This window comes from Diadema antillarum, unplaced genomic scaffold (genome assembly GCF_040938485.1).
Source record: "Diadema antillarum isolate AM-2024a unplaced genomic scaffold, OU_Dant_1.0 seq00000235_RagTag, whole genome shotgun sequence".
In the NCBI taxonomy this organism is placed as follows: Eukaryota; Metazoa; Echinodermata; class Echinoidea; order Diadematoida; family Diadematidae; genus Diadema; species Diadema antillarum.
The window spans coordinates 10,311-82,399 of NW_027271284.1; the positions used below are offsets into that span (position 1 = coordinate 10,311).

Here is a 72,089-nt window from a genome sequence, read left to right on the forward strand (position 1 = left end):
ATGGAGATGAATTATATGTACCTCTCTTTGGCGGTAAAGTTCTTGGCGCCATGATGAAGACGGTGAAAAGAAAAACCTGTGAAGTTTCATCATGAATAAAAGTGCAGAGTATCTTTGTGTGGAGGAAGTGAAGGATGTTACACTATCTCTGTTTGTACATCACCCAGTAAATAAGTATTAGTTAATATATTGTACAAATGTGTATATTTGTTTGTGCTTTTATTTTTTATTTCTTTATAGGGAGTCATAATTATATCATGAAAGTGTGTAAAGTCCATAAAAAAAAGATTTGAAGAGATGTCTACCTACTTCATGATTCGAAATTATGATATTTTTTTTTCTATCGAAATGATAGCAGTGATGAGCCAGTACTTGATTTATTTTTTTCTTAAACAGAAGTATCTTTCATGTATTTGTTTGCAAATGACTTCTAAGGCATGAAATAGGGGAGGAAAGAAATCATGAATATTCCCCATCTCCTGATCATTGTCTATGATTGGTAAAGCAGTGTTGGTACAATGAACCTGCCCCTGATATATATTTACGTGAGGGGATGTGAGTAGGGTATAGGAGATGCAGTGAAAATAATCCAGTCAAATTAAGTTGCCTTACTGTGAGGAAAATAAGTTAGAGGACCCAATACTCCGTCGAGTATTAGTGAGGATGAAGTGAGATATTTGTGAAACAAAATGATATGCAGGAAGCGTTGATGTAAAATTGCTTGTGCACTGTGTGCAGACTTCTTGAGGGAGGGGTTAAAAGAAATAAGAGCAGATACAATTGTGCGTTTTAATGGCAGTTGCACTGTATATGCATCTGCAATAAATATAGAACAAAAGGAAATTGGTGAAGTCTGGTTTTTTTTTTTTTTTGGGGGGGAGGGGGATGGTGGGGTTTGAGGGAGGGGAGAGGAGATTGGGAAGAGCAAGGTGAAAGCATGAGTCTGTCAAAAGCATATGTCAAGATGTTGGTATTGATGTTTAATGGAGACTTGGCACAAGTTTCCATGTTGTAAAATGATTGTACAAAGACTTCTTATTCTCATTAAATATGTACATGTTACTCTCCAAATGCTAGAGTCCAGCAGTGTTCTGTGTTCTGTGAAAGCTCCAAGTGTCGTGAAGGGTTGCCTGACGTGTGTTGTTTGCGCCACTCAAGACCGGTGTCATACAATGTATCTGGTGATGGGCAGGTTTCCCCCGAGCCTGGATGAATGTGTTTGGGAAAGCTGTGTGGATTGTAGGAAGTGAAAGCTGTAACTGGTGTTGTGCAGTCCACAGTCCTGGACTAGAGAGGGCAGTATGAAACAATGAAAGTAATGTCTACAGTGACTGCAAACACAAGGGGAACTGGGTGGGACGAGTGGGGAGAGAATTTGTGTCCTTAGTTTTATTACATGTCTATCTCTGTGTGTATGTTTGCATTGGTGTGGGCAAGTTTATAGGTTTATTGCAACATTACACACAGTTTGTACTCAGTTCATTAATAACCTACCACACACTTTATTCACTCTTTATGATAAGGCTCCTTTTCCAGCAAGTCTAGAAAGCTCCCTGGTTACATGTATATGTATATTAAAAAGGAAGAAGAATTAGGTAATTCTGCAAATAACAGAACAAGCTGGTTGAAGTGAAGCAGGCATTAAATGAATTTTTAGATGGCAGAAAAAAAAAACACCCACAGCTTTTTGTTTTTATGATTGCAATATTGTCTTTGAAAACGAGTCCAATACAGAACTTAGCTCATATCCCCATGTTGTTGTTTTCATTTTTATCTCCCTGCTTGTAGGCAACCCCTGGAGGTGTCTCTCAAATCAAGCTCGCGCAGACCCAGGCCGGCGTCGAGTAGATCGCCTCATAAATCTTGAATCAAAATCAAAAAGAAAAAGCAGAGGAGAAAGAAAGAAAAAAAAAAAGACTGTACATCAATATTTATGTTCATTATCCTTTCTGGGGACCCATCAAAAAACAACCAAACAAACAAACAGAAAAGATTCTGTTGTAAGAGAGTATCAAAAACATTTTCTTTTTTTTTTCTCGGGGTTAGGGGTGAAGGGGATGTAAATTCTGCAAGCCTCCATTTGGGCTCACGATGGAATTTCTGGAGCAAATCTTCCACCCAGGAATTCATCTCTTTGACCGTGATTCGGAACCAGATACAGAAAATGACTTTGATTTTAACCATCTACTGTCAAAGTGGAAATTTTCAAGCATTTCGTGCAACCAGAAACCAGCACAAAAATAAAAGCATGCGAATAGGTTTGCCTGCTATATGTACCACTATGTAATGTCTTGATCCATGGAATTAAATACCCTACACTCTATTTACCGAACTCTTTATCTTACTCGGTAGAGCACAAAAAAATTTCTCGCGTAAAAATACTCACTTTTACAGTAGTTGAGGGACTGGGTACACGCTTATTCTTGCAGTTAGGTAATAGACTTTAAAGAATGTTGACAATTAATTTTTACTGTCTACACTTAGTCCTGCTGAAATGTAGACATTCTTGCAAACTAGACCAGGAGACCAGGAACTAGGGGGAAAAAAAAGAAACAGAAATATAGACTTCGATTTTTAAACCTCTATACCAAGAAACAAGTATTGCTGTAGGCATTCATAACACATAGATCTAACCTGGGAAAAACAAAGATGTGACTGTGAGGACTTTGGAGAAAGTAGATTTGAGCAAATTTTCCCAGCAAACACCACACATAGAGATTTTCTTTGGTTTGTCCTGCACACACTGCATATTTTTTGCTTGTTTTCAAAGTTGATTTGAAACCCTTGATTTGAACTTTTTTGTGGAAAATCTCTCTCTCTCTGTCTCTCTGTCTCTTCATTCTCTTCTGGTCTGCTGTTGCCAAAGAAGAGAACAAACAAACAAACAAACATACATTCACCATGCTTTTAGATGTGGAGAATGTAAGGACGGAACCTTTGGAAAATATGGGTGTTAGTTTTTGTTTTTTTCTCCATTTCTTTTAAGCAGTCCCCACAAATGTTGGGTGGATGTAGCCCCCCTTCCCACTCCCCCCCCCCCTCGCTCTGAAGGGTCCCTTCCTACATACAAGGAACAAACCCTGAAATGGATAGTGTGGCAGATGAAAGAAATTGAATGGAGATGCCTGCATGCATATTATAGGTTTGTATAAAGTGAATATTGTGATAAGGTTAAAGTCCGCTTCATGCTACAATATGTGACCTTGCATCACAAAACCCAACAAAAAGTCACCAGACATGTTTTTTTTTTGTTTGTTTGTTTTTTATTCAAGGGCACACACTGAAAGAGCAGACTCTAAGCTTTAAAGTGATGTATAACTCAATGCAAACATATTTTCCTACATATCTGCATGGCAGAAAGAAGGTACACACTCTGAAAAAGTGTTTACTTGGAAATAGGCTTTGAAGTTAGCCAATTCAAGTGCTTAATCTCAGCCAAATTGTGCTCTGTGCAATGAATGGGACAAAAGACATGATGTAAAACCCCATAGCAACCACAATGAAGGGATTATCAGATTGTGCTGACATTTTGCACACTCCATAAGCACATTCTGTTCATGATCTATACTAACTTTCAAAGTAGTAGCATCATCTTTTCAACAGATATCAAGAGTTGAAAGTGAAGAGAGTGAAAGGGGTTTTTAAGAAATGGAAAGGGGCCTCTATAAAGACAAACGTACTTACACTATTCTACAAAAAAGAGTGTTTTACTAAAACTGTAAAAAACCTAATTTTTCATTCATTTTGTGATTCCAGTCCTTAAGATTATGTAGAAAAAGAATTGCTCTTTCAGATGATGTAAAAAAAAAAAAAATAGAGGTCGACTTGGTTGACCCATTTCACATAGTTTGAGTCCTCACATAAAACTGTTTTGTGCGACTTATTGTTGGTTTTGTGATGCACAGTCACACATACCAGTTTGGACAACTTCATCGCATCACAAAGTTGTGTTTTCACAAATACAGACATTTATGGCCATTGACTTTTGACTACCATATTTCAGTCATTGCCCTATACAATTGTACTGTTAATACTAAATGTTCATATGACCTACGGATTGTCAATTTTTGGTTCGTTTTGTTTTTAAGGCTGTTCCAAACACTACCTGTACACACTTTTGTGCTGCCTGCTGCCTCTAAATTGCAAGACGTACACATCACTTTCCATTTTTTGTCTTGTGATGGTTAAGTTATGTCTACATCAGAAATGGTCCAAGAAATTTTCTCCAGATAGAAAATTTGGTAGGAATACAAACCTTGAAATCAAGCAGCCAGACTCCGATGATTAGTGCAAAGGGAAATGATGAAAAGAATGCAATGACTTGAATTTCAGAAAGTCTTCATTGTGAATCTGTTATGAACATTTGAACAAGACCATATTTGTTGTACCCTAATGCCATATTAATCTCCTCTTTTGTTCTGCACACAAAAAGATTAGAAAAGGGATCTCTTCGTTTATTTTTTTTTAGCGCAGAGATTTATTGCCTCCTCTTGGAGGATGTTGGGGGATCAAAAGAGATTTATACCCTGGAACCAGAGTGAATGGACTGCATTGAAAAACTGTGACCTTTTGACTGCTTGATGGCATTTACTAAGATGGGTAACCAAATCGCTGATCTCATTGCATTGATGTTCTTGTACAAAGGGATCAATATGAGCCATGGAATTTGAAGTGTGTGGTGAGAAGGCAACTTTTCAAAACCCTCCTAGGCGCTTCTTTTGGAACAAGAAGGCGAGATGGCAAATTATTGAAACTCATTGAGGGACAAAGGTGTTTTCTTTTCTCAAATGAGGTGCCCAGGAGCGGTTCTGACAAGTCCCCTGCTTTGCCGCCTTGTCCGAAACCAGTTTGAACAGGTTCATTATGCACAAATCACCTTTCATAGTGGCATATTGTGAGTAGTTGACACTAATGTTCCATCTCCTTGGGGTATGAACACACTTTCTTTTGTCATGTGTTGTGAAGACAGACAGAGGACAGACATGTTGTGAATGTGGCAACTAATCCTGTATGTGATATGAAATGAATTAAGAAATCAATCCCCTGCAAGTAATCTCACAATATTCAACCATTTAGGGTCTAAATTGTGACAAAGCTCTACAAAAATGATGCCTGCAAGTGCAGGCGTGCATGCTTGTGTGTGTGTGTTTGTAAGTCTGTGTGCAGTATGTATGCAAAAGAAATAATTTTTTTTTTTTTTAAAGACAGAGGGAGACATACTAACAGACAGACAGACAGACAACGAGATGGTGAGTGAGAAAGGGGATAAAATTATTCCTTGATGATTCTAGATAATGTTAGGTCATAATTTTCATGACTTCAGCAGCATGGAAAGGAAATATTATGCAAGCAAATCAGTCAGTAAAAAAACAAATAAAAAATCCTATCAGAGCCCCGATACAATGTGATTTGGCAAGCTGACAGCACACCCTATGTATGTCAACCACAAGGAAAAGACGGAGGAACTGATGGCTGTACACGTGAGGGAGAGTTAAGGCATCAAAACCCAGTCACATGATGTTTGATAAAGTCATAACACCAGTGCATGGTTGAAATTAATGTGTAAACATCGAAGATAGTGTAAACACACTGTAACCAATCACTGTTGGCACTAATGATGTGCAATATCCTTTAAGTGCCATGAAACAAAAGTTTTGCTTGCTCATGCATTTATGGTTTGTAGTGTCATTGTGTCAGATTATCAACATAAATTTCCAAGTATATGTATATTTGTTCTTACTGGTATTGCAACAATCGGCATGGTAATCTCAAATCTACAAACCATAAATGCATGAACCACTGATATTTATTTTACGTACATCAATTGTTCTTAACCCAGGCAGACTTTTAGAAAAAGTCTCACATGTTTTGTGGATGTCATGGAATATTTCACATGACTTTCAAATTTTATTCTTGCATACATTTCAACCTTAAAAAGAAAAAATTAGAATCAAATAAGAAAAATAATCCAGGCATGCAGAGTAGAGGCAAGGTAAGTTAAAAACTGCTCTAACAAACAGGGACATAAAATGAAAATGTAGAATGAAAGTTTACAGAGCAAATGGAGCTTGCAGGAGTACTACAACTGTAAAATGATCTCCCAACAGAGGCAAAACACTGCACACGACCCGCAGGAACTCTTACAATATTGTATAACGTAACCATGCTCGCTACTTTGTGCTATTGTGTACCAGTCGTAGACACTACACTAAAACATCCATGGTTCTCATGGTTCTCATGGTTCTCATCGAAGCATTTGAAAATCCAAACCCAGCTGTTCGGATATCATTTCATGGACAAAGGTAAACAATAAGCAAAAATCTTGGCTGAACTTATCCTTTAGCTCTCAGAGTCACCTTGTATTGACACTCAATATCTCACAGTGTTGACAAAGGCACTTTGTGTCAAGTGGCAATAAAGTGAAATTGTGCACCCTTGCATTTTTGTTTAATTTAAAAAACATTCACAACTATCGTGTAATCTCACAAAACTGTCATGCACAACTGTGTTGATGTCACGCGTCAAAAGAGTGGTGGAATGTTTAGTCTTAAGGTGGTGTGACGGTGTACACTTACAGGAGCATTTCTAGCAACACAACATACCTGAAAGAACACAAACATTACAATCGGTCTTCTCTATTACTGGCAATAACATGTACTTTGATGGTCTGTAATGCTCTTAAAGTCAAACTGTATGTTTTAAACAAAGAAATACCATGATGGAATGTTGAGAAAGGAGATACCAGACCTGTGGCCTGAGTTTAAATGTGCTGCAATGAAAGTTTGATGAGCACCAGCTCTCTTAGGGAAAAGTGCACAGATTTATTGGACCACTGTTGAGTAATGATGAAGCATCATCGGTTGTGATACTATGTTTAGCTCAATAAGTCAAACATGGCATGGCTATCCCATGATTCTTCAACCAAGATGTGATGATATTAAGTCATGTGATATGAGAGAAGTAGATTTTCAAATACACTGAGGCTATTCCGTGGCTATCTTATCAAAACTTTTGTTCGTCCCAAAGAGAATGCGCTAAATAGCAAGAAAGGATTAAATTCTGTAGCCACTCAATACCTGGAATTGAGTGGCTGAGATTGTCTCAGTAAACATAGATCATATACAAATATTTATGTTTAAGATATATTGCAAGAAACATCAAGATACATGGATATTAGTGCGACCTGTTCATTTTCTGTAGGAAGAGTATCCATTTATTACATTTATGTGTATACTGGCTGAAAGGAATGGTATAGTATTGGTCTAATTGAGGATTGGGCTTTTAGCTTTCTGTGAGATACCAAGATTGCCACTTATGAAATAGTACAGAGCATACCATTCTGAGAGGAACTCAAAGTTTATTTGATGAAAATTGGTTTTTGGAATGGCTGAGACATCCAAAAAACAAAGTCAAAAAGGGATCCTAATTAAAGGTAGGTCTCAGCTTTTATTGGGATTGCGCTGTTACAGATATTTCAGCCATTTCACAACCAATTTTCATCAAATAAGCATTGAATCCCTCTTAGAGTTATCTGCTCTTGCATATTTCAGAAAAGGTTTCTCATTATCTCACACACACACACACACACACACACACAAAAAAAAAAAAATGTTGGAAATCTGAAGTTAGGCCTCAACCAAAATTAAATTTTCTCTTTAATTATCATGTAAGTGTATCCAATAGTGAATAATGTGTGATTGGTAGTGGGAAGGGCATTGGCCATGCGTGCATTGGGTGTGGTCCATGTTCACTTCGTTTGTAATGTTGAGGTAAACAGAACAAAATGATTATGATAATAGGAGAAAATAAGCATCACTGATTTCTCTTTAGTGTGAATTCAAATAGATTTCTTAGGCAGATCAATCATCAAGTGCATGTTTAACATGATGTGTTTCATCTATAGCACAGTTGTCTGCCTCTTGATGGTATTTAGTTAGTTTCCTGGTTTTAACCGAATGATAGAAAGGAACAAATTTTCACAAATTTCCCCATGTGGATATCATTTAGGAAAATCTGTTATTATATTACGAGTGATAGATAGTTTTATCAAAGCAAGCTGGAGAGTCAATAGTCCAAAACTTACAACACGTCTGACATGTACATAAAGTTTTTCTCTTTCAGAAGTGACGGCATTCTATTGATTGTTCTGTATGGATTGCTCTTATAGATTTATTTTCATTTCTAAATTTTTTCTTGCAGTGTTTTTCAGAGATGAAATGATTTTTTGATCGCCAACAAATAGTCTCCTAATTATAAACAAGTTCGTTTGGCTGCATTAAAATCAGTATCCATAGACACCCATAGCCAATGAGGCACTTACCTTTGTACAGGCACCCGCAATGAGAAAATACGCTATTTTCTTCATTCTTCTGTAAATATGGAGGTATATATTTTTCCTTGCTATTATAAAGATTCTGGTAAAGGCTTTGTGTACATTCAGGAGAATGAGAAAATTGGTTTACGTCACCATGGTTGTTGAGAATCCATTGTCATGGTAAAATTTATATTCTGTGTACCACAACTTGTATCCGTCAGGATTCTGCATTCATACAGTGTACCATCATTAAAATACCAAAGGAATTTGCTTTTGCTCACCGCCCATTTTTTTTTTTTTTTTGCATTTGTTGTAATGAAGGAACTAGTGTCTGCTTTGATTATGAACAATTCTGAGAGAATCATTTGCATGTGAACAGTGTGTGAGGAAAATTTTTAAGCAGATTGACCTTGTTTTAATCGTTGCATAGTGCAAAAAAAATATTTCATTTTAAGCACCTGCAAATCATTGTCAGTTGGACTTTGATAATTAGAGTGAAGTCAGTTGATCAGAATGATGGACGTTTCATCAAAATTTGACGCAAGTAAAAAAAAAAAAGTTACAAAATGTTACATTTTCAGATTTTCAATGACATGACTCAAATAGGAAGAGATGCATGATCATCACCTCAGGACTCTCAAATTTGTTTGTACCAAAAGTGTTGTTAGAACCATGTCTTTGATCTACTATATGCATTGCAACTGCAACCTCTTTTCCCCCTTTATAGAAGTCATTTGCTGCGTTATTACAAGGCTACAGTAAGTCAATGTGAAGGACAAATCGTATCATTGATTTCGATGCAATGTAGTGAAGATGTAATGATATGCAGTTCAATGGGAGGTCTATGAGGTGATGATGTCATCCCATTCGAGTAGTTGCGACTGAATTATGTCGCTGATTTGAGAAAACATGGGGAAACTAAAATTCCACGACATTCTCATAACATGTTAAGATCCGATGTAGATAACACCTCTGTCACTCTCTGCATGTTTGATATATTCATATTGTGGTGCGCGTGAATCAGCGAGAAATTTGTTAAAACATTGTGTCGGTATAAACACTTAAGGTAAAGACATGAAGTAGAATAATGTTGAATTTGATTACGAAAGACGCAACAGATTTAGATGTTCAACTCGTACGCTACCTGCGCGCGGCCGCGGAAACGCGGAGTGAGCATCGTGCGCGCGTCATCGTATCGTGCAGTTTCGGACGTATGTTTTCCGCCGTAATACAGAACTGTATCCACTTTTCATCCACAAATTGAATAGATAATGAAATCTGTCATAATGCAGCCCCTAGATCATCGCTTCTCGACCGGATGACCGCGGCCCACTTGTGGGCCGCGATGCTGGCCAAAAAAAAAAAAAAAAAAGAAAAAGAAAAGAAAAGAGAAGTAATGATATTAAATCTAACTGAGCCTCATAAGAATTTTTAGGCGCCTAAGTGGGACTCGGGCTGAGAAGCACGATCCTAGATAATATTACCAGAATTGTTCAACCACTTACAGTTATCCCTTCCTTCCCTTATGAATTCAATGAACTCGATAAGTTTAAAGGGAAATCCAGTCAAAATATAAGTTAGTCTGATAAAAAAGAGTAAAATGTTACGAGTTCAACGGTAACAAATTTGACTGAAATCGGGTGAAAAATAAGGAAGTTACGACATTTTGAAGTTTTGCTAATATCTGCAAAACAGTTCTTGTACAGTGGACATGCATATGCAAATGAGTGAGCTACCCATGTCATAACCTCACAATTTTCCAGTTGACTGTATACAAAACAAAAAAAAAATGATGAAAATTCGATGTTTCTGTCGTTGAAGTCTGAATATGATGACATTCCCGGTTGAATAACTTTAGAATAGTGATCACTTAGATATACGATGGTTAGACTTGGGCATGATTGCGTTTGAATGAGAAACTTGAAATTTCAACATTTTATGTACAAACTATATGGTAAGTTGCGAGAGGATGACATGCTCACATTTCCATCTGCATATTCATATTGACCGTTCAAGAACTGTTTCCTGAAAAAGTAGCGAAACTTCAAAATGTCATAACTTCCTTGTTTTTCATCCGACTTCGATCAATATTATACCATTGAACTTGTAATATTTTACTCGTTCATATCAGACTAACTTATATTTGGACTGGATTTCCCCTTTAAGAAAGAACTGTAACACTTCTACTTGTAGTGAAAATGCGGAACAACTTCAGATTCGTGATGGGCTACACAGCCCCCAGAAAAAGATAAAGAAAAAAGACTGAGGGATGGATGGATGGATAGGCAAATAGATGGAAGATATTTATTGATGCTATAAACAACAAGTGCATTTGCTTGCAACAAACAAAATATATGGACACTTTAACACGCGTTTATACATGATAGATATAGGGGTGCAATATAGAAAGCTAACAATTCCGGCGGTGCCGATAATAATATTATGATGCGTTTAAACTTAACGTATCGAGTGCCAAGCACAGTGTCAAAATTGGCAAAATAACGCTAGTATAAAGTGGTGGCAACTTCTTGACCCCTGTAATTACATTATGTTAACACAGTCATATATTTCGAGTGAAAGGTACACATCGTAAACATTACTGACAAGACGAAAAAGAAGCAGAGAATATGGGCAGGCAAGTATATCGCCGTTACCTGATATCCGTCTTAGCCTTACTTTCCCTAGTGCCATCACGTGGATATATAACAACAATGCAACGAATTTTGAAACGTCTCCCAACTCTATACCAGACGCCAGAGAAGTTGTATCGCACTGCGACGAACGGTAAGCCTTCCGGAAGCCCGTAAACATGGACACTCGGGAATACACCGTATCGAAAGAGTAAGTTGACTTGGTTTTCGTGACTGACACAGTGTATTGTATATGATGCTGATATTTTCTCACTATGAAGCATGGGCCTCAACTCGCGAGAAATTTGCTGATTCTGGCAAAGACCTGTCTTCGAGAAACCATTAGTCGCGATGGGACCCTCAGTGTGCTTAAAACGTCTTATCTTTTCACCTGCCGCACCAACTATAAAACCGTACTCGGAAGTCTTAACACTGGGATTTCATTGTGGAGATTTTCAAAAAAAATTGGCATCCAAATACTGTGTCCCGTATTATGAGATCACTGTGAGCGATAAACGCACTTCACAATATGATTGTCTATACCGTGGTCATTCATTTTCCCCTTTTCATAATTTTGCCCGTTCGTGTAATTTCATAGCTCATTTGATTAATGAATCACCTTGAAAATACAAAAATGTAACTGTGTAGTGGATGAATATGGCGCAATGTGAGAATGTTCAATAAAGTTGAATAATGCTACATTTCTATCATTTAATTATAAACTGCAAGTTTACGTCTCTCGCCTGCCATAATGAAAATTGACAAAATTGATTTTGACAGCTTGAAAGATATTACAACCACTCCCATTTCGTTTCATGATACTTTACTACGTAATCTAATTACGTTCATTATGTATATCTATATCCACATGATTGTACCGTATTGTAGTGAGAGTTCCCTTCCCAAATGTACGCGGTGCCTCATTGTGGGAAGCATACTAATTATAGTGAAAGAAATTAGACTTGAGGCGGACGCCTCGAGAGCAATGTCCGCCTCAAGTCAAATTTCTTTCACTATGAATAAATAAATAAATATATATATATATATATATATATATATATATATATGCGTTCATATAGTGTATATAAGTGTGTAAGTGTGTGTGTGTGTGTGTGTGTGTGTGTGTGTGTGTGTGTGTGTGTTAGTGTCCCATGTACATGCATACACATACATATTGCATGTATAATGGTATTAATGATACTCAATAAATACGGAGTAACTAGGCCTATACATACCGGTACTTTCACACAGCGATGACACGTAACATTGTCTATTGCTATCAATAAGAATTTTTCTTACCATTTCAGGGCCAGAACTAATCGGATTATGGAATCACGTGATCTGCTCATTTGCATTTCAATGTCGGTGGTTTCTCGAAGAAAAATAATCGCATAATTAATCACCGTTAAAGGGTAACTCTGTGGGTGAATATAAACACACATGCAGTACACAATATTGCGTATTACTGCGTGCTAAGTATTTGTAAATCAGTGCTTTAACTGCAAGGGCTACACCGTGAAAATAAAACGGAATGAATGAATCAATAGAATAAATATCAATGCAACGTTAAATGGGAGAGCACTCCTCAGGTTTCACAAAGTTCTATGATAACTTTGACTGCATGGAAGCATGAAGTAAATTCCGCTCTTTCTTTGTGCAGTGCAAGCCTACGTATCATTTTTTCCCTTTGGACTGAAGTCACATTCTACATGTTCTATTCTAGAAAAGGCTCGATGTCATTTTAAAGAACTGTGAGAGATTTTTTCCCCCGAATATTCTTTGCAACTACACACTAACATAGATAAAAAGAGGGAACATTTTGTTAATATTTTTAATGTTGAATATATAAGATTTTCTCAGTCATTTATTGATAATACAAGCTTCTAAGGAGAAGTCTTCTCACATTTTGTTTAAGGGTAAATGCACACTATGTTCAGGTTAACTTCGGTAAATACTTCGGGAGTAAGATCAAACCCAAAGAATGGGAATAACTTCTTTGAAATGGAGCCTGGAACGAGAATGTTACAGATTTGAAGTGTCACGCGTAGGCCTATTCATAAAACAGTGGTATTGCTTTCGACTGAATACAATGAATAAAGCAAATCCACTAAAGTCTTACTATGCACTGTTTTGTATAAAAACACGTGGAATCTTAAAGGGGAAATCCAGTCCAAGTATAAGCTAGTCTGATAAAGAATAAAAACGGTAAAAATTTGACTGAAATCGGATGAAAAATAAGGAAGTTATGACATTTTGAAGTTTTGCTGTTTCTCATGCAAAACAGTTCTTGTACAGTGGATATGAATATGCAAATGAGTGAGCTAAACATGTCATAACCTCACAATTTTCCATTGATTGTGTACAAAGAAATGATGAAAATTCAATCTTTCTGTCACTAAAGTCTGAAACATGATATAATTCATGGTTTAATAACTTCAGAATAGTGATCAGTCAGATATACCAGGACTTGAGCCTCGGGCATAATTGCGTTTGAATGAAAAACTGGGAATGTCAAAATCTTATGTACAAACTATATTGCAAGTTGTGAGGTTATCACACGCTCACTTTGCTATTTGCATTTTCATATTGACCGTTCAAGAACTGTTTCCTGAAAAATTAGCAAAACTTCAAAATGTCATAACTTCCTTATTTTTTACCCGATTTCGTTCTAGATTTTACCATGGAACTCTAATATTTTACTCTTTCTTATCATACTAACTTATATTTAGACTGGATTTCCCCTTTGAATTCCACAAACTTTTTTTTTTTCGCATTTGGTCTGATGATGTCAGCATCTCGCAAGACTCACACCTGTTTAGATGCCAAAAATATATTGCAAACCATTTTTTTCATCATCAATTTAATATAGGCTATTACTTCCCCTTTGATGGTTATAATCGATTAGCCAATGGAATAATGTGGTGTTAATAGTTTTATTCTTCTTTCTGATGTCATAAACAAAATAATAATGTACTATAAACACACGTCGCTAGCAGACCTTTAAGGTAGTGTACTCTCATCTGTGTTGCTTATTATGTGATCGTGATCGAATTCACTGCTTTGCGGAAACGTGTGGAACTTTCAAATCCATAATAATTCTTCCCCTTTTGCTTCATTTCATTTTCATTTCATTCATGTCCACTTTAGAACATCATTGAGTTTACAAAGTTTGCATCATACAAAGAATACATGATATTAATTATGATAATGACGGGATCATGAGAATCGAAAAAAGAGACTTACTGAAAGTGATCCTTTGACAAAAATATACTCCATTGGATGTAGTAGATTATAATACACTCAGCAAGAAAAGAAAGTAAACACTTTCTGCTGTGCATATTTTTCATAGAAGATTTTGATAAAAATCTTTGCGTCGTATACCATAATTAAAGATTATTTAATAGGCTGTCAACCTGGTAGGCTAATACAAAGGGAAACTTTATGTATGAGTGAACATACTCACTCGTTTTTGTCTTCCAGGGCACAAAAGTAAAATTGCAAAATTTCACATGTAGTGATCCATTTTGCAAATGCCCTTCAAGATAGCAAAGGTAACAAAAGACATATTCAACACAATGAGAGACATGAGTGAATAACAAAAAATAAGTGTTCGTTCCCATGTATCTCTTTATATCCTCAAACAAGGACAAAGAAAGAAACTACAGAAGGAAAATAAGAATTTTTTCGTCAGCTCAAATTAAAACGTAAAAGGGGGTAAGATGCAAAGGTGGTAAAATAGACACTTTTTTATTTCATTCTTTAATTTAGGGATTTAAGAATTCATGAGACAAATTCAAGAACCAGTTATCATTTTCAATGTGCTATAGATTTGAAATAACATTTTAAATTTCTATCATTTTGTTAATATTGCCGCTTTTCTAATGTCATTTGAATTTGAATTTCACAAAAGATTCTTTATTTCTTCATTTTTTTTGCGTTTCTTTATCTTTGGGGGCTGTAAAGACATTATATAGATCAACGGGTAAATTTCCATAATGATTTGTGTTTCCCATCGTGTTGGATTTCTTTTGTTCTCATTGTTGTATTGAAGATCACATACGCATGACTGAGAAATTGTCCATTTCTGCAATTTTCCCTTATGTGCCTTGAAAGAGAAAAACGAATGAGTTCACTCATGCATAAAGTCTGCATATTTATCGCCCTACCAAGTTGATAGCCAATTAAATTACCTTTAACATGGTATATGAGCTTGAAAAAGTGTTTACTTTCTTTTTTTGCCGAGTGTAAAAATTTTAGATATATTGAAATAAACAGTATTATTAATACAATACACAAGAAACACTGAATTCATATCAAAAGACAAAGAAGAGAAAAGGAGGAAACTATATTTCGGGCCATTCAGAAAGTCGTAACTTAACTGCCTCAAAAGGGTGTTGTATAATAATATATGATAAATATAGTATTTTGAATTGTACGGTCTTACAAGAATTTTTCAAATTATTTCATAAAACTGGACCTTTGTAAAATAATGGACGACATGCATAAAAGATGTGCGATTTTAGTGGGAGATGTGTTTTCTGGGCATTTCTTGTTACATAGTCGTGAATGGAACTATTTAGCAAGGTTTGGGTGAAATTTATCATTATGTTCTTGACACTTTCACTGCTCTGTTGCAATTTGATTTTCTCCAACGACAAGAGTATGAACGTGGGTGGAATGTCAAAATAGCGCACCACATTCTCGCCTCCCTCCCCCTCCCCGAAAAAATCATTACAATACAAAAGGTGATCATGTTTGTAACACTCAACTGATTTTTGTTATTTTATCACAACGCGCCAGCGCACTATAATTGTTGAATACGTGTATGGTTTCTCAAATTAAGCGCTCGTTTAAATGAAAATGAAAATGAAGTCTTTAAGACCGATGATGTCACACTCTTCTCTTTCTCTTCCGATCAGAGAGGAAATAAGGCTCAAAGAGTCGAAGAATTCACTGTCAATGTTATAGCTTTTGTTTTCTCGTTCTACCTCTCTTATGACTGCGGAATGACAACATATAAGTATGGAATCGAGGCGCAGATATAACGACTGCTCTGTCTTTTTAAACTCTTTCGTTGTCATGACACAGCAATCGCATGGCTGCCTTCTGCTGACGCGCTTTGCCCCAATCACTACAACTAAACGTATTGGGCCTCCGACAACCTTGGCCAGCCGGTCGGTGCACTGAAGCGTTGTGTATGATATCAGTACAAACCCTGCCAATAACGCAGAACAAGCATTGTTATTGAATCTATATATGACGTAGAAGGAGAATAAAACTGCCACCAGTGTAACGTCAGCATCCTGTTGGGCGTTGTCGCAGAATCCGAAACAGAAATGAAAATACGTGTACGTTGGAATTCATGATTACCTTGTAAGTTGTACAATATTCAGGAGTCGAGGTCTCAGTGGTTCAGTTTTGCGTGTATCTTCCAAACTTCGCAATGTATTCATGCTTCAGGTAGGAGTATCATTTTGATGGTTCCGTGACATTTACTCCCATGAAACGCCAAACATAAATTTTACCAGCAAACATAACCCTAACCCTAATCCTGATCCTCACATCAAACTAAACCTAAACACTATCATAGCTCTTATAACCCTAACCCGAAGCCCTTGGAGAAAATAATACCGGAGTAACTGTCGCAGGAGTCAGTGTCGTGTCACCCATTGGGATAGATGAGTGTACTTATTTCAATTGTCAACAGAGATAATTTTTACTACGAAGAAGAGCTTGTTCGAGGCTTTTCCGACATTGCACTGAAGAATGCCTACAAATTGGATTATAACCATTGAAATGTATGGAGTACTGTAGATAGTCGAATGTGACTACTCACTATGTCCTCGGAAGAAAAAAAAATCAGTTTGATTTTATTCTAAAACTAGTCTTTTATCTGGACTGCATGAATGACGTGAAACTGTGCAAAACCATGCAGGTTATGAGGACTTTCATAATGATGGGTGTCAACTTATAGATCGTTCTGAAAAAAGAAAGAAATGCTGGGTGCGATTAAAATAGCTCGCAGTGCATGGTATATCCGTTGCATTCACATTTCTTCGAAAGATTAACTGATTTGACAGAGCTGACCACAGTGATATACTTGACTGGGTCTTGCAGAATGTCTGACCGAAAAACAGAATGAGAAAATATGTGGCCTGGCTGGGACCTTCTCTATCCGTGGCTGTTAGAGCAATGCGCCGTGCTTGATATGACCTTCGATAGTAGTATGAAAAACAAAACAAAACAAAACAAACAAACAAACAAACAAACAAACAAATAAACAATGGCAAAACTTTCATTGAATCTGACATACACGAAGACAGTGACGTTACTTTCTTGCAATAATTTGATAACCACAACCCACCTACCCTTTGGTGCAAGAAACAAAATATGGGTTTTTTTTTTAATGGAGATCAAATGAAGAAATTTAGCGAAGAGTTAAAACAGTGTGGCTACAAGTAAACTGGATGTCACTCTGTATACTGTGATATGTTATGTACAAATCCGCCAGTTTCTATTAGCGTCTCTCTCCAGGTGTTCGCGTGTGAAGGTGTAGCCGATAGGTTCACCTTGTTCAATTTGGTAAACTCAATTTCCTTTGCCACGTTGCAAATTGGCAGATCATCAAATTACACGTACACTAATATGCAGTAGACGGAACTGCAGAACCCATGGATATGTTTGGCGGTGTCATGTAGTTTATTAATCGTCTTGACAATGAAAAAATGCACAAACTCATAAAATATAAAAAAACAACAACATTGAAAGTCAAAGGACGTCCAACAGGTTATTGGAATTAACGTCGATGAATGAAATTCAGTGGTGCATTGCAAATAATATTTATTCCCTTTTATTAAGGCTTAATGTCACACAATTTTGTCTCATTCTTTTCATATAATGTAGACGGGGAAATGTTTTTTTAGGATAGGTTTTTAACTTACAGGGCCTACTTTTTTGGCATTTTGCCAAAATATAAACGTCACCAGAGGTCTGTGTTTGGTCGCAATGAATTGGTGTCACTTTTTTTTGCCAAGCCCAATTAATGTTTGCCCATTTGCACAGTTTGTTGAATTTGTAAAAAAAGAGTACATAGCAGGAAGAAAGGGCTGAAGGACCAGTTGACGTGGAAGAACACCAACGTAAACACTAACTGGGCTGGGTTGGCTCTCGGAGAATCTGATTGGCTGTCTCCGTGGGCGTTGGCGGGGGCTCGGCTATGACCTACAGCCGTCCTTCATGAGGATGCCGTATTCATCACAATGTGCCAAGCGCCAAAAACACGAGAGTAGCCTAACTGCGCGGCAACATACAGGAATTGATCAATAGTTGTCAAGCAGCTGTATATATAGTCAATTTTGTTTTCTGCGAAGATTTGAGAACATATGTCATATATACAAAAGACAACACTATTTTTTATCTTTTCTCGACCTTTGCAACGAGTGAGAGATCCCGAGGATTTATCAGAATGCTTTCATTTCTTATTTGTAGACTAAAATTATATCACCTTGCTGATTTCTCTGTTTTGTTATCCTGTGTCCCAGGGATTCATCTGTCAGATTATTTTTATCTTGTCTGATAATGAAACTATTTTGTTTTGATGCTTTTGCATGGCTGTTCTTGCCTGAGACATGATATGATCTGAAAGCATATGCATCATGTTCATTCATGTATTCATTTATACATGAAATACACGATCATTCATATGTTTCATAAATATGATGACTTGCAATCTTTGTTACCATGACTGAAAAGGTTCTTTCTTCAGTTGGCTGTCTTGCTGTTGCCTTTACGGACCTAAAATCTGACCGGGTCAGACTCCGGTCATGCGGAGAAAGGTACAGTATGCAGTTTAGCACATAGCCAAAACGCGTGTATTGTATAAATAGGCAGGCCTACGGTGTGTGACCAGAAAGGGGCTCCTATTGTATTGTGTGACGAATGATTCCACGAACGGCTCTCCTGAATCGAGCGACAAAATGACTTCCTTTTCTACATGATTTTATGAATAGTCTGGAGGGACTAGCAATGCTGGGGCCTCCATGTTTCAAGTGCTAAAACAAACTGGTAGTGTGCGACACAAAAACTAAATGATAATGCCAAAATCATTTTGGGGAACAAAGAGCAAACCATTTAATATTACAGAGGCATAAGATCTCTCCTCTCAAAACACCTCGACATCCATTTATACGAAGTGCATTCACGAACCCGAGAGTCGCTTGAATGGTCTCCAATTCAGAGATTGTGAAATGTTTGTATAGGATCCTGGATCAAAAGACACTGAAAACTAAAATTCTTCCCTTTTTGGTGTGTGTGTGTGGGGGGGGGGGGGGGTGCTGGGCACGGGTCGCTGCCTCAGCCTCACTGCGTATGGTAGTGTTTGTCTATGTCTCCGATGAAATAACAATGAAAGGAATTTGCACGTTGATTTAGTACGTCAGGGGCGCGGCACGTAAACGTCATCTGATTGGTTGAAAATCGGGGCGCCGTCGGAGGCTCGCCTAAAATTTGCATGTGATCTTCAACTGTCATTCAGAATAAAACCCAAATTCAGTGAATTTTTCTGACGCAATATGATACGGCGGCAGTGTGACGAATTCATCATGACTATGAGGAAATACAATAACGTGTACTGGCAAAGGGCAACGATGTTTTAACTACTGACGAGAGTGCAAAATAATACCCACGGCCCTCAAATCTGTTTACCTTCATTACTACACACTGATTTGATTATAGGCCTACACTGTATACTGTATTAGCCTAACCCACAAAGAATCACATACAGTACCGTATGTGTATATACACAGACATAATAATATCATATTGCGTATAATATACAAATTGTCATGAAGTTATTCAGTATGCAGTGTTATTCAAAAGTTCAACATACCATCTCCATACTATGACTGTCTATACTTATGTCATACACTATATATTATTGTACGTCTTATCGAAATATGACCAATCGTGACATTTTTAGATAGGGGACACTTCTTCCTAATACAGCTATAGCTATGATACTGGTGAATTGTAGCTACGATCCCCAAGCCTTTATTCACAATATTGTGAATAACTGATGAGTTACGTCTTATTATGTCCGGTGACCAACTAGCACGCTTTGTCGTGTGTATAGTAACATCCTGCGTATTAGTCATTGGTGAGGTTGACAATACCATCGTTTATCTACACATAATGACTGCAGGGATGACAAGGCATTTCAGTATCAATGATCGAACTGCTTTCCTTTTAGCATTTCCGCAACCTTCAGACTACAGCCAAACGTTAGAACAGGATTTTCCACGTAATACGCTTGACGGAAACTATCACTCCCCACACAGTGTGTAGTTCGTTCTGGGAGCCAGTAATAGCCAGTATACAAACAATGAATTTCATCCAGTAAAAAACGCACCCGTATACAGGGGAGAAAGGGAACACGAAAAGGCTACTCATTTAATACAATGCTGAATTGACAAATTTTATACTGATGGCAATGATGCACGATACCAAGTATTATATAAAGAAAAACTAAATCTAATTAGAAACACATACACTTGCTTACAAATATAAAGATGTGAACATGGTAGAAACCGTACATATGCTTATGTGTTTGTATACAAACACACGCGCATAGTTATATCATATTCATATACTTATGATATTATAGCGAAGGTCTCGTATAAGCAGGGAAACAGCATACAATAAATGGGCGTATCTACATTTTCCGCGCCATTTGCGATGAACAAAATCCTGCATGCCTATGTTGCTCGCCGCGCTTTTAAATGAGGAAGCGTAGAAGGAAGTTCTGCCTTCTTCAGTTTCCACGATAATGTAGGCCTATAATTATCATAAGCTTTCACAATTACTGTATACTCTTTTCATTTCGTTTTATTTACCTGATTCTGTGTTACCAAAGAATGTGGTGTGTATATTTTTTGTCCAAAACTGAATAAAATTTGAATCTCATTGAATTGAAATGAATTGAATAAAATTTTGCTGCAATGCAATGATACCATGAGGATCGAGTGAAAAGCACTGAAGATTGATGTGAGTGAATGCCTCATTCTGTAACATCGACAAATCTAGTCAGCAATAAAAGGATACTCGCAACATTTTTGTTAAAATATTTGAATCAATAACTTTCAGTTCTTGTGAATATACATGTGCTGCTGCCAGCCGGGGAAACGCTGGCTAAACCTCAAGATTGTGGTTAATAACGCAGTAATCAACAAAGCTGCAACAATTACAGTGTGATATCGAACAAATAGAACGAATGGATTTTCATGGAAATCGAATATGAAAATAAGGAAATCATGGAATTTTTTCCAAGTTCGGCACGCTTTTATGAAACATATAGGTAAGAAAATTGTGAAATTTTAAGATTTAACTTTTTATTTTTCAAGTGATACAATTTTGAAATTTTAAGATTTCACATTTTGTTTTTCAAGTGATGCTGTTTACGATTTCATATGCCTATGAAATCAAAGGGTGGCAAAATCGCTTACTGTCGTCCCATTGGATTGTACGTCAAAGCGTCACAAAATCTTTCTTGTTGCAACGGATATTTGGGCAAGGGATTGAGTACTCGATCTCCGATGCGTATACATTAATTAGTATGTAGCAACGGCGCAGTCACTGTAACATGGTTATGATTGTAACTTGGGTGCATAAATGCATATATGCCACGTGTGTATGGACGTCGCGTCTTTGCTGCACCATGACCACAATCCTGGATCAGCCCCCCCCCCCCCAATCTTTCACCTTTAACTTGAATCAACTTAAAAGAATAATAAAAGTTTGAGCACCCATTTTTTTTTTTCCAAAAGTGGATATTCTTTGCGGGTTTCGATTTGAAGTTCCAATGACTTAGTAATCACATTATAGTTTTGTTGTTGTTGTAAGTATTCTTTTTTTTTTTAGCTCAAGAAGTATTTTGTGATTTATCAATATTTCATACTTTGTTGTAACTGCGTGAGCGCTTGGTATATCTCTTTTTTTTTCAATTGATTATCATTATATCACAGTTTCATATTTCTACGCCTTCTACTGGTTTGTTGTTAACTCTGTTTAAAAATTAAATTGACATGATCATACAGACCTACCGCGCCGCTTGGCGTTATTATTTGTCCTAGATTTTTTTGACTTTTTTTTTTTGGGGGGGGGAGAGGGTGGGGGTTTGTTTTGTTTTATGAAGCTGTTGTTGTTGTTTTTATATGTGGTAAGCATGTACGTTCAAATTCATGAAATTATTCCGTCGAGATGCTTTCATTGCAACTGATTGACAAATTGCCCTGCATCGAGCATGTACGTTTAGGCGAACTTCCCAATCAGTTTGCTTATTCCATGTTCAAAGCGTCTGTCATTAGATAACACAATATACACGCAGATGACTGTTTCTACAAAAGTACCGAACGGTTACTCCAAGGAGGTCTACCTCCATGATTTATCGTACAATATTATCAGTCCTCTTGATCGTTTATATTCATGCAGTATATATCACACATACGTAGAACACAATTATCAATACTATTGTCGTTGTGATTCATTGTTATTTTTACAGTGTTTGGAATTTATTTATGATGGTATAAGGTACTGGCATTTGATACATGTATATATTTATACCATGCAGATTTGCATTTTTTTTGTGTGTAAAGATAAACACACAAGATACAAAAGTATTTAGGTATACGGAAATATACTGTTGGATATATTGCTTCACATTTATTTAGGCTTGTACATGAGGGTTTTATCTAGAAGAAATAGGTGCAATAGTTCATGTCGTTGATGTATTTTCGTTTTTGATATTGAGTGCTAATATTTCTGTTTTATTTAGGAAACCTATTCATAAATCAAAGACGTGTGTGTTGTTACAATCATCTTCTGTGTTTCATTTTGAAATGTGTGCTCGATGTGTGTGCAATTATGTATGCAACTTGATTCATGAAGAGTTTCCATTTTATGGACAATAAATTAAATGAAATGAAATGAAATGAAATGAAATGAAATGCCATGAAATGAAATGAAATAAAATGAAATGAAATGAATTGAAATGAAATGAAATGAAATGAAATGAATGAAATGAATGAAATGAATGAAATGAATGAAATGAAATGAAATGAAATGAAATGAGATGAAATAAAATGAAATGAAATGAATTGAAATGAAATATGACCATTATGAAAACAAAAATGTAGGGCCTTATACATGCGTCTGTAATTTGTATATGAAACATCCGGCACTAAAATGAGCCGTAGCTGTGATCGAATTCCGCGATCAAAATAAATAACACTAATAAACACCGAACGTACATCGTCATGAATCATGATCGTGTTGTACAAAGGTAGTCTAATCAACTCATTCTGCATGATCACGCATTCTATGTTTTGCACTTCTGTACTTTGCGCTGTTCGCGATGGTCCACTTCGTCATTAGGGAGCTCGAAAGTGATGCTAAAGATGACATTTGACAAAAAAAAAACACGACAAGAGCAACAGATATGAAACAAACAAACAAACAAACAAACAAACAGACGGACATTGTAACCGATACGATGTTCAATGATATTCTCTGTTTTATAATTTCTGGAGCAATAGCAATTGATTTTGATGCTTTCATATGCAAACAAAAAACAAATCAAAACAAAAGAAACGAAAAAAGAAACTAAGAGGCATTTTGTCTCCAAAAATAGATAATGTTGTTGCAATGATAACACAGTCATGATACCAGGTATGATGCGATGGTTTCCTTCTATGTATTGTATAAGCAATTGTCACAGTGGATATTTTGTATACGAACACACAGCTTCGTATTTATGACGTTGTTTGATATCTCAGAATGACAATATTATCTATACTCTGTGCCTTTTGATGGATCTTGCTCTGTGAATACCCTCTTTAAGAAGGAGTGGGGGGGGGGGTAAGGGAAGAGAGAGAGAGAGAGAGAGAGAGAGAGAGAGAGGGAGAGAGGGAGGGAGGGGGAGAGGGGATGGGATATGAAAACTTTCTGATGTCTTACAAGTGTATATCATAATCAGTAATCTCTGTGTACATACTTTGAACTTTGAAAGCTGCGCCACGCACACCTTCTCCCTCCCCACCCCCTCCAGAAAGGCAAACAACATAATGATTATATGTACGTTTTACGAACAAAATCAAAACAATCTTTCATGGGGTGAGAATGTTTCATCATCGACCATAAACTTAAGACTTTTTTTCCCTTTGCATATTATGCTTTGGTTATACAAAATATTACAAAGTGACGTCCCTTGCACAAGATTGCCTCGTGTTCGGCAGGAGATAATTATTGTTTATTCGGAGACTAGAAATCAACACGACAGAGTGATAAAGACATGTACTTTTACAATAAACTTCAGGTAAAGGTATTGTCAGCGACTGTTTCTCTTCTTCCTCTCTTGAAAATCTCTTTTTCTCTGTGTAGGTCACGCCGTCCCCATAAAGATCCCCATGCACACTGAATATGTGATAAACATTTCAATATCTGTAAACATTGTTGCTACTATTGTATATATTTTCAGATCACAACGATCATGCCTTTTTTGCACTCTGTCCATGAGTTGATCATGCCATTATGCTGATCATTCCTCGAGGGGAAAAAAGATCAATCTGAAAGCTATACACTATAGTCAAAGCAGGAACAATAAAATCTTCCGAAAGCAAACAATAGAACAAGAAATGTCTGACATTCTTGAAAGAATAGTGCAAAGTTTGTCATACGAACATCAGCAATAGGTACGTTTGGAATTTTGTTCCGCAAAGCAAGCATTGACAATGATATCAGAAAGACGGGGAATGATTGAAGGGATTTTTTTTTTCTGTGTACGGACGATTCCATTTTTGTCAGGGACGTCGCATGAGTTGGCACACTCTGCTCCGCATCCATTATTCAGCATCCGCGTTGTTGAATCTCCCATTGCCTTGCTCATTCATAATCTGGTGACGTTTAAAACGTCACAGATCGGAGCAAACAGCAAAATATCCGTCCTTGTATAAAGGCGACTCTCTCATTCATTCGTACCGCAATAAAACTGTACAAACACGTTTGCTCGCCTTCATACCTGTCAGCAGCAAGTTAAAGGTGATAAAGATTTCCAGCACTGCTCACATTGATGTGAAAATTGTTTTTAAGTATCGTTCTACGGGTAAATATTTCAGTTGAGGAGAAACAAACAGTGAGCAGTGAAATCCAAGAATCATAGTATTTACGATGGAAGCGACTAAAGGACCTGTTGTGGCGATCCCCGATGCTGTCGATCCTGCAGACGTGATAGACGGGTAAGCATCACTTCTTCCTCCAGTCTTCTTTGCATTATATTTGCCCAACAATTAGACAACAGGTAAAATATTCATTATCATTTTTTTTTAATTCATCGTCATAACGATGATTAGCCTGGTGTGCTTTTTTTCTATTCATGGAAATTTATGTATAGAAATATATGTCACAGATTTACGTGTAATGAAAATTGTTCAAATTGTACGGAATAGCCATTGTGTGTAGTACAATATGTATTTATCATGTTTAATGATATTGCTGTAAATAAGGAATTGCAAAGTCATGCCATATAGAGAATAAATCAATTCAAATCAAACCAAATTAGTGTATACTCACTGATGTATCATCATGCTGCATGAACAACGATAAAGAATATTGTCCTCCACTTCAAGTTTACATTTTGCATTTATCATGCAGCGGTTCACATTTACATTGTACACTGAAACACTACACTTGACTCGTAAGGTATTCTCGATTTAGGCTCGATTACGTCATATGATAGAACTTAGCAGGCAATTGCCGTCAAAATGCAACCTTCAGGTTTCACATCTTGGGGAATTAAGATCGCTTCCCACCATAAGCCACCAGTTATCTATTATTAACATTTTCATTTATGGATTTCTTATTTCATTCTGTCAGTCCAGCCGCTTTTTTACATGAAGTCCCTATCCAACTTGACTCGTGTCATTTGCAATCATACACTTTTATTTTCTCTGCGGTGACTGTTGAATGTTTTCCTTTTCTTTTAGTTCTACAGTTTATCATTTCTATTAAAAAAAACGAAATATGATAGTAATAAAGTCAGCAAAACCAAATAGAGATCTCATTGCTATTGTAACTCCTTGAGACAACACTTTAATATCAATGGGCATATAGATCCATCGACTGGCGGTTCATTATATGGATTCTTTCATGAATGAATGTGGCATTGCAAAAATGACTTCATACTCAATTCACTTCTTCAACTAGCATACACAGTACAAGTAATTTTGATATTTGTTAGAACAAAACGTGAAACGTGAAACGTGTAGGTTCTTGATCTTGATCAGACTATCTTTGCCTAATTGCTAAAAAGATAAATGGGCCAACTTCAGGACCACCCTCACCAAAGAAAGATGCGTGGTAGCGTCAACATACGTGGAGCCTTCCGCCGCGCTGTCAGTATGTCGATACATGTATGCTGCGCACCATACCCAACACGTGACGAGAGCGACAGTGTTGATGATACCGGCATATGCTAATCAGAGACCCTGCCCCCGTTATAGCAGCCAATGAGAAACCGCGAAAGCGGTCACACCTTCCTATTCATCCAGAGAAATTTCCATCGCATTGACGCATCACAAAATGCTAAATGTAATGCTCTGTTCTGTAAATCCATGTCAGCTATCACGTCATACCTATCAAGAATGTTACTCTTTTACATTGATGTACTACAGTCGTGACTATGTGGTTAGAATAAAGGGAAAATACATAAATTTCGAATAAACGTGCAGCGGAAATTTGACAAGACGTGGCTGCTGCACTGCACTGGTTCAGCTCAGCTGATGCCAGTGACGTCATATTCACAACCCCTCCGATCCTCCCCCCATTTACTGACGTACGCACAGGACACGTATGACTCGTCCATAAAGATCCACAGCAGGTCAATGCAAACACCACGATAGTCGATACAACGGGCGCGCAGCTACAGTACATTATCGACCGCTCGATCGCATTGTTCAGTTTTCCCTCCATTTATACGCAAAATATTGAACCCGCCGCGCGCCGCTCTACTGCAGGCACTATATACTACACTCACAACGCAAGAGGATAATCAACGAGGCGACCGACTTGTGTTTATGGCGTTGTCTACCCGTGTAAACTACTAAACAACTGAGCTGAAATTCTTGATTGTGTCGTGAACTGCTTTCACAATGACATCGATATGTCGTCAGTTGTTGCGGTAAGATATGCGACTACGGAAATCAATATGATATTTGCTGTGATATACGTCTTCTTGTAGACAGTGTTCCAGTTATCGAGATTGTGCGATTTACGACCCACCGCATCACAGCACAGCTCCGCTTCAATCCCGTGGCTACCTATGCCAGAACCTGCATAACAGATTCGTCTGATACTTGCAGCGGCTTGTGAATTGTGTCGACCGTACCGGTGTGCAATGACTTTCCGTCGTCATTCACGCCATGGTCTGATTCTATCGTCCATCGCATTGTCCAGTAATTAAGTTGAACTTGACCCTGTTCTTGGTGCGCGCGGCAGAAACGTCACCCTGAACTATCTGAGTTTCCATATTTATTGCTGATGATACTTTCTGAGTAGAATCTATTCCGACACTCTTTTCATTGCGTTTTTACACATCTCTATCACCAGTGCAGTAGTGTCCATGATAAGCAGTAGGCCCTTACCTTTGCCTAAATTTGCTAAACTGGGTCGGGCATCTGATTTATTCTGAGTTAATTTTGTACTACAACAACGTAGCCTACCAGTAACGTTAGGCCTATTTTACTAACGTTATTACTTAGTACATTGTTTTGTAGTAATTGTTACTAATGTTAGAGACTATACCGTAGAGACTACATCAAGGACAAGGTAAGGATTAACGTTTTTTCTCATGGCTTATCATGATATGCCATTACACGGGTCTAGAATTCTTCTCTAACTGTTTAACTGTTAGTTAGACTGCTCTTTTAAAGTCGAATCTAGGAGTCCAGTAAGAGAGGCTGATCTTTTTGCTACAGTCGTGATGGCGCGGTCCATGGGCCAATGGCCCATGCCATAACCCCATAGTCATACAACAGATACGGCCATAGCGGGGCATAGTTTAATAATGTTTTGCCATTTGTATTTCTTTTTCTTCTTCTGGCACCAGTGGTAGTCCTGCGTCCTTCAGACTTGAACTCTTGAAGATTATTACAGCCTCAGGCATGATTCACACTACGTTAGATAAATTCTAATTATTTCTATGAACCTACTCACATACTCGTACTGGAAAAATGCTGAAGATTCCATAGTAACCACAAGTTCAGTGATCAATAGGCCTACAGGAAATTTGTAAATTGTGGCTATCGTCAAGCGCGAATGATGCGGAATACCAGGGTAGTTGTGCACTAAGCTAAGGAAGGGGCCTGCACCTCACCGCCTTGCGCCCCCATTATACCATAGCCAAAGTGTATGGAGGACTGTGACACATACTATAGTTTTTTCCTTTTTAACTTTAAAAAAGATTTTCAAGAAAAACTGGCAGGTTTTCACCTAAGTTTGCTTGGCTGTGTCGTATTCGTACCGAATCGTACCTTGCAAAGTTCAAGTGTACTGAACACAGTCCAGTGCGTGCACTCTTGTTCAATGCTTGTGAGTTGTAGCAATTTTACGCAGGGTGGCTGATTTTAGGCCCCTGGTGAGGTGCAGGTACCTTAATATAGATCTATATATTCCCATTTTTTTTTTTTTTAAAGTTACTGCTCAGGATGAATGACGCTGATGACGTAATGTTATGCACCTTCATATTGATGTAGATTCTAGATACATGTATATCTCAACTTCTAAAAACCCAAACTCCATCAAAAACACAGGAAATGTGTATTTTATTTCCAATCATTCATGTAAATTTGAAATTGAACCAAATTGAAATTGGTTGACAGGAAAAGTTGATATCAACATTGACTTTCATGTTATTTTGTTGCTCATGTCATAACAACTCGCTCTTCACAAGGAATCGCAGCATACACTTGGATGGGAGTGTAGTAGACTTGAGGGGATAAACTCTGAATTAGATGTTGTATGACCCTTCCTGTCGTCTGGAATTTGATTAGAAAATTCTGATCAGATAATTTGGTACAGTGTTGTGGCCTTTCTGTCAGATACATGTGGTGTGAGATTCAGCAAGACTTCCTTACATCCCCCCATACCCCACCATTTGCCAATGTATGAGGAACTGTGAGTATGTGCGTCCTTCCGTAAGCTAACAATGGGAAGGTAGTGTAGTGTAGAGTGTTATGGAAAAATTAGTGGAGGGGGAACATAAGGAAGTATTTTCAAGATTTCAAAAATTTCACATCAACTCTCACAGCGTTAATACCGGTATTAAATATCTAGAGATTATGCGTCTTCTTCAGAAAGGAATCAGCATTCTGTCATGTTTAAGAGTCCAACTGTCCAATTTCTGATCACCAGTTGGCCTACATGTAGTTGCTGATTTGGTGACTGCTGATTCTAGTGTGGCACAGCTGGTACATGCCCCACCCCCATCCCTATCTCTATTCATGCTGCTGGGTTTACAACTGGTCCTGATGACTGTAGGAATCCCCTTCGGTTGTAATCTGTTGTTATCCTTCTTGCTTCAAAGTAATACATTTTACTATGTAGGGTCTTCCCATTTGACGCTTAGCATATTTAACCTGCTACATTGTATCTCAAGGTAACATCCTGGCTGACTTTTCAGAAATCTTTAAACCCTCTTGCGGAAAACCATCCCTGGTAAACTGATCATTCAGCGAACTTCTAGTTGACGCTGCAGTATGAAAGGCATCGCGGGAAAACTAGTCTTCTGGAACCCTGTCAAACATACACTGTATTGTAATTTCATTTATTTTTCTTGAAATTGTTCATTTGTCCCGTGATGCTACAGTGGACCTGTGCTCAACAGTCACCAGTTACATCTGTCATCGTCCAACTTCTGTAATAATGCAAAGATTGAAAAATCACTGATGTTACACAGTCTTAGGTGCGCTGCTGTCATCAAGAAAGTTGATATATAGTGAATCGGTGGTGAGCAATACATAAAGATATCATTACTGTGACGATAATGGATTGAGTACAATATGTATCCATTATGTGTCAACAAAGCACATCTACAAGTACAGAATGTATCTGTATGTTTTGTTCATATTCATGGGCTATATGGTGGCATAAAAAGTGCATTTGTGGAGTATGCATTTTTCAAGCTGTCTGATACAATGGTTGAATAGCATAATATAAAGCATCGGCAAATTTAAGCTGTTTCCCCCCTTTTTTTAGTGTGTGTGTGTGTTTGTCCACATGCATTTTTTTTTTTTTTTGTGCTCACACACACATTGTGTGCACACGCAGGAGAATACCTTGTGTATACTTTGCAAATTTGATATTTCCTTCTCTGCATGAATTGGTGTATTGTCTCCATTGCTTCTGTGGTGTAGGGTCAATGCTGATTGCTACCAGTGCCAGTGCAGGAATGTGACCTTCGGCTGATATACAATGTATTGATTACTGCATTGTCACGACGTGCTATGATGCTATAAAAGTGGAATTGATTCGGGATGAGAGCACATGTTTTGTGTGTCGGGGGATGAAATGCCTTGATTTCAGTCACTTGAGCTTTAGGAGCTTGAACTTGCAAGCAGGCCTTATTTGATATTTTTGTGTCACTGGACTAAATGAGAGATCATGAAGAATAAACACTTTACAACCTGCCTGCAATATTCTTATCCCACAGTCAATGGTTGTCTTTGGTTTGTACATACATGTACCCGGTATACTCAGTTTTGTCCTTTGCACTAACATGATGAGCAGATCTTCTAAACTTGCATAAACTTGAGGTCACTACCCTGGCTTGCAAGAAGGGCAATTCAATTGTATGCTGCCTTTTGTTCGCCTAATGCACTTGAAACCTACGGCACCTATTCAGTCTCGACTTCCCATTTTGGCTGCGGAACCTGCATAGAGACTTGTTATGAGAAAAAATGCATCTGGTGACCCAAACTGGGCAATGCTGCCTTCTTTGTTGGTTTCTTTCTAACTGTCTTTTAAATACCTTAAGCTCTGCCCAGCTTGAACTTGTTTGTAATGAGGATTATGGGCATGATTGAAAGGGGGGGGGGGGGGTGGGGGGTGGTACATGTAGGTGGAAGGCAAAGGAAAAAAAGTTGTCCTCTGCCTAATGTGTGTATCAGAGAGTTTGTTGTCAGTGGTGAATTTTTTCCCCATGTTCAACTTATTGCCCAAATGTGGCAACACTCTGAAAGAGAAGAATTGCATGTGAGGATAAAAAATGTGATATTATATTTAATAATTGTAATGAAAGCTGCTAGGCAAGTCTTCTAAAAGCCATCCATGGAAGTGCTTTTTGAGGACGGTGATTATAATTTTTTATAGCCCCCATTACACAAATGGTATGGGACTAGGGGATATTTGTGAGCAAGGTGTCTGATAGAGATTATCCACAAGAGTGGACCTGGGCTAAGGAAAAAGAGTGAGAGAAGGTCTGAATGTGTTGGGGAAAGCAATTTAAAAGTGAGATATATTTCGCATTACCATTGGGAGGTTGAAATGCATGTAATTTATGGTTGTGCAGTACCTCCATTTCATGGGATTATGCTCTGCCTGACCCCTGGGGGTGTCAAGTTGACATTAAATAGCAAATATTGGGTTCTCCTAATACCCAAGAATCATGTTACCAGGGCACAATATATCTTCACCATCGAATAAGATATGTACCCTGCATCTGTTAATGACTGTACTATCTGCACTTGGTCACATGAAGCTAGGGTACAGATTTGATGATACAGTATACAGTATACCATGCAATTCACGCCATCTTTCCTCCTGCACAAACGTTTGGTATGCACCAGGGTCTAGCATAATGTAATATGACTCTATTTCTCTCTCTCTCTCCTCCCCCTCCCCCATCCCCTTTGTTTTTGTCATGACAGTAGAAATAACAATGGGGTCATCATCAAGTTTAAAGGGATTGTATAGTTTTGGTTGAGACCTAATTTCAGGTTTCTAACATTTTTTGGTGAGATAATGAGAAATCTCTCATGAAATATGAAAGAGCATGTAATTCTATGAGGAATTCAACATTTATTTGATGAAAATTGTTTTTGAAATGGCTGAGATATCCAAAAAAAGAGCGATTCTAATAAAGTGTGGAACCCACACTTTATTACGATCACTTTGTTTTACTTTGTTTTTGGATGTTTCAGTCATTCCAAACCCGATTTGCATCAAATAAACTTTGAATTCCTCTTAAAATGGTATGCTCTGTACTACTTGTATATCATAAGTGTTTTCTTGGTATCTCGCAAAAAGTTTTAAGCCCAATTCTCATCTCCACCAATACTGTACCGTCCCTTTAAGCCTTGTCACTTGTGGTGTGAGAGTTAATAAACAAGTATTATTGTCCAAATTAATAATGCATTTTTGCATGGAGTTGTTTTCATTGCAACTGATTGATGTGCATTATCCTTCGACATAGATTATATTGTAGCACTGATTATTCAGTGTTTTAATAGTAGCCATGATAAAAAGTAATGGCCATTCATATAATATGCAGTTTGCACTTAAGTAATCTTATACTTCATCTTTCTTATTTTTCGATCATTTTGTATTTCTTTTATATGTTTTTGATGTAGTCATTTCAACGATTTTTTATTGAGAGATGAAATTGTCATGGTTACAGTAAAATCAACTGGATCCTGAAAGTTCATAAGGGCAGGACGAACAGTTCATGTTCATGTGACAAGTTTGAGACTTGTCGGCCACAGGTTCACAGTAATTAAGCCTTCCACATGTGTCCTTCTGCGTTGCAGTCTTGTCAGTGTATCAAGGGTCGTTCAGACAGAGATTAATTGATAGGTGTCAACTGTAATACCATGTTTCCTGCTACCCCCTTGAAATGTGAATCTGAAAGGGTATACATGCACGTAGGGCACAGCAACCGCCCGCGAGAGCCTTTTAACAGCATCTACCTATTGGTACTCTCATGTACAACAAAACATGTTTATGTTCTGTTGTGTATGTAGCTTGAATGCTATCTCTGTCCGTCTACTTACTAGTATCAGAAATATTATAGTATGGCAGAATTTTTGTGCCGGAATGTTTTATTCTGCGCTCGTTGGTCAATAAGGACTCAATAGCCTTTGGCTTTAAATAAGAAACATGGAGGGATTTATATTCATCTGTATTAATGTTTCAAAGAGCAGCATAAACTGAAATGGTAAGCAACGGATCAAAATTGCTGAGAAATGAAGGGGGATGTATCTTAAGCCAAAAATGTAATGGAAGTATGATGTTGAACTTTTAAGTCTCTAACCCACTTGAATTTGCGCGGATCATGGCTAACTGCAATGCATTATATCTAATCCTTGTGTGCTTGCCTTTGAATAAATGAGAGTAATTTGTATAATGGCTGGTACCGCCCCCACAGTGAGTCATACCTGACACATCCATGGGAGTTGGTTTGAGGGGGAAATGTCTTGGTTTCACACAATCAAGTTTGATTCAGAATATGTCAGATGTAAAGGTAACCGTTGACCAAAAAAAAAAACAAAACAAACAAACAAGCAAACAACCAAACAAAACCAAAACCCATTATATACACACACACATAGTACAGAGGAAATCACCATAAATGGTCAAAAAGAAAGATCAGCAATTGTGGTTATGTGATATTCACTGAGAATGCTCAATAGTGTACACTTTACATTGCATGCACAGCCACTTATTTTTAAGGCAATGAAAGTCAAGAACTGTCTGTGCAGGTTTGTCATTAGAGTTAAAGATGAAATTTCAGGAGTTCTTACTGGGTAATTGTTTGTAAATTGTTTATTTGTTGTTGTTTTTTGTGTGTGTAATCATTCAACCACAGAATAATCCCATCAGCACCAATAGGCCCACAATGCCTTATTAAAACAGTTCAGCAGTTGATAGAGCATGTTACAGACATAGCAGTGCAAACTGGCTTTTGAGACTGATTATGAGCAGGTGGATGGAATAAAATATTACAAGGCCCTCAGAGGAAGAACATGCATCTGGAAGTTGAAATACAATCAGTAAACCAGCCTATTAGATTACTAAACGAAATGCATTCAGGATTGACTGATAGCTGTTGACATTTCTTTGACGCATGCTGAAGACTGCCAGCATAGTGCAATATTGCAGAGGACACTTGGCTTATAATGGGCCATCAGATTGCTTCTACATAATTCTTGCTGAAAAAAAAAGTGCTCTCAAGTTGCAATAAATCATACATTCATGACTCATAAATGGAAATATACCTGTATACCATTAATTTACATTGAAAAGTGGCATCTATATGGTTACTCCTGTTGGTCCCAGCATTTCTTTAAAAAAAGAAAATGTAGTAATGTTTCTCTCATTCTTGTTACATTGTCTGAAAGGCTTACTAAGAATGATTGAGTGACCAGCAACCACCAAGTAAGGTGGAAAAAGAAAGTTGGTTTGTGCCATTGTTGCACTCAGTTTTATATTTGTAACTAAAAACAAAAGCTCACTTCCACGGGTTATCTGCACAATTATAGTGTTTATTTGTGTGCAGGTGACACTGTACAGTACAAAGTGTGTGGGAGATCTATACTACACTGAAAATGATTAAGAACAAAAAACAAAACTGACTATCACTAGCTTATATGAATTGTTAATAGACTGGAGTATTCTCTGTACTTTACCTGCAGTTCAACGCATCATGCCATCAAGGCGCTGGGCAAATGTAATCTCCACACATCACCGTACTGCCACCAGCGGGCAGCAGCGGCAGCCAGCAAGCTCTACGGCCCACAGCTAGAGAGCCTGCAGCCCAGCGTCAGGGAGTACGTTTTGGAGAAGGCGGAGCTGTGCAGGCCGGACAACATCCATATATGCGACGGCTCACAGGAGGAGAATGACACCTTTCTCAAGAAACTGCAGAGCGATGGAGTGATCACGCCCCTCAAGAAATATGAGAACTGGTGAGGAAATTAAAAAGAAACAAAAACAGGGATGAAATATATGTATGGTGTATTCGTGTATATATATCAATAGTATTACAGTTATAATTGTAAATCATGTGTTTATACATTTTAACTAGTACCTTCAAAGACTTTGATTGATATAGTTTCAAAAAGTTTAGAAGACATCATGTCGAGAGCCAAATGTCTTTAGCTGCCATAGAGTTTATTCAGGTCATTATTGGTGATATCATGCATAATAGCACTACTATCTGAGCTGTATATAGTCTTTTGAAGAAAAAAATTAAAGAAAAAATTGGTCTGATGTTGAAGCCACAAAGTAATGGGATATGTTTGGTTGTTGTTGTTGTTTTGTTTTTTTGCTGGTCAGGAGAAAGAGTGAAGGTTGAGAACAGCGACATTTGATTTTTTAATATTTTTTTCCCTTCCCCCACTCTATATAGCTGGCTAGCGAGGACAGACCCCAGAGATGTGGCTCGAGTGGAGAGCAAGACAGTCATCGCCACTCCAAGCAAGAGGGACACAATACCCATCGTTGCCGACGGCGTCTCAGGGAAGCTCGGAAACTGGATTGCTCCAGACGTCCTAGACCAGGAACTTGGCGTCAGGTTCCCTGGTTGCATGGCAGGTAGGTCAAAGCATCAAGGACTTGGGGCAATGTGTGTGTGTATGTGTGTGTGTGTTTGGCGTGTTTTTCTTGTTTGTTGTGCACTTCTATCTTCCTGAACATATTGTGAGCTTTTCTACTTTTTGGAAACAACCCAGGTATACAATTTATTTGTTAAGGTCGCAGGTTAAATTACATCATTAAACTATTCAAGTATTTAAAAAAAAAAAAAACATGTAATTTAATACATGTGTCAAAACAGTGTCATTATTAATTGTGTCTGTGCACACAATGCATACCTGCATATATCAGGTTTTACAAAATAAAAGTGAAACATATCCAGTGATGCATGCCAAAAAAAAAGAAAAGTCAGCAAACAGGAAACAATCCATTGATTCACTATTGACTCTGTAAGAATGCAACACCACCAATGTGTGCTATCTGTAGAAGTTTTAATGGCATGCCCATATGCAGTGCATTACCATTCTAACATGTTTTGTCATTTTAGTTTATATATTTTACATGAAATTGGCACCCAACTGCATAATGTTCTGTGTGTGTTCCTTTGCACAGACTTTTCATGTCTGTATGAAGTTGTGGCACATGTTGCAGAATAGTAAATTGCTTTCAATTCAGTGTCAGGTTTTGTCTGCGGGTACAATGTACCACCATCCATATTTTCCCTTTCCAATAGGGTGGGAGAATGCTTGATTCTGAAATACACGAAAATTGTTACAATATGTCATGTGGTGGTGAAAATGAACAGTTGTGAAAAGAGTGAGTGAGTAAAATGCCGGATGAGTAGAAGACAATTTTTTTCGTGAACTCAAAGATTATGCATGTTATTTATACCACAGATCATATGTGACCGTGCACCTCAAAACGAACATAAAGTCGCACACACTGATTTTGCGTGAGGACTGAAATAAGTGAAATGAGTCAACCTAGCCGAACTTAACTTTTTCATATTTTCTGAAAGAGCGGGTCTTCTTCTACATTATGCTAAAATTTGGTATCATAAAACGGGCAGGAAAGTGTGTTTTTTTAGCAGTTTATCTCGAACATTTTTGGTAGAATAGTGTGATTATGTGTGCCTTTAGAATCCCTTTTTCATTTCTGAAAAACCTTGTCCACACTCTTCACTTTCAACTCTAATAACTTTTGAAAGGATAGTGCTACTGCTTTGAAAGTTGGCATTAATTATGGACACAATGTGTTAATGAGGCATGCTTAATTTCCGTTTAATCTGATAATCCCTTCATTGTTGATACTCTGGTGGTTTACTTCCTGTTTTTTGTCCCATTCATCGCACAGCCAGCACAGTTTGGTAAAGATTAAGCGCTTGAATAGACACTGTACTTCGGAACCTCTTTTCTCAGTTCACACTTTACCTGAGTTTGTGCTTTCTTTCCAATATTTAGATAGGTTAGGAGAGTCCATTTGATTTGACTTATACATCATTTTAAAGCTTAAAGTCTGCTCTTTCAGAATATGGTCTTAACTAAAAATTCATGTCTGGCGACTTTTTGTTTGTTTTGAGGTGCAGAGTCACATATGTGTTTGGAGGGTGTCATTGTTGTGCAGGGGCAGATAGTGCAGCCGTGTTGCAGTGATATCAGGAGGTGCAGCAGGATGAAGAAAAAAGAACTTCAAACTTGGTGTTTTCAATCACAAACACAGATTTACAGAGAGAGAAAAAAAATGCAATTCTTTGATAGAGCAACAGATTTGCTGGTTGCTGACAGTTAATGTTTGAAGCAATTTTGCAGCACTATGGCCCGAATTTACGATGGTGGTTTAAACTTAGACCATGGTCTAAAATAAGCATGAAATAGGCGTACCTTTGATATGCGCATATCAATGCACATTTGCTACTGGATGTCTGTAGGTGTATGCAATCTGTCAATCATATTTATGCAGAAGAAATTTGCATAAACCAGGGTTAAAACCATGGTTTCAATTTTGTACCACCTTTGTGAATTTGGGCCTTAGGATATACATTGTACTGGTGTTTGTTAAAACCGCACTTGACGAAACTGACACACATTTATAGCAGTGGCAGCACGCAATGGAAGCGTGCAGTCTCCTGCAACGTGATAGTCACGCAACTTCAAGTAGTCATACAATCTAGGTCCGCATAATCTAGGTCTGTAATTATCTTTATCTGCCCTTTGAGTGCGAACATGTCTAGGTGTGTTCGCCCCGGCAGGGACTAAAAGACAATAGTCCATAAAGTACGCTTACACGCAAGCACACATGCACCCAGAGTTAATTTTGTTTGCTCGCTTTCAGGCTAAGTGGGGGGAAGATGATAACCTCACCAGGCATCAAGCTAATCTACTCATGGGGCAAATTCTGAGCAACTAGTCGACAGTAAAGTAACATTAAAAAGAAAAAAACAACAGAGTCCTATGCACAGAAATAAGAAATGAGCAGGAGAGATAAAAGTGATAAAGTTGCCAATCTGGGCTTCACATGCAGTCGAAATATGGATGTATACATGTAGGTAAGCCTCTTGGGGGGAAAAACAAAGAGATGTGTGAGAACACACAGTGGAAATATTCTTACCAAACAAACTGTCACCACGTTCGCAGATAAGGATAAATACTGGAGAGTAAACTGTACTTTGTCCTCTGTAGTGTAGATGTTATAGGAAGTAGAAACCATGTAAAATTTGGATTTCAAAGTCACACAGTTGTAAGAGATCTTAGGGCATGGAAATAAAAAAAAAGAAAGAGGTTTTGAATGAAAATGTGCAGTTTACCATTAGGTTTGCCTACACATTATATTGCAAATTGTGATTCTAGATCTATTGTCATGTTACCAGGTAAATCAAATTCTTGTGTCCCCATTTATTGTTTACTTTATGCAAAAGATTACAAGGTAGAAGTGATGAAAAATCTTATAAACAACTGCAACGAAAAATGTCCAAATTCCAAGCTACATATTAAGACCAGTGAGATTACAATTTATATATAATATGCAATTTTACACTACCTTGCATTACCGCTGTCATGTATACATGTGACATAAAAACTTCCCTCCAATGTTTTTCATGTCACAAGGTCAGATTTGACAATGTACATCATGCACATTTACATTACAAAATGAGCTATGTTTTTGGTTTAGGGTTACAAACACTCTGCTATTTGCCCAATCACAAGGCATGATATTCTGTAGATTTAAATCTGATTTCAGATTTTTTTTCTCAAGTCTGTGCACATTTTGCTATTTTCATGTGTCAAAATCACCTGAAATTTTTGATTTCCGATTCTTTTCAAAAAACCTCAATATCATCCGTGAATCACCTGTTTAAACTAGCAGTCCATTCTAGAAATCTGTTTCCTCAGTTTTATTTTGCTGTTGTCTGATAATCAAAATTTATTTTGCTGTCAAGTCGTGCAAGAGGCCCAGATGGTTAAATGCTGACAAAAACAAAAACAACAACAACAAAAACCTGCCTTGAGAGTAAATGGCAGGGGATGGAACCAAAAAAAAAAAAAAAAATCCAAATGATTGATATGCTAATGAGGAATATTACAAGCAAGCTTAGAGATGGAGTTAAAGGGATTTGTAACCTCCTGTGAAACAGCATTCCAAATCTGGAGATTGAGATATTCTGTGAATTCCCAACAAGAAAAGCTATTATCTGTTATAACATAAGGACCAAAGTACTTTGCTTGAGTGATACATACAATTGTACATGTACAAAACCTTCAACTTGACATCATCCATTTCTATTTTCAAACAATCACACATCTGTGCAGAGCACTAGATGAACAGCTTCAGTGTACAATATATGCACCTCATATGCACACTGCCAGCATACTCAAATTTGTGAGGGTCATACAAATGGCCTGGCTCTTGCATAAATCACATGAAGTATGTGTTTATTTTCATCATGCAGTTGATGCATGTACTAGACCTGATGATTTTAGTAGGATGTCATCGAATTGAACATAAACACACAACCATGTCTCTGTCTGATTTACAGACAGTAAAAAAAAAAAAAACACTTACCCTGTATCTTGATTTTTTTTTTCATGTTTGTTTCTCATGGTGAATATTTAACAATCAAGTGGTTAATTATAACTGCCTTCAATCTGTAAACTGTGAGTCCTTTTCTGGGGCAAAGTTCATTTGTACCAGTACCAGTGTGGGTCCAAAGTGAGCTCCTCTCAATACCATGGTATTGTTGTAATGTAGTCATGTTTATCCTGCAAATTACAGTAAGCGCAAAGAGGTAGCAGGATTTGAAATGATGTGACCTCATATGCCAAATGGCACTTGAAGCAAAATGGAGCATAAGCCACGTTTCTATGATTTCATAGTGCTTAAAATAATCAGCCAATATGAATAAGCAACAATACCATAAAGTTGAAATAAGACAATACTTGAATTCAAATGACACTGAGTTCAAGTATGGTGTAAGAGAGTGCACAGCACAATGTTTTTGAATATGATGTTTGAAATGATGTCATGCAAATGTGTAAGTATTAATGATTGTAGAACATTTGATGTTGTGGATGTAACAATAATTGGAATCATGTGTCATCTGATTTCAAATACGAATATATTTTTGTGTGTGTGTGTGTGTGTAGGTAGGGTCATCTCTTCTTACAGTACAAACAGATATAACATAATCTCTCTTCCCGTGTTTGTCCATTGTGATCTGGCTGCAGGGAGGACCATGTACGTTATTCCCTTCAGCATGGGGCCAGTGGGCTCGCCCCTGTCCAAGATCGGCATCCAGGTGACAGACTCCCTATACGTGGTGGCCAGCATGCGGATCATGACCAGGATGGGCAAACAGGTTCTGGACACCCTCGGGGACGGAGAATTCGTCAAGTGTCTCCACAGCGTCGGGCAGCCACTTCCGCTCAAAGGTAAAGGGTGCCAGGATTTTTTGCCCTGACCATCAGGCAGAATCCAACTGGAATTCAATATTTGTGCGGTGCTATTTCCCATCCCACATTCCTTACACGGGACTGCTATGTCTGTCAATTGATCCTCCCTCAGATGATGGCTGATCTCTCCTTTAATCCACCTTTCTTTCTCTCTCTCTGTCTCTTTATCCCTCTGTCCTTCTCTTAGTCTGTCAAGACCATGTTGCTGACACAAGACCAAACAGAATGATTTTTTTTTTTTTCATGAATTGGGACGGTCAATTGAATATGAATGAATTAACTTTGCAATGGATGTGGTGTCTTCATCATTTTTGTGTATGATAAATGCAATGTGAACTTTGTTCTTTGATATGTACAAAGAGACCATGAGTCCAAAATTTACTGTTTTGTTTTCTGTGTTCTCTGTTTTCGTCCTTGTTGCGACATCTGTACAGAAAAAAATTATTGAGGATTGTTCATAGGAATAAAATTTCGATCGGGCATGTAAAAACAAAACAAAACAAATCAAACAAACAAAAAAAACCTATGCAATTGACTATGGCCATTTGTGTTAAGAAGTTTGAATCATAGGTATTACATACTTATACTGATTCATCTGGTGTGGCCTGCATTGTAGACCCTTTGTTTGTAGCAGATCTAACTGTTTTGTGTTTTCCAAACTGAGCTGGAGCTCTGTATTAAGGCAGCCTTGTAAGTGTTGCAGGATAGGTCATTTGCTGTGATGTGATTATGTAATACTTACTCAACGTATTATGATTACTGTGTATGGCGAATATTTGGCGAGGTCTTTATTTTTGTGAATTGTGTTAGTGAGGTTCTATTCACAAATTTAAAAACGCACAAAGATATTGACTCTGATCCTTATGTGAATGTGACATGCATGTATACTATGCTCCACCATTGCGAATTTAACCACTTGTGAAATCGTTGGGAAGTCCCGATTTGTGAAAATTTAGACTCGCTAAATATATGGTGTTTACAGTATATCTTTGCAAATTGAAGGCAGGGTTCTCCCGTTTGTGAAGGAGTGTCTTAGTTTTGATATCAACTCTCTTGAAACTCATGTGTCTGACCTTTGTGCTCCACCCCCAGAACCTCTGGTCAATAACTGGCCATGCAACCCAGAGAAGACCATCATCTCACACATTCCAGACCGCCGCGAAATCTGCTCGTTCGGCAGTGGTTACGGAGGCAACTCCCTGCTGGGAAAGAAGTGCTTTGCGCTGCGCATCGCATCGCGGATCGCCAAAGACGAGGGCTGGCTAGCAGAACACATGCTGGTTAGTGAGATTTTTTGTTTTTTTCTTATTTTTTGACTTATATTGTTGAGAAGTTTGAATCATGAAGCCAAAGTATGTTTTCAAGCAATGATGTGATTTGTTGAAATTCTGTACAGCTGTATCTTATGATGTATGATGTTTCCAAAAAAAAGACCGCTGTGTTTTATTTCTAAGCGTAATCATGACATTGTAATGTTCTTCTTTATCCTTCGATAATGATAATGATAATGGTCATGATGATCCTGATAGTGATGACTAATATTATCATTAGTAGAAGTACTTTCACTAGTAGTAGTCATGGCAATCATAAGTACTGCTTCCTTTCTTGGTATATAGATGGGAAACAATGAAAGTGCATCCACATCGGTGGGATGTGAATACAGACTGCAACCCTCATGCTATCAAAGCTGACATGTCTTGATTTAGAAATGAATGCCTTAGTGATTGTTACAGGTATCAAGTTTGTCTAATACAAATATGAGATATTGTAGAAAAACAGGCATGACTCGATTGCAATATAAAAGGGAATTATGGCTGCACAACAATGCGGTGATACAAATGAAAATTCTTTCTTAGTTTGAAGTTTATAAATGTATCAATTTCCTTCTTTCTGAGCTGTTGAGTTTCTGTGAAAAGTATCCTCAGTGGACATCAAGATATGATGATTCTTTGGATGTAGCAATTTATCTAGTTTGTGTATGAAAATGTAAATTTGCTTCATTTTGCTATTTGCCTGGGCAAATGTATTTATATCCCTCTCTCTCTTTCCTACTGTAGATTCTTGGGCTCACGAACCCAGAGGGAGAGAAGCGCTATGTGGCAGCCGCTTTCCCCAGTGCGTGCGGCAAGACCAACCTGGCCATGCTGAACCCCACCCTGCCTGGCTGGAAGGCAGAGTGTGTCGGTGATGACATCGCCTGGATGAAGTTTGACAGCGAGGGCAGGCTGCGGGCCATCAATCCCGAGGCCGGGTTCTTCGGCGTAGCACCAGGAACATCAAACTCGACGAATCCCAACGCAATGGCAACCATCGAGAGCAACACTGTCTTCACAAACGTGGCATCGACGGATGATGGCGGATTCTTCTGGGAGGGTCTTGAGAAAGAGACACCAGACGTGAGTTTCCTTATTGCATTTGATTGTTGCCAAGTCTTATATCGATGACATTTCTGTCGAAAGTACTCTCTACTCCTGCAGTGCAATTTCAAATCAGTCCTTACAATACACATTGTTGGACTTGTCTGTGTCTTTGAAAATATTAGGCGCAAATGATACCTGACTGTAATGAAATGCTTTTCTTCCAGGCTAGTTTTGAAAAAAGAAAAGAAGAAAGGTATAAGATGGTTGGTCCTCTTCACCTGGAATGGAAAATGGAAAGACTTTTTACCACAGCACCAAGTATACAAAAACTCTTCACTGAATGAGATCCGATAGGAAACCACAATTTATGTAATGTTTAAATGCCAAAATTAACTTTTTTCCTAAAGATGAGAGCACTTCTCTCATTACATGTCTCTGTTTTCCCTCTCCCATTTCCATGTAACAGAATGTAAAGATTACCACGTGGCTTGGCAAGGAGAACTGGAACAAGGACATGAAGACGCCGGACGGCAAGAAGCTGCTCGCGGCCCACGCCAACTCGCGCTTCTGCGCCCCGGCCCGGCAGTGCCCGGTAATGGACCCGGCCTGGGAGGACCCGGCTGGGGTGCCCATCGATGCCATCATCTTTGGAGGAAGGAGACCAGAGGGTCAGTTGTACTTTGCACCCTGTGTACTATTGATGTGCGGGCATAATATTCTGTAGATTTAAATCTGATTTAAGATTTTTTTGTTTTGTTCCTCAAGTCTATACACATTTTGCTTTTTCCATGTATCAAAATTGCCTGAAAATGTTGATTTCCGATTTTTTCAACAAACCTCAATATCATCCCTGGATGTGATGAATGCCAAACTCTTTTAGGAGGTTTGTCAGATGTATTCTCCCCCCCCCCCCCCCCCCAAAAAAAAAACCAAAACAAAACAACAACAACAAAATCAAAGACCAGGACTGAAATGCCATTCATAAATACCAGTACCAAGCAGATAATCACAATGTAAAGTACACTGAGAGATTGTGTGCATATGAATGAAAAGAAAAAATGGGGGGGGGGGGGGGAGGGAAAGGAAACGAATATACAATCAAGCAGGACGGAAAACTAAACCAACCAATCCCTACTCCCCCCCCCCCCCCCAAAAAAAAAAAAAAAAAAGAAAAAAGAAAAGAAGAAAAACAAGAATCCCTTTTATTTAATGTTACATTAGCAATCATGAACTGAAGTAGAAGGAACATAAACTCCCTGCCAGTAAGACACTTTAAGATGCAAGTGAAATGTTTGCATGTAGTCATGCATGGATATATTTTGATTGAACAATCCTCATCCTCTGTCTACCAGGTGTTCCTCTTGTCTACGAGGCGTTTGACTGGAGTCACGGCGTCTTCATCGGAGCCTCCATGAAGTCAGAGTCTACGGCAGCAGCAGAACATGCAGGTAGGTTTTGATTACAGACCTGTTACTGAACGATTGAAAGGCAGAAAGATTTGACATGGTGCCACTTGAATTTCCAAAACATCCTGTCTACCATTGTATTTTGAGTGATTTTATCCCGGGGATGAAATGTGCAGAGTGATAGACGACAACAATAGCAACAAAAGAATGCCATCCCAAGGCAAGCCATTGTAAGAAAAGAAGGAAAGAAAAAAAATGTCCGGAAAATGTTCTATACAACAAAAGATGCCCTGTATTAGTCTCCTCCCTTCCCAATCCACATTTCCTTCCTGTAACAAAAAACAAAAAACACAAAACAAAAAAATTACCTATCATTTACAACCTTATTCTTTCCAGCCAAGGTCATGATGAATGACCCCTTTGCCATGAGGCCGTTTTTCGGCTACAACTTTGGCCACTACCTATCCCACTGGCTGCACTTCAAGGACAGGCCCGACCTCCACCTGCCCAAGGTCTTCCATGTCAACTGGTTCCGGAAGAACACCGACGGCAAGTTCATCTGGCCCGGATTCGGCGAGAACACGCGAGTCTTGGATTGGATCTTCCAACGGTGTGCTGGAAAGGTTGGTATCTTGTTCCTCCAAAAGAGAAAAATCTTCTTACATTGTGATGCAAATCACATCATTTTAACAATGTATCTGTATATGTCTGTCTGTCTATCCTTCTATCTATCTATTTCTCTATCCGTCTATCTATCTATCTATCTACCTATGTATATATGTATGTATGTATGTATGTATGTATGTATGTATGTATGTATCTATTTATCTATCTATCTATCTTCTTTCTTTTCGACACTCTATGCAATGAATGCCAGTAACAATTCCTGAAAATTTCATGCCGCTAACATACCTTGCTTAACAGTGTATACTTTTTAAGTAGCTACAAAGTTGACAAGCAAAAGATAGGAGTTGTAGCCTCACTCAATTCCCACCACAACATTACCAAAGCTTTTACTCACCTGACTCTTAACCCATCTACATCCAACTCCAGGAGGGCATCGCACAGGATACCGCCATCGGACGTGTGCCGACGCCCGGAGCCATTAACCTGTCGGGCCTGCAGGAGGATGTGGATATGGAGGAGCTCTTCCGGCTGCCGAAGGCCTTCTGGGAGAAGGAAGTCGAGGAGATCAGGAGCTACTTCAAGACCCAGGTGCCCCAGGATCTCCCCGAGGAGATCAACGCCCAGCTCCGGCTGCTGGAAGAGAGGATCAAGACCCAGCTCTAAGGAAGGGGAACCGGTGATAGATTGAGATGCCATCTTGCATCATCACCACCATCATCACCATCACCATCATCACCAATCACCATCCTTTGGTTGGGGTGACTCAAGTGAAGAGAAGACTCTATACACAAGCTGGGAAAGCTTTTGCTCTGCAGTGCAAAAAGAAGCAAAGAGAGCAGTGACAATTGTTTGTTTGTTTTTTTTTTCCTTCTTAACCAATGCATAAGCAAAAGGGAATTCACAATCAATCATGCTGTCTGAGCATACTGATGAGGATGCATGCTTTGGCACTAACGCAAAATGGCGCCAGTTTGTTGGAGATGTTATGGCAATTCTCGAGTTTGATCTTTAGTTTGATTTTTTAAAGAAGTTCTGCGTGGCTTTTTAATGATTCAGCGAGATACCAAATATTGCATGATTCAGTGACGACAGGTAATATTGCAGGAAATTGTGGAAATGATCTCCTTCCTCAGATATGTGACAGATGTCATTCAACAGCCACACGCGCACACCCAACAAAGGTGTGAATCGCTTAAAAATATCATGCCAAATCAATATTTCACGCCAGTGGTAGATAAGCGAAGCTCATGTGTGAAGTAGATGTGACTGTAGATTGCTTATTACAGTCTTTATTTTTTTGTCTGTATGTGTGTGTGTCTGTTTGTGTGTGTGTATGTATGTATGGATGCGTATTTATATGCGATTGATGAGGAGCTGTATGTGCATTCAAACTGGCGCTGTGTGGGATGAATTGGGGGGGGGGGGGAGGGTAGGATGAAGATGGGATGCATTTTAAATACGAGATGTACAGTTGTCTGTGGTCTTTGAATCTAATCCATTATCCCTGCATTTGTTTTGTTTGTGTGTTTTTTTTTTCACTCGTCACTTTCACTACATCGATTTCACTGCAAGTTGACAAACCAGAGCACTTTGAGTGCCACACACTGTCAGTGAGAATTCCCCTACCCTTCTAATGCGATCACACATATTCAAGCCAGAAGTGTGTCCCCTCAATGCATATAGATCAAGTGCATTGCTCATGACCTTCCACCTTGACGATTCATCTTTAATCTGTGTGTGTGAAGGACATGTCTCCCCATCTTTTTGTAGCCTTTTGCCAAATAACAGTCCCATTTGGCCCTACAAGCTAATAGGTGGGGGGAGGGGCAAAGTTAAATTACTTTTTACCCTTCATTCTTGACCTTTCAACCAGTCAATTTTTGTAACTATATTCACATAAATAGAAAGTCTATTTGTGTCTATTCTCTCCACCAAATGACATTAACATTGGAATTCCTGGTAGCAGTTATGGAGTGATCATATGGCCATTTTTAGCCAGAGTTCATTGGTCTTTGACCATGGGATGTTTGGCCAAAACCTAATAAGCACATCTTCAGGTCCTCGTGTTGCATGAAACTGTTCTAGTATCAATGAAATCAGTGGGGAAAAAAAAAAATGTCCTAAGTCATGATGACGAGAAACGGGACAAACAGGACTAGACAAACATAGTGCCTCTGGCTGTGATTGGGATGCAGGCACAAACATTAAAAACCAAAGTGAATTCTGAGAAAATACCTCAAGCATCAATATTTATATAGCTCATCAAAATTATGATAGCCATTGACAGTATTTTCAGTGTCTTGATGAGGTGTGTGAAGGATTTCGTCCAAACTTTCATAGATCTATTATGATGATGTGGCACTGTCATGGACACCAATTGATTCAAAGTTTTGAGACGTAGTGGTTTCTGCTGCTCATGAAGCCTTCATCTGGTGAGGAGTTTTCCAATGTACATGACAATTTTGACAAGATTATTCGGGCTACCAGACAGCAACTACTATTGGAACATTTAAAAAAAATGCATGACCTATTGATCCATATTAACATAGGGAAATGTATTCTGCTCAAAGTTTGTTACGCTTACTGTTGTGGTGAAAGCTTGTGGGTATGATAACTGTAAACTCAATTACACATCTGATATAGGGAAGGCAAATGGAACATTAATTGCTCTGAAATAATCTAAGTCGTATCTAATGTCTTAGTGATAACCTGTTCTATTATATATCATTATATCTTGTGTTGATAAGTGGTTGTACACATGTAATGTACATAATTATGTGAATGCGTAAAGCCAGAAGTAATAAATAGAAGGCATTTATACACTGTATTTATATCAAACAGAGAATGTAACTGTGTGATATGCTTCCAGGCCTGGCCGCATAAAAGGGTATGAGCTTGCTTGAGTCTGCGTCAAGTTGTTATGATTGGAATGCCTTGTGTTTGGTTGCACATTAGGTCTCAGTGATTACCATTTCAGTGAGATTTCTTGCCCGGGGTCATCTGAGTGTATCTGTAAATTTGTAAAGTCGACAAGGTCATGATGACATTTTATGTTACATAATAAAATTAGGAAGAGGGATTTGGTCTGTCAAATCATTTGATTTTGCTACACTATGAGCAAGAGAGTGTGATATATACATATACATATATATATATATATTTCTGTCATTTCTTTCGGCTTTATTGCACTTGTGTGCGAGTGTGTGTTTGTGTGGTTATGTTGGGGGTAGGAGCTGGGGGTGGCAAAAGTTGGGGGGGGATGGAGTGGGTCATTACTGTAAGAACTGGACTCTGACTCAAGACTGGTCAATGAGTCCTGCATTATTCAAGGTGTAAAACGAGTTTAAGGTTGTCATGAGCATTTTATATCTCAAACAGTCATTAGAATGGCACAAATGCATTTTGCCTCTGTGAGGCCTGTGATCTTGTGAGATAAAGGCAATAGAAGTGTTGGCATGTACATTTCCTTAGTGTCATTGTATCTAAATTAAGTTCTGTGCTTCATCTTGTGCTTTCCTTGTTCATGTAGTTTTTACCCCAAGCCAACAAGTGTTGACAAGTGTATTTGCATGTGCAGCCATGACATCTTTAAGCAGAACCAAGCAATTGAGTGAAAATGTCTTACAGCCACATCTCTTGTAGTGTTTTTTTCGAGAAGTTATTCATACCAGTGAAAATTACGCTGTCTAGGTATCAGTGGGAAAGAAAGAACATTCACTTCCAAGTAATATATTTTATTAAAGATATATCAATCATAATGAATTCAGCAACATATTTTATTATTGTAACCAACTCTAAACAGTTGAAATGATGAATGATCAGAGATAGGCGTTGATATGCATGTATGAGCATAAGGTGTGTAGAGAATTGGCATTGTGATTACCCAACACAGGTTTGTTCCCAAGTGCATTATATTTTATTTTAAATTCCTCTGAAATTGACATGACAACTAACTATTGTAATGCATAGATTTTGCACATGATGTGCTTTCTTGATTTTTTGCTTTTGTTTTTGTTTTTTATTTCTTTTGCTTGAATGTTTGAAATGGCACCATGAGTGGAAATGTGAAGTTGAGAGAGAGAATTTACGTCGTGTGAATAATGAACAATGACAACAGCTAATCTGTGAAAATTGTGGGCACTGCTAGTGCACAAATGTGGAGAAGAGTCAATGACAATGATCATTTTCAAGTGGGCAAGTCGCCTATGGAGGCATCCTCGTGGCAGCTGTCATAGCCACCCTAGTCATGAGACTGACCAGGGTGCTGGCAAAGTAATAGTCGGTCAGTTTGTCCCCCTAACATGCCACCTATTTCTGTCCTTGTCAAGAGACACCAATATCCGCACAACTCTGGTGATGAAATATCTACGTAGAATGTTGCATTCTAGAAACACATCGTAGGATACCGAGAATGGCTTGTTAATCATAGAAGTTGAGGAAAATTCCTGTGAATGATTTCTTCTTTTGTTTTTAAGTGTGTGTGCGTATGTTGGTGAGTGTGTGTCTTTAACAAAGTAATGAGTACTGCCTTTTAGTCATGATTTATGTGACAGCATTGATTGTTTATATGAAGATGGTTACACGATACCATGTTTGATTAATAACATTTTGAACTGTCTTAAGAATTCATCATTTGCTCATTTTTGTTCAAATATCCACTGATTGCGTGTTCGCAAGTCACTCCTTGCGCAAACGAAGGTTTATTCTAATTTATTCAAAGTCATGCATATTTTTGTGAGTAAAGTCAACTGGGACATTGTCCATGATCTTCACCTTTCACTGTATTGCATCACAGACATGACAGCATAACTGAAAAAAAAGTTTAGATATTGTTTGTACCACAAGGTTTTGTGTTATGTCTTAACATGTTACAATCATGATATTTGTAGTTCTTATGACTGATTGTTATTTGTGTAATGTTATCAAGGTCACCACATGTAGATATTGCTAAATTATTTTTCAAATGATACACGAGATGAAAATGGACAGAGGTTTGTGTGCAATCTGCGTGATCCTTGTTAAAACTGTGGAGCACACAGGGGGCTGGCTGTAGACTAGTTGTAGTACTACATTCGAACGTGTTTGCCCAGTCAGCAATGGCGTGAGTCCCCAGACAAGTGAAATGCATGCCATGGATGAAGCTTTGTTGGGAGATGTGGACCGTTTTGATAGTCACTGGAACTTGCAGTGTTCTCTATCAAGACATGGGTGCATATTTTTGTAGAATATCAGCCTGTTCAGAACATATCACATTTGCCTGTGTTGCTTGAAATATTGCATATTTTGTTTGTACACCTGACTTCAACTGGAATAGACAGACAAACATTTGCAGGCAAAATTCTTAACATAGTGTCTCCATTTTAGCAAGATTGATAGAATATCTTCCTTTGTTTTTATCTGGGGACCTACAGCCAATTTTTCTCTTTATTGTGCCCCAATGCTTGAGGGGCTTCATGTTGTGAAGTATTTAGTGTTTCCACAGCAACCTGTATCTATGTTCAGTGCTCACCAGTCTTGGTGTGTTTTGCTGGCAGTGAATGCGGTACATATTTTTCCTGTGTTTGTTGTTTAAAAAAAGAAAAATCCTCTTTCAAAATGTCACTTCAGCAGTGTATCAGTGTGCTGCATCAGAATAAATATATGCCTTTTTAATCAAAGTTCTTGTTTTTTACATCCTCTTTGATATATTTTGGAGTAAATAAATAAATTAATAAAGAAGAATGGAGAGAGAGGGAGAGAGAGAGAGAGAGAGAGAGAGAGGGAGAGAGAGGGGAGAGAGGACCCAGAGTAACACAATGTAAAGTGCCATGAAACAATTTCGTATTGGCTGCATTTATGCAGTGTGCAATTCACTGTGGAGCTTTCAATGTACATTTTACACTGCTCCTATGTATACTGGTGCTGGCTAATCTCCGAAATCATCAGTACAGGCATGATGGAAGTTTGCACCAGGAGTGATGGGAGTCATATCATACAAATAAGGAATGTTTATAAGTGCAATGGGCAGAATATTTCATGAGGTGAAAGATGAAATGATCCATTCAACGCAGCACAGCCCAGTTGAATGGATCAAAGATTTCATCTTTCACCGAATTTTGCTGTATTTGATCCCATACAATAACTTAAACATACACACACACACACACACACTCAACTACCAACCCACCTATCCACCTATCCATATATTTGTACATACAGGGCTACCGATATTTGCACACCAAAATCAGGCAGATTGTCAAGAGAGTCGTCACAGAGGGCGCTACATTTTGTTGTCAAGACATGACGAAGCGTCTTGCTTGGCATTGGGCTCCTTGCAAAATTAGGAAGACATAGCAGCTCTGTTCATAAAACTCCTACACATACATACATACAGATATACATACAAATGCACATACATACGTATGTGCACAAACTTATGCACACTTACATACATACATACACACATACATACATACACTTACAGTGTATCGATGCATTCAAAAATACCACGGTACATGTATATGCATGCATGCATCCAAGTGCAGTTGAAATTCCAAGTTTATTCATCAAAGCCAAAAATGGAAAACTGAACTTGACTAAATACAAAGTTTGTAGCCCAGCAGCATGGGATCTGAGTAACTGAGTGAAAAGGAAACAAACTTAAGACACTTCATTAGTTGGCAATTAAAATTATGTCCATCAGGAACCTTGACATTACTGTCCCAACTTCCATGATTTCCCAAATGTCTTTTATGCAGATCTGTTCAGTTAAGTCTTTGGCATGAACATAAACGAAGCAAAAAGACAATATTTTTCCAAGCCATCTTACCTCACTTTTTGACTTCCTGGGTCCCATTTCATAAAACTGGTTATCAGTAAGAACTGCCAAATTTCTGTAACAAATTTGCTCTCAGCCAATCAAAGCAAAGATTTCAGTAGCTTATAACAACTATCGTAACTTGTTATTGATAACAAGTTTTATGAAACAGGGCCCTGGTTTCTCAAATGTAATGTCCCTGATTAGTTATGTTGTATGACAGCATCTCAACATCTATGTCTGTTGCTTCCAGTAAGCTGCTTAAAGATAGCAGCCTCCAGCTAGATTCACTAAATTGTTGTAGTATGTACAGCATGTACAGTTGAACCTCTCTTATCCGGCGTCCCTTTATCCGGATCTCTCTATTATACGGACGCAATCTCGCCGTGATTTTTTTAAAATAATTACGGGAGGAAAGGGGGATTCCCAACTCCTTGAGAACTCCTACACAAACACACATGAATTACATATTACTTCCAACATGATTAACATACATTACATCAAATTTCCTTCCAAATTGCTTACCTTCAGACATTTTAACATCCCCAAACATCCCCAAATGTAACAATGAAAAGGTTGCAGTATACACATACTACATGTGGTACTACAATGGGCTACATCAGTACATGTGTATGTATATGTACATGTATAAAGCATTGAGTCTCCGGTATCCGGCCAAATCCCTTATCCGGATGAGCCCCGGTCCCAACTTGTCCGGATACGAGAGGTTCAACTGTACTTCATACCTGTGCTAGGCACCACCTTTCACTGTGTATGACAGTAAGACATACAGTCCAACCTCAACTATTTGGCCATGTTGAGTCTATTGCCCATCGTGATAAGTTTCATGGCCAGATATTAAAATGAGACATGCTCCAGCACGACAATTTTAAGCAAGTTGTATTGGGGATATACAAGAATATGGGCAAAAGATGCCGACCCCTTGTGGTTCGCCCCAGGTGACTAGCAACAGTCAGCAAACGGTATCAACCAGGAACACTTATTTGTATGTTTCGTGATTCAAAAGAAGTGGAAATGAAACGGAAATATGCCTTACTCTTGGTTCTTGTTCCTCGTAACAACAGTATTTGGTTGGTAAAAATGTACATAGTATCATAGAGAACAACAGTTATGTCGGAAATTTCTTATTTCCTTGTATTTATAAAAGAATAATCATTGTTTCTTTACTTTTAGCATAATTTTGCACTGAAAATGCACAGACAAGCATTTGCCGGTCCATGTCCAGATAATACACAAATCCAGAAAATATTGTTTTCACAGTAGTAGTACTTTTCATAGAGTATATGTACACTTGTCACATTCAGGCCATGTGTTCACATTTCTTGGTCGTTCCCCTCAAACTGCTGGGAAAAATTCATGCTACTCCTGAATTGCTTATGCCTATAAATTGGCAAATGAAATGCTCTGCTATGAGGGTTTTCCCCTAGAGTTGGTGACACATGGATGAAGACAACTTTCTTATCTAGACTTGGAAGAGCATCCACCAGGAAGAGACTTTATAAAGTCTGCTTGGCAACTTAATACATAAAGAGTGCAACATCTTGAATACACTACACTAGATTTATTTCCATAACTAATACACCAGCCAAAAACCTTGATGAAAGCTAATTATGCACTTGGAATGTATGTATAGCATTTTACAGCGCATCAAATGAGCAAGGACCATTTGTTACAGTGTACAGCGTGTACACTGTACACGCTGTACACTCTTTTCATTGAAAACAGGATTCCCTGCGTAAGAATTCCTGGCTGCAGTGCAGGACTGTGCACTACATCAATATCTACAGTTGTCAACTTGTTTTGATTCAAACAATCATCAGACTTGATACATAATCAGGTCCACCAAACATGCTTTCTGATATAACATTACCTTTGAGTCATTGCTAGGGATACTCTGTGGGTTTCATCCCAAAATGGAATTACATGACTACGCTCTTGGCTGGAAAGAAAAAAAAATATATAAAAAGAATCAACCCAGAATATACATGATCTGCCATGATGATGAGTCTGTGTAGTAAAACAATGCAAGCTTCCAGTATTATGGCTCTGAAAGAAAGAGGAATCTTAATGTAGAAGGTTTAAAAGAGACCTCCAGAAGATTTTCAGATTGTTACATTTGAACATCGATATATTGCTTATACTGAGTACAGAATTGCAGAATTTATTGTGATTGGGATGATGAATAAGAATGTATTTAAGATTTATAACGAATTACAATGAACATGGATGATGACATGGCAGCCTCACCATAAGAAGGCATGAGTTGGGGCTCAAGGAAACGGAACAAAAGAAGAAAGTATGCATACATTCTAAACAGGTGAACTTGTCAATCAAGCGGCATTGTAATGGAAGTATGCTGACTATATTTCTGAAATATGTGAGGCTCCTATGTCATCAACACTGTTCAGGGTGATTTGTCTAAGATTTTTCAGAGTATCGATTTCTCTGCTCAAAGACCACAATAAATTCCACAAATCTATACATGGAGCTGTCGATTTATGTACTACATGATATGAAATTATGAAAATTGTCTGGAATGTCCTTTTGCGACCAAGTTTTTTTAAAATCGAAATTCAGTAATCCTTCCACACTTGACCTACCTAGTAGCGAGCATGCCCACTCAGATGTAGCAAATATGCTTCAGCCCAACTGGAAGACCATAGTGACATAATAGGGACTAGTTAATCTCTATTCATTGACAATTCATATTTAGACATCTGTGCCAATCGTCGAAGAAAGCACTCCAGCTCGCATGCCAATCAACGAACAGAACTCAGTAAGGGCTGAGAAGATGGTCGGCCAACATGGTCGGCCACTAGTACATCGTGGGATCGATTGGCCGGCCAAAGAGCGTGGTCCAGGAGTTGGGGATCTTCCACATTGTTCTCCAGGAGGAGTCTCCCCTGGGCGGGTCGGATGGTTCCTGGAATATGGAATAAGTGTTCATATGTTTGCAAATGCACCAGTTTTTCTACTTTTTACATTGCAGACATGCAAGGTCAACATCCTGAAGATAATCTCATCTTGACATTTGCTATCTTCCTGTACTTCAGATCTACTTCTGTCAATGTCTTATAAATGATATCTCTTTGGCTCACACTTTTTTCTTTTTTTTTAGACAACTTTCATCCAGGAATTATGGTGGTCATTGGTAGTAAACATATCATCAGACAGCATGTTCGATTAAAGTTAGATAATGTTTTAATGTAGAACTTATATTTGTTAGGAAGTACAAAGTATCATCTTTTGTATTACATTGATGATAACTAGTGGGAGAGAGGACAGATAGTCCATCTAAAGGCTCTGAAATGTACTGCAGGAGATTTAAGTCCAGATACGAACTTGAGGAACTTATGAACTCAAAATGCTAACTGTAGAATTGTTGAGTCTCCATACATTTAGGAATTTATCCATGTTGCGTCTTCAGTTCAGCTGGCAAACAAATAATCAATGGAAGGAGATGAAACAATTACTTTGGGTCTCTATTTCTCAGACAGCATTGAATTTGCAGATGGCTGGATTGTTGGCCAGTAAAGTCTAGTGGGAAAGTGGTGCTGCGTTTTCCCATCTCAAAGTGGCAGGACAATCATTTCAAAGCAAACATGGTCTTGATCTTAAATTATAACAACAAATAAACAACAATCATCACCACCACCACCACCACCAATCTGGGTGGTTTGAAAATGGAGTCTGGGCTCCTGTATTTGAGCCTTGTGGAAAAAGCCCTCATCCACAGAAAGAGGATGCCTTCATGTACATTCTTTCACTGGCTAACAATCTGGCCATCTGGAAATTTCCTTGCCCTCTACTGACAGTAGATTGATGCTCTACTACTGCCTTTCTACCTTCAACACTAGTGAATTCTCCCCAGCACAGCTGAGATGAAGAAGTGATGTGGATGAGTCATAAAGTTGTTTTGAAAAGAAATCAAACATAAGTCAAGCTGACATGGTTCAAAACTTGTGCCAACTTTACACCTATATGTTATCTGTTTAGACACCTGTTCTCTTGATATGTATTATGATTGTCACAATATTTCATTGTCTGTTTTTCAAAGTATTTTATTTGAAATATTATGATGTATTATGTGTTTGGATGAATATATGTGACCCGCTACAACAAAAGGATCCTAAAGTCGCTGACGGGAAAGCCAAGCATGGCCCAGAAAAATGCTATTTTCAGGCCTTTCCTTTGATCATTTTGCTTCCAAATTTCGGCAGATGATAGAAGATACAATAGACTACAAAAATATGTTAAAAACAGAAATCCGAACGTTTTGACAGATTTTGGTGATCTGACTTCAAACTCTATTTTCTCGGCTCACACATCAGCGACTTTAGGATCCTTTTGTTGTAGCGGGTCACATATGTTTGATGTAGAATAAAAAATATCCCAGTGGGGGAAAACAAACTAACAAACAAATTTTACACTTATATATCTGGTGGTTTTCTGGAAAGCTCCAGTCCCACCAAGCATAGATACTCACTAGAATGAGCTGAAGGAGGCTGTTGACAAAGGAGGCCATCATTACGGCATCCTGGGTATTGTCACTCTCAGAGCAGTAGTGCATCAAGACGGCCAAGGGTACGTCTGCTTTACAGCTGTCAGCAGGAAAAGCAAAAATATCCTCAGGGGTTGATGATGAGCAGATGAAAAATATTGATGTATAAAGATGGCAGAGGCAAATGGAGAGAAATTTGCATTAGCCATTTGCCCCCTCATGTTGCATGATGTGTCATCTTGCGGTTTGTACAGGGCTGCAAGGTTCAAGCTGTAGTAAAGCAGGGAATGGTTGCTCAACAACAATAAACAAATTTGATATATTGTACACACAGTCGTCCTGGAGCTATTTTTTCTTATCTGATCATTTTTTTTTTTTTCTTGGAAGGCATGACTCATTGACAAAAATCAGTAATAAAGCTAAAAACTCTTCAAACATTCAACATATTGAACTCATGGCTGGCATAACAGGATTTCTACCTAAAAGGTCCAACTATGAGTAAATGTAAGAATTTTATGTGCTTTATGCCCTTCACATGCAATACAGCGACATCACTCAACTAAAAGTATAAGCAACAAATAAGCAACACCCAACAAACAAACAAACAAACAAACAAACAAACAAACAAACAAACAAACAAACAAACAAACAAACAAACACAGGATGCTGGCACGAACAGATGCTGACCTGTCTATAAAAAGTTTCTTGGCAATGCCCCCACCCGGCAGGTAGATGTCCCTTGCAGCCTCTGGGATATCGTCCTGCTTTTTGGCTAGCTCTAGATCCGCTAGCTGTGGTTTCTTCTCCAGCTGCTGGTACTTCAGGATGGATGTTACAAAACTATCCTTTTCTTTCTCAAGGGACGGAGTCATGAGGTACCGGGAGGAACTTTTGAAAGGTGACAAATCAATTGATATTTTTGTATCATGTTCATATCACCAAGATCTTACCTGCAACCCAAACTTTATGCTTTCACTATTAGGAAGGAACCTACACTGGTAATATGTGGTTACGATAAAAACTCAATGTGCTCATCTATACATCTACAGGAACTACTAACATGGCAATGCTCAAAATTTGTGCAGGTTTTTTTTTTCTTTAACATACCTGAAAAATGAAATCCTACAGCAAAAACTCATCTAAAACTCCTGCACATTGTCAAGAATGATGAATAGAAAAATAAATGATATTTGAGGAGACAATTTCTTGCCAAACAGCCGATTTTCACTGGAATATCTGATCTACACATAATCATCGATTCAAACTGGTATTTTTTGGCCGTGTGGATTTCTATGCAATGTTTCACACATTTTTTACCTGTATCAAAATAGCTTCAAATACTGCATAATGATACTCTAAGATCCCAATCTCAAACAATACAAATGGCCCATCTGGTGATCTACGGGGCCTTGATCCCGTCTCAAAAACTCTGTGAACTCATACAGACAAATTTTGGCCTGATCAAGGAAAAATTAAAAGGTCACAGAGCCCCAGACACTGAGGCAATCTTCTATGGTTGTTACAGACTACATCTCACCTCAACATGTGTGCATCTGTCTTTTCATAGGCAAAGCATGACGTCAGCAAAACGGTACGGGCAAAACCAACTTGCTTGATCCAATCAAGAAGTTTTCTCCTGAATTCCTTTACCCTTCCCTTTATCAAAAAAGAATCCAGAAAACTCACTGGAAGTGTATTTTGTCATAAGTTACTGGTAGAAAGGAACACAGAATAACTTGTCCAGAAATCATACATTCAACTTACAAGACACAATATTGTTATTTCTTGTATTTAATCACTAACACATTGTGTGCAGAAACATGCATGATGTGCAACATGAACTGATACTTTAATAAAGGAAGCCAAGACCCAAAGAGAAATGTGGATTGAGTGAAAGCAGCAACATTAGTAGAACATATCAGTGAAAGTTTGAGGAAAATTGGACAATTGATGCAAACGTTTAATTTTTACAGTTTTATAAGGTTATGGCATCATGTGTGGACAACAATATAAACAAAATATAAAGGGAATTCCACAAAAATTCATTTTTCATAAACATTACACATTCCATCAACTTGATACTGACATATGTTACGGGTAGCAATTATTTCCCCTGCTGTCTGAAAGCGGTAGTCAAGTGCTCATTCATTATGCAAGAAAAGTTATTTTTTGTTCTTTTTTTTTTTGAAATTTTCTTATATTTTCTTTATATTGTTGTCCACACATACAGTATGTATGTCATAACCTCTAGTAGTCTCCTCATCCAGCAGTTCCAACACCAAAACTTTAAAAATTCATAACTTTTGCATCGATTGTCCGATTTTCCTCAAACTTTCACTGATGTGTTCTACTAATGTTGCTGCTTTCACTCACTCTCCATTGCTATCTAAGTTGGGGTTCCCTTAAACTCTCATATTTAGCCAAGGGAAAGAGAGGCTTTTTATGCATACAAAATAATCAGTTTAAGATATATGGTACATCACACTTCAAGGGAATGGTAAGGAACAGGAGGCAAGCAGCTGCAGGGGCAAATGGCCTTGGTCAGTGTTGAAAAAAAGAAAGAAATAAAAAAGAAACCCAAACACAGTATTCCTACCTTTACAAATGATGCTCGCTGCTGAATGACCACAATCTTCTTTTCTGAAGATTCATACACTGCAGGATATGAGTAAAACCGAAATAGAAAACACATGTACAAAATTGACAGGTTTGAGAGTTTCATGTGCAGAATTATGAGAGAGGGAGGGGAAGGTGTTTTTCAAAGAGAAATAGGCCCATTATTCTAAACCCATTATCATGATGGCTATTCACGAAAGCATGGTTTTACCATGTTGCAATATTAAAGATCAATGTTATTTAGTATGTACCGGTACTCAGTCCATGTTAACCCTCAGAAGTCCGACAAAAACCAAGCAAAACTTACTAAATCATGATCTTTAAGTAGGTCAACTCCACAATTTCTTTCTTCATCCCTTCATTGATAAATCTTGACAGATAATGCTAGCACTGCCCGAGTGCTTACAGCTCTAATTCACATCAGTGTCACATAAAAACAATGAAGGCATGAAGGCATGAAGTGAAAAGATAATTTTGCCTACATTCTTCTGAAACTTTTCTGGAAGCATACAAAAGATGTGGCTAACCTTCTGTACTGGTGACCAATTTTCCGCTGGAGACACCTGTTGAGAGGAATGCATCGTTGCCGCAGAGAGGTTCCAGAGAGTGGTCGTGTAGACAGCCCACCTTGGTCAGCTTCAGTGTGTGAATGAGGAGATCACAGGCCAGCTGTCCAACATTGCCCACGGATATCGCTGGCTGCATGAACAGGGAGATGGGAAATGTAGCTGCCTACAGTATCAATTCAATCATCCATTATGCCCATATAGCTCTTGTCTAAGTTGGCAGACGATGGTTTGGCTTACCTGATGCCTGGCATTTCCATTATCAAGTCAAAGCAGATACATTTAATACATCGATACATGCATCATGTCATTATCTTTGACACTGCTTGACCAGAAGTCAAGAATATTGGTAACACGCAACAATATCTATTTAATTCATTTTCATTCTACCTCTGGCTTCTTGGTTGTTGTGTGTGTGTGTGTGTGTGTTTGTTTAGCATAGAGTGATTGGTGCTGCTAAACATGCACTCCATGATTTTATTAGAAGACAGTCCAGAATATGGAATTTTTCCTACTTTGCCTTGCATTTACTTTTAGCTTCTCACATGAATTTCTCATAACTAGTGACATGACAACTTCTTGTAAATTTGCACTTCAATAACACCAAATAGATAATGGATTTTCCATGATTCAAGAACTGTGAGCAGACAATGACCTCAGTAGTATACCTGTGTCCTCTAGATGTATCACCACACAATTTTGTTTACAGTTCTGTAAGGGATTCTATATTCTAAAATGACAATTTCAATCCAGGGTGATACTATCTACAATGAAATAGCACATGGGGGGGGGGGGGCAGCCATTTATCATGTTTCAATTCCAATTGAATCACTGTGCATTGTCTAGATCTAGGATCTAGAAATGAAAAGACCTTATGCAAACACTAGAACTTTCTATGTGTTATTGTTGACAACAAGTGTAGAAAGATGCCAGTTTATTTCACCAGGGATATTATGTCTGCTGTATACTAGACATAGTCTGCACTTCGTAATATGATACTTAGTAATCAATTCAAACACAGACACTTTAATACGGAACACAGTTTTGATTGTACGGGACTGAAGCAACACAAGATGAAACTCCACAATCCACAAGCGCTTACAAAGTCTGTCTGTGTTGCCTCTTTTGAACAGTCCTGAACAGCAACGAATGCAAAGTATGATATATTTTGTATCACTCACCATAATTAGCGTGTAGCTTTGCCATGCTGGGGTCGTTGATCCGTTAGAGGCACCAAAATACATGTCGTTACCACGGTCGTTGTACCGGTGTAGAAAGAAACATGAACGTTTAAAGAACATTATCTGTTACGAGCCACCATATCATGAATTTCTCTAATGCATGTGATTATTTCTGCACAGGCCGAGAAGTTCGATCTTGCTTCATCCCCCATGGTAAAACCCCTAAGTGGTTACATAACTCCTCTAGCAGTTGCGAGGTTTTGTTCAAAAGCTTTCAAACTGTAGAAGTGGTCCTTTGTACCACATTTTCGTGCGTATTCAGGGGCTGATCCAGTGAAAAGTCTGAAGGTAGACATAACATTCCCTAGCGTTTGATTTCAAGGTGTACAGAAAAAAAATTCCCTTTTTGTTTAAATTTTTACTGATAAATTAGTAATGTATAGGCACGCTAAATTGAAACCTTGGATAATCAAAGGCACAGTGCGATCCATAAACACTCCATATAGATATGATTTATAGGTAATGAATCACAACACATGCCGTCACTGTAGAAGTAATAGAATATAAAATTAGAATCATATATAGAATCGATGTAAATGCTCTTTGGAATACTGTAAACAATCTGTTGATTACAAAAACAAAAATAATGATATGGTACATGCAATTTATGCATTGATGATGACTCATTTTGTTGAGAAGGAGTTTCGTTATGCCTCCACCCCATGATAGATGTGTGAAATGACCATATTACTAAGTATCACCCATTCACATTTCCTTTAAAAAAAATCTAATCTCACCCATACCACTTGTTATGGAATCATTAAAACAGTCAGTACGGTAATATCAAAGGGTATGATAGGTTGAGTGTTATCCTTGCGAAGCAGATCAGTTATGATATAGCTGACCCGGCCATTGTCTCATTATTTTTATTATTATCATCATCATCATTATTGTTGTTATAATAATTATCATTATTGTTATTATTTTTTGGCATTTACTACACAATACAAGTGATAACAGATAAACAAACAAAACAAGCAAAATACAATTAGGATACAAAATGTCAAGCTTTCCCTAGTGCGCTTCCCTATAAGTTCCATAAGTTGCCGGGTTTTAATCTAAAACGCCCAAACTCATTGAAAATAAGCAAGGTTATACCAATCAGCAAAAAAGGCAATCCATCATAAATGAAAAATTATCGTCCAATTTTTCTACTTCTAGCCCTATCTAAAATCCTGGAAAAGATTGTACGTGTAAAACCTTATGGGTTTTGAATGATACTGCATTATTAGTCCTCTCTGGCTTTAGAAAAAGACACTCAACCGGTTATGCCATTATTCACAATTACTGTACAATAGAATTGTTTATTCTTTTACGAAATTGAGAAGAAAATGCTTTTGGTATCTTTATGGATCTGAGTATAAGCATTTGATACCAATCACAAAATTTTAGTGCATAAAGAGGAAAAATACTTTATCTGAGGCAAAGCTCTTGGCTGGTTCAAAGATTATTTACGAAACAGATCGCAATTACCTATTCTATCAATCAAATTAGTTCATTGAAGAAAACATCGACTGTGGTGTCCGGCAATGATTGATTTTTCCTCCTTAGTTGTTTTCTATAATTATGTATAGATAATTTAGTACATTCTTCTCTGTCGCTCAATTTAAGTACGAATAAGTATAAGCATAAGTATATATTAGCATATCATTTTGCATATTAAGTATAAGTGCATTAAACTATCGTTAAATATTGATTAAATGAACTATGTTTTTAAAGAAATAAACAAACACAAATAAATATTATTCTTGTAGATGGTAAAAAGTTGGATCAAAAGTCTTGTATGTACGTATACTTTACTCGTAATCATTTATTTCTTTGGAGTACTCTTAATTGATAATATAATTTGTGTTTGTTTATTTCTAGCAAACAGTTCATTGAAAGTTTATTGTATTTTTGTCATACCTCCTCTGATACTACGTGTATTGTCGATTGCACGATACTATATATGGCTTTATTGCAGCCAAGTCAACCGTGCGACAGATTGTGTGGCTTTACATGTTCACATTGTTACGAATTGGTTGACCAAACTGAAATGTCCTATGTTGTTGTATTCTTTAGAAACTCTGGGGGTGATTCCAACCAATGTTATATCATCTTGTCATTTTTCTCAGGTATGTCTGTTACAAAATGTTAACGAATGTATGGAATGGAATCGAAGATATCGAAACTCTTAATGCTGATATGCCTGATCTTGATTTTATTCATGATAACCATGATATTTTTCCTCACCAGAAACCAAGAACATCTAGTTATATATTACCGCAACATGTAGCAAAGCTGAAGTCTTTTAAAACGGAGTATTATACTTTTTCAGTTTTTGCACCATAACATTAGGAGTTTGATTAAAAACATTGATCAATTAAACTTTTTTCTTGATATTTTGAATGTAAAACTCTCAGTATTGGGGTTGTGTGAAACCTGGATGACCGAAAACTTCACTTCTCTAGTACAATTAGACGGTTATACACTGGTCACAAATAATAGAGTCTGTAAAAGGGGTGGAGGTGTGGCATTTTATGTGAAGAATGATTTAAAATTTGAACTGGTAACCCAGTTGAATTATATGTCGGATTCAATTGAAAGTATTTTTATTGATATAAGTATGCCAGACGGTAAGAATGTGTTAATAGGAGAAATTTATAAGCCACCGAACTGTAATCATTCTGATTTTATGTCAATCCTTGAATTTATTTTAGATTCGCCCTATCTCCGCAACAAACACAGTTATATAATGGGCGACTTTAATTTAGACTTACTCGATTATGAAAAGCCACAAACACGTGATTTTCTAAATACCATGGTATCATCCTTTTTCACTGCTTGTATTACCAAGCCAACAAGATTATGTGGAGCTTCCGCAACACTGATTGATAATGTATTCTCAAACAATCACACTTATGTTGATCAATGTATTGTTGTAACAGACATATCAGATCATTTTCCCGTTATAGTTTCTACCAATCCTGTTATACCTGAATCACAGAAACAAAAGATGTGTAATAATTCATCGCAAACAAGAATATTTTCTGATTATAATATTCAGCTGTTTAAACATAGTTTATCCTCAATGGAATGGAATGAAGTTTTTGTTTCCACTGACCCGAATGATGCGTATGATAGATTTATGAACACTTTGTTACCCTTATTTCACTCACATTTTCCATTGAGAAATCAAAGAGGAAATTATAAAACAATTCCACGTTCACCTTGGATAACTAAAGCCTTACTTAGATCCATAAACAAGAAAAATACTCTGTTTTACAGATATAAATCACATAACACAGCTTTGAATAAATCAAAGTACACCAAGTATCGAAATACCATTACATCTCTGTTACGTAAAGCGAAAAAGGATTATTTTTGTTCTTTGTTTGAACAACATAAGTCAGATGTAAAATCTACTTGGTGTATAATTAATAATGTAATTCATAAACATGAAAATAAAAGTGTAATTGATAAGATTGTCTACGAAGGCAATAATATAATAGATGATGGAGAAATTGCGGAAGCATTTAATTCTTTTTTTGTTAACATTGGTCCAAATTTGGCACGCAACATTTCGTCTGCACACAGACCTTTCCACTCATATCTACTAAATTCCAATCCTCAGTCTTTATTTTTTCTCCCTGTATTTGAAGCAGAGGTCTTAGATATTATTAATTCTCTTTCCCCCAAGAAGAGTGCAGGTCACGATGGATTTTCTAATCATCTCATAAAATGTATTATAAATGAAATTCTTTCACCATTAGTCCACATTTTGAATTTGTCTTTACTTACTGGCATTGTGCCCGCTCAAATGAAAATTGCCAAAGTTTTACCAATCTATAAGAAGGGTAGAGAGGATGAGTTGGGAAATTATCGACCAATATCATTACTGTCTTCTTTTTCTAAAATACTTGAGAAGGTGGTTTATAATCGTTTACTTAAATTCTTAAATGAATGTGATATTTTAGCTGATAATCAATTCGGATTCCGGAAAAAAACATGCAACCACTCATGCTATATTATTATTAGTAGAGAAAGTTGCGAAAGCTATAGACTCAAAGTCGCATACAGTCGGCTTGTTTCTGGACTACTCCAAGGCCTTTGACACAATAGACCACGAAATACTTTTGTACAAATTAAATCATTACGGCATTCGTGGAAAGGCCTTGGAGTGGTTCAGAAGTTATCTTACCGAAAGAACTCAGTTTGTTACTGTGAATAACCACGACTCAGAAATAGGTTCGATTTGCTGTGGCGTTCCACAGGGCTCCCTCTTAGGTCCTCTTTTATTTATTCTTTATATTAATGACTTCCGCAATCTAGTCTGCTGTCTTTTCTTCTATTTGCGGATGACACGAGTCTTTTTTATTCTCACTCAGATCCTTATGTGTTGCTTGATTATGTGAATAACGAACTGCAACTGGTATTTGAATGGATACAGGCGAATAAATTATCGCTCAATATAAACAAGACTAATTATATGGTTTTTAGTAATACAATAAAGTTTCTTCCAGGTTCAGTTTTAGTGAATGGTTTGCAGTTAAATCAAATAGATTCAACAAAATTTTTAGGTATTTATATTGATAGTAATCTTTCTTGGAAGGTTCATGTTGATTATTTATGTAAGTTGTTGTGTAAAAACGTTGGAGTTATTCACAAATCGAAGTACCTCTTCCCCAAGCCAATATTGCATTCCCTCTATTCAACTCTATTATTACCTTACTTAAATTACGGAATATTGGCCTGGGGTAATTGCTCTAAGACTAAAATCGATTCGTTATTTTTGATTCAGAAAAAGGCCTTGCGGATTATAAATCGTGCACATTTTTTGGATCATACAGATGAATTGTTTGTTTCCAGTAAATTACTAAAAGTTTCTGATTTGTATTTGTATCACGTTGGAATTTTTATGTATAAGTTGAGTATTGGCGATCTTCCTAGTTTATTTTCCTCAATGTTTGTTAAAAACAGTGATATTCATAATTACCCTACGAGACAAAGTGGATCATATCACTTTTCCCCCGTTCGTACAGTTCTAGCCCTTAAGACAATTACTTCTACCGGTCCTTCTTTCTGGAATGAGTTAGATTCTGTTCGGCTGCAATCAAGTTCTCTAAGTTCCTTTAAGCAAAATCTAAAAGCCAATTTTTTTAATCTTATGCATAGTTACTTGCTGTGACCATTTTGATATATCTGTTCTTATTCTCAATGATGTCTCGCTCGGGTGTCTTTATTTGACTTCATTTGATCACATTTCTTTGACCAATAGTGCAATTTTATGGAGCATTGAATCCCTGAGTTTTACCTTAACCATCATAAACTATTTCGTACATTCTGTAGAGTTTATTATTATCTCGACATACCGATTTTCGCTTGTGTTTCGTCATCTTTCGTAATTAGCATGTTGTACTAAACGCTTATATTGTTTCTTTGGAACCTACATTCTACAAGCATTGCTTTTTAGTAGGTTCCTCATATTTACACATCATTTTATCACATGTCCTTATACATTTGTGAAATTATGTCTAAAATTGAATGTTGTGTTATACATATTTTACTCCGAAATCAAATGGAATATGAAGCCTGAATATGGAATGTGGAATATGGAACTTGAATAAAAAAAAAAAATAGAAATGAAAATTGTTGATTTTGTCATTATTACTTCATTTTCATAAGTGGAGAAATTACCCAAACTGAAGCTGAAACTGAAACAGAATTGAAACCTTTAGAATATCCACATTGAAAAGAGCACCTGTATGATTCATGTGATAGTCCACCTTAAGGATAGACCTACCCCCTCCCCCCTAAAAAAAAAAAAATCTTGGACAATATCATATATATACATATATATATATATATATATATATATATATATATATATTAATATATAATACACGCAATGCATAAATTTCTAATACTTTTTAACCGTATCATTGCTATCATATATTGAGTCATATTGTTATTATTGCCAGAACGACAATGGTTCATCCGCCTAAAGCATGTGGCTTATCCGACCCCAAATCTGCATTAGAGAAGAATTTGCTAAATAACTGTATAAATTGTACTTTCTTTTCTCTATGTTTCTGTCATTGTTGTACCCGTGCTCCCCATCTTAATCTTTAACTCGATTTTAACTGGGACCTACGCTCAACAAGCTCGCTTTTAAGTAGGTTCCTTCATATTTCTTTAGCATTCATTCACAGATTCCAAACTTCATAGATCGACCAGTATATGTTTTATATATTTGCAATATTTTATGTATCTCTCCAGCTTGATAATCATGTACTTCATTTAATTTTGTTATATTTGGTGTATTTTTTCATCGAGAAATATGAAAATAAATCGAAATTGAATTGAAAAAAAAAATATATATATAGTGAAAACTTTGAGCGAAGAAAATGGGTTTTCATCGGGATTCGAACACGAGACTACTAGACCGGTGCTCTACCGACTGAGCTATTGAAAGCCCTAGTTCGGCGTGCGTCCCAAACCCATAATTTTCTATGCTCGTGTGGTCAGAAGCTATATTGTGTGTATGTGTGCCACACACACACACACACATTAACCAGACATAAGCCCAAAGGATGTTAATCAACTTTGGAACAAATGCGAGGGATCACCGAAGCGATGCAGCTTTTTAGTCTTTGTAATGTATTTTGCTCAAAGTTTTAACTATTCATTATTTGTCTCTGGTCAGTTTTCCCTTTCTTTGTTTCAGTATAAACATATGTATGTATGTATATATATATATATATATATATATATATATATATATATATATCACAAATAACAAATGTTTGACAATACAATGCACAAACACATACGTAGGCCTATGTCTACACACTTGGCCTCAAAATCTGTGTAATTTCGGCACATCCCATGATCATCAATATGTGCTGTAACTTCAATGCATGAGGAGGAGAATTGGGGCCAAATAGTTACAGCTGACAAGTTGCTGAAGATGCGTTTTGGATGAAAAGTGATAAGATCTTGAATAATATTTTTCAAGTCTATTTTTGTCAAAACTGAGACCTTGTTGACTCGTTTTGTCTAATGAAATAGATTAAGATGCCCTCATCTCATAGAGTAATCTACAAATTTTACAAGCTATTCTTTTCTTGTTCAATTCAATTTCAATTAATCTATTTCTATACTTCTCATTTATGAACATTACAACAGCAATAATAATACAAGTTTGTTTTTTTTTAACCTTGTAAACAATGTGCAGAAAACAAACAATATACATGGTGATAACACAGTAATTGTAGTGATAACTGGTCAAAATCGAAATGGGGTTGAACAAAGAGAAGTACGACGGGACCTACATGAAAGCTAGCCTGTTTGGCTGTAAGCCCAGAGTAATCAGTGTTTGTGAAAAAGAAACGGAGAATGGATAGAAGATAAGACCAGGTGATTTAATGGTACCAAATAAGAAAAGCGGGGTATGCCTATGTGATAAAAAAAAAGGAAGGAGAAGGGGAAAAAAAAAACTATACTAAAATGTGAACCATTACTGTGACCGAGCTATCATTGGTTTCCGGAGTAGAACAGGATTTGCATATAAAGCCTACATTGGTATATACACTATAAACAGTTGTTGCATTAAAACTATCACAAGGATGTGATCAGTAAGACACAAAAAGTAACACGTATAGTCATTAAGTCATTTGGTGCCTGCCGTCAAGCTCTGGGTAGAAAGTGAGAGAGAGGTAGAGGGAAGGAGGAAGTGAGGGAAACGAAGTAGAATGTGGAATTGCTAATGATGAATTCGGAGAGCCTGACGGCAAGACCCAAAGGGTGCACGTCACGAGACCGACACCCACGAGTCATACAGCCCACAAGTCATACAGCTCACAAGTCATACAGCCCACGAGTCATACAGCTCACAAGTCATACAGCCCACCAGTTATATATACAGCCCACGAGTTCGACACTGAGTAAATTAAGCCCATGAGTTCGACATCAAGTAAAATAAGCCCGCGAGTTATACAGCCAATGAGTTCGACGTTACGCACATAAGGCTCACGAGACCGACACTACGCAAAGAAAGCCCATGAGACCGAGACTACATTTAAAAGGTTCACGAGACCGACACTAAGCAAAATAGGTTCACGAGACTGACACTAGGCAAAAGAGGCTCACGAGACCGACACTAGCAAAAGAGGTTCATGAGACTGACACTAGGCAAAAGAGGCTCACGAGACCGACACTAGGCAAAGAAGGCCCACGAGACCGACAGGATGAACAGCGCCACCTATAGACCAATTAATTGTATAGGGTGTCCAGATAATGGCATAAAGAAGGTACAAGAGATGGAAAAGGGGAGTTGCTAGGGTATTACCCCGTCAATTGCCCTCCCTCAACCCCTGAACGGTTCAAGATCTTTAATTGTGTTTGCGTATGTGAGTGTTTGTGAAAAAAAAAATCAGTAAAAGTGCATGAGATGTTTCAACATTACTTTCGAAAATACCAAAATACCCTCGTTTCCCTATCTGCAAAGCCCATACCGGTATACCTACTTAGAAGAAAAATGTGGACATTCAGATCAACCAACTAGAAAAATGCTCTGGTATGAAATGAAGTTCACTGCAAGAAAATTATTCACAAAATGGTCAATGTTGTAGTGCACACCTGCTTTACATGATATAAGGGGGGGGGGGTAGTCATCTGTAAAGGTGTTGAAATAATAAAAATATCACAGAAAATAATGTAATCGTCAAGGCAGCGTTAAGAATTCGGAAAAAGAAGATGCATCCATCAATGTAACTTTTCTATTTCATGAAAAATGTACTGTTTTGAGAAGAATAATTTTACAAACACAAGCTACTGAAATAGAGGTGAATCGCTGCGAAAAAAACAACAACAAAAAACAACGTTTTCATCCGTTGAATTTCATACATTGAAGTTAAAGAGAACATTACAAATTGAACTCTAAGCAGGCGGGTAAAAGCAGGCAGAAAGGATACCTAATAAGGCCTACTTAACTTGTGAAGCGAGAAAGAAAAGGGCGAAAAAAAACAAAACACTTAGATCCTGCCCACCGTCTAAGTAGAAATTAGGAAAGCCTATTAAATACAGCATGATGGCATCTAAAATGTAAACTATTAATTGTTCTTGTCCTCTATCACTTTTTCTTTTTTTTCCTTTCTTCTTTTTTTTTGGGGGGGGGGGACCTATGAAGAGGACAATTCTATTAAAAAAAGAAGAAATGGTAACAATGTCGCTCCCCGTAGCGTGAAAGACCTGCCCCCTAAAAGCCACATGTGTAGAAATACATACTTAATGTCGTTGATATGTAGATGGTGCTGTTATTAGTTAGTAACAATCTCTCGCTCGACAGCGTAACGAAGTTGCACCCGCCAGTATGTAATTTCCCCCTTAATGGAACACCCTGTACAGGTACACATTTGTAATTGACATGTAGATGGCGCTGTTCATCCTGTCGGTCTCGTGAGCCTTCTTTGCCTCGTGTCGGTCTCGTGGGCTTTCTTTGCCTAGTGTCGGTCTCGTGAGCCTCTTTTGCGTACTGTCGGTCTCGTGAGCCTCAATATTGTGTAGTGTCGGTCTCGTGGGCTTTCTTTGCTTAGTGTCGGTCTTGTGAGCCTTTTGTGCCTAGTGTCGAACTCATGGGCTGTATGACTCGTGAGCCGTATAACTCATGGGCTGTATGACTCATGGACCTATTTTTGATGTCGGTCTCGTGGACCGTATGACTCGTGGGTGTCGGTCTCGTGGGATGACCCCAGACCCAAAATGCAATCTGCAGCGTGTTGACAAGAATTTTTGATCCGACAATAACATACCACAATATTACATAAGACATTGCAATTTATTCTGTGTCTGCAAGATATGCACTCAAAAAATACTCGTTTAATTTGCGTTCAAAGGAATATAAAGACGAGCAGCTTATTATTTCGGGGGAGAGGTCATTCCAGCATCAAGGGCTCGTATACATTATAGGGGTTTTTTTTAGCGAAAATTGTTCGAGTACGTGGAAGGTGAAATGCGTCACTTTGGCGGGTAGGATAATTATGAATCAAATAGTTTTTCCTAAACATGCGAGTAAAAACATCCGGTAACTCCTTGGCAGAAAATGTATGCATAGATATGCCGACATTATAACTGAACATATCTGACGTTTTCAGTATTTCATTTTTAAAGAATAATTTGTTCGTGTGGGACAAATATCCGACATTATTGATATTTCTGATGGCGCGTTTTTGAATACGGAACAGTATATCAAGAAGATTTCTAGTTGCATCCCCCCCCCCACAAGGATACCGTAATTAAGGTACGGAGTAATCAGTATAGAATAAAGATTACACAGAATTTGACTTGCAAAAACACTCTTAAGTTTATCAATAACACCCGTGTTTTTAGAAAGAATGTTACTTAAACAACTAACGTGGGATTTCCAAGATAAGTCACTATCAATAAAAAGCCCTGTAAATTATTCTTTTCCATATAGAGTTACAAAATAAGATTGCATTGCCTGCTTGTTTATTTATCTAAAAACTAAAGTTTATATTATCATAATATTGAATCCATGTTACGTTGAAACTTATGTGATTCAAAGTTCTTTAAAATATTATGTACTCATGTAAGGGTTATGTGTATTGCTTTGTATTGCAAACAACATACAATTGTATTATGGAAAGTAAAATCATTTGAATTGAATTGAATTGATATACACATTCATGTAATACTAAATATAATTTAATATAGCAACACACAATTAGACACAGAACGAGATTTCAGATAATTGACTCTAATCATTGATAAACCCACACAAAGCACTATGGGTAATTTTGTCTGATAAATACACAATCCATGTAGGCCTATATTCCTATAATAGTCTTGCAATTTTGTCACAGAGCAAGAGGTTGTGTGCGTGTATGTGTGAGGGTAAAGAGGGAGAAGGAGAGGGTGAGAAAAAAAAAAGAAGTGGAAGGGTGGTGCACACTTTGAAAGCAGTTCAAAAGTTCAAATCTAGGACCTTATCAAAAAGAGCTGTCTCACGACTGGTACAGCTGTGAACAGGGTTATTCTGCGTACAATCCCTGAGGTGCTCTTTTCGTAGTATTAACTTCTTTTTCTTTCTTTTTTATATATGCACGTACATGTACATCTACAGTGTATCTAACGATTGTTTCTTACCAGCACGTGAATTCAATAAATCTAAATTCATAATTGCCATTTTCAGTAAACTGCATGGTTTAGTTTTTGCTTATATATATAGTTTTCTGTTCTGTTAAAAAAAAAAAAAACTCTTGTGATCTATAAGAAGGTGAAAAACTCTCATCATCGTAGTTTTTAAGCTGCTGATGCCCTATTATGATTTTTGACCTAATTCTTTTCGAATACGATACTTTTCTAACAGTTCGCCCTGATTAAATAGGTCTCACGTAAGGAATAGCGTTCCTTTCGCTTGGGTATGGCTCAGAAGAACAACAGCAGGTGTTGTTATTTCCACCACGAAACATCTTCGATATCGCAGTCGACAT

The 72,089-nt window shown here is 37.6% G+C and overlaps 3 protein-coding genes across 3 annotated transcripts in view; 2 read left to right on the forward strand and 1 right to left on the reverse strand.

Moving 5' to 3' along the window:
• The window catches only part of LOC139729371 (uncharacterized), a gene marked incomplete at its 5' end in the record, with an annotated part of 11,535 nt that extends 9,620 nt beyond the window's left edge, over positions 1 to 1,915 (forward strand). The window contains one exon of the mRNA XM_071640298.1: positions 1,789 to 1,915. Within this exon, the coding sequence (XP_071496399.1) occupies positions 1,789 to 1,867 (79 nt within the window). The remainder of the gene's footprint in view (positions 1 to 1,788) is intronic.
• Positions 1,916 to 27,034: 25,119 nt separating this feature from the next.
• Positions 27,035 to 46,252, forward strand: LOC139729363 (phosphoenolpyruvate carboxykinase, cytosolic [GTP]-like). The gene is made up of 10 exons (XM_071640290.1): positions 27,035 to 27,169; positions 34,677 to 34,949; positions 35,393 to 35,577; positions 40,239 to 40,442; positions 41,556 to 41,743; positions 42,521 to 42,859; positions 43,290 to 43,491; positions 44,176 to 44,271; positions 44,626 to 44,852; positions 45,286 to 46,252. Exons 1-10 carry the CDS (start codon positions 27,141 to 27,143, stop codon positions 45,517 to 45,519), a joined length of 1,977 nt encoding a protein of 658 aa, XP_071496391.1. The 5' UTR covers positions 27,035 to 27,140; the 3' UTR covers positions 45,520 to 46,252.
• Positions 46,253 to 54,135: 7,883 nt separating this feature from the next.
• LOC139729373 (proteasome assembly chaperone 2-like) lies at positions 54,136 to 60,600 on the reverse strand. The gene is made up of 7 exons (XM_071640299.1): positions 60,538 to 60,600; positions 59,318 to 59,489; positions 58,771 to 58,829; positions 57,712 to 57,830; positions 56,862 to 57,062; positions 56,160 to 56,274; positions 54,136 to 54,596 (listed from the first exon to the last, which is right to left on the reverse strand). The coding sequence occupies exons 1-7, from the start codon at positions 60,598 to 60,600 to the stop codon at positions 54,489 to 54,491; spliced, it is 837 nt and encodes a 278-aa protein (XP_071496400.1). The 3' UTR covers positions 54,136 to 54,488.
• Positions 60,601 to 72,089: the final 11,489 nt, after the last annotated feature.

Coding starts and splice junctions, on each gene's coding strand:
- LOC139729373 (XM_071640299.1), bottom strand. CDS start 60,600: ATGTATTTTGGTGCCTCTAACGGATCAACGACCCCAGCATGGCAAAGC. Junction 59,490..60,537: donor AAAGCTACACGCTAATTATG/GTGAGTGATACA, acceptor CTGTTCATGCAG/CCAGCGATATCCGTGGGCAA. Junction 58,830..59,317: donor ATTGGTCACCAGTACAGAAG/GTTAGCCACATC, acceptor CATATCCTGCAG/TGTATGAATCTTCAGAAAAG.
- LOC139729363 (XM_071640290.1), top strand. CDS start 27,141: ATGACATCGATATGTCGTCAGTTGTTGCG. Junction 42,860..43,289: donor TTGAGAAAGAGACACCAGAC/GTGAGTTTCCTT, acceptor TCCATGTAACAG/AATGTAAAGATTACCACGTG. Junction 44,853..45,285: donor TCCAACGGTGTGCTGGAAAG/GTTGGTATCTTG, acceptor CAACTCCAGGAG/GGCATCGCACAGGATACCGC.